At 34.7% G+C, this 72,089-nt stretch overlaps 5 protein-coding genes, 1 long non-coding RNA gene and 1 pseudogene across 9 annotated transcripts in view; 4 read left to right on the plus strand and 3 right to left on the minus strand.

The window, feature by feature from the left end:
• Window positions 1–615, plus strand: part of TSPO (TSPO(outer membrane tryptophan-rich sensory protein)-like protein) — an 810-nt gene extending 195 nt beyond the window's left edge. The window contains exon 1 of the mRNA XM_078958500.1: window positions 1–615. This exon is cut by the window's left edge and continues 195 nt beyond it. Within this exon, the coding sequence (XP_078814626.1) occupies window positions 1–471 (471 nt within the window). The 3' untranslated portion in view covers window positions 472–615.
• Window positions 616–1,766: 1,151 nt separating this feature from the next.
• On the minus strand, window positions 1,767–5,957 carry PMS1 (DNA mismatch repair protein). Of its 4 annotated transcripts, none has more exons than XM_078997330.1 (13): window positions 5,484–5,957; window positions 5,079–5,402; window positions 3,904–4,923; window positions 3,769–3,828; window positions 3,592–3,651; window positions 3,242–3,474; window positions 3,049–3,175; window positions 2,905–2,973; window positions 2,735–2,808; window positions 2,591–2,656; window positions 2,407–2,510; window positions 2,144–2,325; window positions 1,767–2,051 (listed from the first exon to the last, which is right to left on the minus strand). In XM_078997330.1, exons 1-13 carry the CDS (start codon window positions 5,748–5,750, stop codon window positions 1,938–1,940), a joined length of 2,700 nt encoding a protein of 899 aa, XP_078853456.1. In that variant the 5' UTR covers window positions 5,751–5,957; the 3' UTR covers window positions 1,767–1,937. The 4 variants fall into 4 exon arrangements, with proteins under 4 accessions (XP_078853456.1, XP_078853455.1, XP_078853454.1 ...); XM_078997329.1 differs by having other exon boundaries at window positions 3,592–3,687; XM_078997328.1 differs by having other exon boundaries at window positions 3,769–4,923.
• Window positions 5,958–6,389: 432 nt separating this feature from the next.
• Window positions 6,390–7,422, minus strand: LOC145047463 (uncharacterized; annotated as a pseudogene).
• A 19,310-nt stretch (window positions 7,423–26,732) lies between these two features.
• On the plus strand, window positions 26,733–27,183 carry LOC145047596 (uncharacterized). The gene is made up of 3 exons (XR_013682288.1): window positions 26,733–26,795; window positions 26,886–27,021; window positions 27,151–27,183. It is a non-coding gene; the product is annotated as an uncharacterized LOC145047596 (long non-coding RNA).
• Window positions 27,184–32,274: 5,091 nt separating this feature from the next.
• Window positions 32,275–38,830, plus strand: LOC145047113 (uncharacterized). The gene is made up of 10 exons (XM_078995355.1): window positions 32,275–32,345; window positions 33,003–33,145; window positions 33,254–33,331; window positions 33,455–33,604; window positions 33,969–34,157; window positions 34,262–34,697; window positions 34,784–35,709; window positions 35,814–37,031; window positions 37,167–37,580; window positions 37,626–38,830. Exons 1-10 carry the CDS (start codon window positions 32,275–32,277, stop codon window positions 38,828–38,830), a joined length of 4,830 nt encoding a protein of 1,609 aa, XP_078851481.1.
• Window positions 38,831–40,089: 1,259 nt separating this feature from the next.
• On the plus strand, window positions 40,090–42,083 carry EMB1644 (Small nuclear ribonucleoprotein family protein). Its single transcript, XM_078997332.1, has 8 exons — window positions 40,090–40,298; window positions 40,488–40,527; window positions 40,633–40,674; window positions 40,927–41,025; window positions 41,090–41,167; window positions 41,389–41,425; window positions 41,558–41,686; window positions 41,800–42,083. The coding sequence occupies exons 2-8, from the start codon at window positions 40,525–40,527 to the stop codon at window positions 41,817–41,819; spliced, it is 408 nt and encodes a 135-aa protein (XP_078853458.1). The 5' UTR covers window positions 40,090–40,298; window positions 40,488–40,524; the 3' UTR covers window positions 41,820–42,083.
• Window positions 42,084–58,710: 16,627 nt separating this feature from the next.
• On the minus strand, window positions 58,711–60,104 carry LOC145048745 (Serine/Threonine-kinase). Its single transcript, XM_078997333.1, has 2 exons — window positions 59,849–60,104; window positions 58,711–59,374 (listed from the first exon to the last, which is right to left on the minus strand). The coding sequence occupies exons 1-2, from the start codon at window positions 59,905–59,907 to the stop codon at window positions 58,801–58,803; spliced, it is 633 nt and encodes a 210-aa protein (XP_078853459.1). The 5' UTR covers window positions 59,908–60,104; the 3' UTR covers window positions 58,711–58,800.
• Between the last annotated feature and the right edge of the window lie 11,985 nt (window positions 60,105–72,089).

The following is a 72,089-nucleotide window of genomic DNA, read 5'->3' on the forward strand; positions in this document are numbered from 1 at the left end:
GCGTCGACGATGCCAAGACGTGGCATCCGATCATTGGCTGTAGGTATTGCGGTCCCTCTAGCGCTCACCTTAGCCAACATCTCTTGGTTCGGTTGGAATCGGAGTTACAGGACTACCCAAAAGGCCTTCTGGATCCCACCCTTGTGGGCTCTACATTTGACATGTCTGTCTTCAGCTTTCGTGATGGGTTTATCCGGCTGGTTGGTTTGGGCGGAAGGCGGGTTCCATAAAATGCCAAAAGCGATGTGGTTTTACTTGGCTCAGCTGGGCCTGAGCCTAGCTTGGGACCCGATATTCTTCAGGATGGGTGCCCCTAAGTTCGGGTTATTAGTGTGTTTGGCTCAAATGGCGACTCTCTTGTCTTGCTCTCGGATGTTCGGCCGGATAAACCAGACGGCAGGTGACTTGGTGAAGCTTTGTTTGGTCTGGTCCGGGTTTTTAACACTTGTCAACTTGTATTTCGTAGTTTAATCCATATATATATATATATATATATATATATATATATATATATATATATATATATATATATATATATATATGATCAAGCCATGAAGGGAGGAAGTGTACGTCCCTCACTTTTTTGTATATATATAAAAGTTTCTGCTTTGGGTATCATATATGTGTTAATGTGTGTGTATATAATTACGTAGTTCTTGCTATTTGGGCGTGACTTCAATAACTATACTTGGACTTCACCTTCAAAGTAATCGATGATATGTTTATCCCTTTAAAAAGGGGGCATCTTTGTAACCACTTTCTCTAGGGAAAGGCGGCTGAAAACAATTAACTTCGCCACCCCGATAGGCGGATTACATGGCGCTTTACATGATGATTAGTCTCCTATAAATCACAACCATTATACGATAAGTACATAAACAAGCTTAAAACTAGCAATTCCCATCACAAACTCAAAACCAGAGGGGCATTTCAAGGGCGATATGATTTTAAAATGAATAAAGTATTTCAAAGTAATTAAAATCTGACGAAACTAATTTTTTTTTTTATATTTGGTTGCAATGAAATAGGATGGAAATCAATTCCAGTCATTTTGTTGTGTTTTATTTTGTTTGATTTGTAAAGTTGTCAACCCTTCGTTGATTTTTGTGTTGTTACTTGTCATATAAAAGATTATCTGAAGTTTTACAAAATTACAATTGTTGTTATCTTGTCATATAAAAGAATATCTAAATTTAACAAATTACCATTGAATAAGTTCTCCTATTTATGGAACTTTTTTTTATCTCTTCTAGAATTAATTAACTTATAAATTACATAATTAAATCAAGAGATTTCCAAAGGCTACATTGGTTTTGTTTGTTTAATGAAATTTAATTCCTTCAAACTCCTGAAAGATTAGTGTGACACAATAAAACAAATACATGACATGATTGAAGTGGTTTTTTATGTAGGGCTTTATATAACTAGGATTGGAGTGTATAAATAATAAAATGCGTTAGGTAAACCCAAGATGGGACGACAAATCATAAAAATAAAACAAACCAGCCAACATAAATTCATAAACAATAAAAGATTTCAACACATTATTTATCTACTATGGTTTGATGATTTCCTAATTCAACTTTCATGTGGATTAAAGAAAAGAAACCATTAGAACACATGATTCCAACAATAAAGATATATCATATTTCAACAAAATTAATATTCCTCCAAAAAAAATATACTGCACATCCACTGAAGTGCTGCATCAACGACTGCAGAAAGAATGAGGATTGCAGAAACGAGATGTACACCAACAATTCCAATTTGGGCCAAAGAGATTGATTGTGTTACTACTCACTCCCAGCACTTAAAACCTTGTATTATTATTTACACTCCATAGTCCATAGTAGTAGTAAATACCAACACTCAACAATTACTATAATTTAAGTATCCAAATGAAAATTTGATTTAAATTTTTATAAAAGGAGAATGAGTTACATGGCTGAATCGCATTTACGCAGAGTTGTTAGGTCTAGCAAGTGACGCATAGTGGGTCTACCATGTGGACAATTCCATGGAGATTTTAGATCCATCAAACGCTCAACTATCTACATACATACACAGTAGTAGAAACAAAATTTAGAGATTTAAAAAGGCAGGCAGCGAAAGCCAAAACAAAAAAGGAAAGTAGCAGTAGTACCTTTTTCATCTCGTTTCTTCCAAGTGGATCTCCAATCATAACAGAAGATCTACAGGCACGTGATGCTAGCATTGCACGCACTCTTGGGGGGCAAACGGAGTCACACGTGTCCATCTTATATGCACCCATCATTGAGCATTCTCCTTGACTATCCGCCAGGATAGATATCAGTTCCTTAACGTCTGGAAAATAATCAATTATATCATTATATTATCATATGAGGGGATAAAAATAAGATATAATTAGTTGAATCAGAAAGTAACCTGCAACACCAAAAGTTATGTTCTTACTGAAGGGGACGGCTTTCATTTTATAACGCTGCCCAGGAGGAGCATCCAAATCCTCCTCCAACGAAAACCCATTTTTCCTGTACAACAACACACAAAAACTCAGGCTCTACTTTTATCAATGAACCAAAAACCATACAAGTTTTTTGACAGACTTTACCTGATGGTATCCATGTGCATTGAAACGATCACTTCTTCTTCAGGACTCAACTCCACTGCCACCGGCCTTTTAACATCATCCAATTCCAACCATGTCATGTCGAATTATATCTACAAACAAATCATAAAGACATAAACTCCTCACCTCAGCAACGGTTGTTGGTTCAAGATGGTCAGCCGTGACAAACGCTCATAATTGTATTTCTCATCTGCAGCATGCTGATTCATAACAAACAAAAAACACCAGCACATCAGATTCTCATCTACAACACATAGCATAATATTTTTAGTATCTTATTATGAGGTAGTAAACACCTGATCCACGATAAACAGCTCTTCATCCAACTTGCCAATGATAAATCCAAGATTGAACTGCCCAATCACCTACACAAACACACACAGATACCATGATGCATGGATACAAATCAATTAACACAATCAAAATAGCAATTGAACAACCTTCATACGCCCAAAATCTTGTTTTTTGAACAGCTTTTCAAACTCATTTGTTGCTGCAGACAAAGCCTGTGCCTTGGCCTCCTCTTTTACCACTTGAGAAAGCTTTAATGTTGCAGCAGCATAGCATCTACAAGCAAACAATGAGACTCATAAACTACAACTTTCTGCCTCTGCAAAATAATTAATTTTTTACCCTTTAGCCTTATTCCGTTTTCCAGGTGTATTTTTGCTAGCCTGCAATGCCCAAAGTTTTTGATGCCTCCTCTTCTTTAACTCCTCAAAACTAAACTGCATGGTGTAACACATCTTTGAAGGAGAAGAAGCCACTGCCTCATCTGAACAAATATCTATTACTTCCAGTCCATGTCCATCATCTGAACCTGAAGCTGGCTGAGAACATCGTAACGGACTAGAAATATCTATTACCTGGATAGTGTTGGATTGGAAGCAAGATATTATTATAACTTACTTATAAAAAAATGGAAGTCAACCCACAGTAACAAACATGAAAATTCAATCGTACAGATTTCAAACTGACACTACCTCTTCGCCTTGTCCCGAGTTTTTCATGACTTCAATAGGAGAGACATCTAATTCATCATCCTGCTCATCCATCATCAGAGTATGATTATCAGAAGACTTTGTAAATGTAGAACACAAACAGAGAGTATTAAAAGTCAATCCAAAGTAACAAAGATATGAATTTGAAATTGACAATACCTCTTCAACTTGTCCAGAGTTTTTCATGACTTTAATAGGAGAGACATCTAATTCATCATCCTGCTCATCCATCATCAGAGTATGATTATCAGAAGGCTTTGTAAATGTAGAACACAAATGAAGGTTTTCATTAACTGATTGATGAAGGTTAGGCCCATTTCTAAGAACAGGGACCTCAGATAAAGTATTGCTGCTGATGCTTTCATGCTTCCTTTTGTTTACAGATACAAATGTTGTAAGCAGCGACTGGACAGCACCTGCAGAATGAGGTGAATCTGTTCCTTTCTGCATTGTTGAGTTGTATGATGTTGCCTGCGAATTATTTCTAGTGCTGTTACTTATAGCTGTATGCTTCCTACTATAGTTATAGCCTCCAGAAAAGGTGTCAGCTTTCTTCATACCATGAAACTTAAGTGTGAAGTCTGTCTTTGATAAACTATAATCATCCACATTCATCGGTTTAACAGCAGGTGAGGATCTCAATGTCTCTTCACATTCATTCATATCAGTGTCAACTTCTACATGTTGCTTCTCACTGTATGCTTCTTGTTTGCTATCAGGCGATGCTTGCTTTAATGAAAACTGTGAAAAAGACTTATCATGAGGAGAACACAACTTTGAGTTGTTTCGTCCCTGAGTGAGCTCCTCAGGTCCCTGTACTGAAAAGCTAGCAAGATGTGGGGAATAGATCTCCAACAAAGCTTCTTTTAAGGACTTCAAAAGAGAGCCTTCATCAGAGAAAAAGACTTTTCTTTTGTCTGGTGTCACATTGACATCGTACACCTTGGTTGGAACAATAAAATTCATGATTGCGATTGGATATTGCTTTGAGTTTGCAGATCTATACAATTCGTTCAGAAGCTTGGTGACTTTTGGCATGTCAACAGGTCGGCCATTTATAAAAAAATACTGTCTGTCACCTATATTTCTTCCACTGCCATTGCCCGACTTAGAAAGAAACCCATCCACCTTGCAGGAATCTGATATAACTAGACTCATAGGTTCTAAGCAGTTAAAAGTGCTCATGCCAAACACTGTAATGATGTTATCTTTGAGTGAACCGCTTCCCTGTGTTTTAAGTACTACAGAGGTTTTGTTTGCTCCAGTCGTATTTGTACAAACCATCCGAACCCCTTTTGCAGTAAGAGCATATGCCTGGATTGATAACAACAACTATTATGAAATGTAACATGTATACAATCTATGAGCAAGTTAAAAAAAAATGTTCCAAATGGAGCTACATGGTGTTTAAAGCAAAAACATACATACATAAAACTCATAAGAATACAGATATCATAAATAAAGCTCACATTCAATAGTGAAATCAACTTTCCATACTCCTTCCGAATGTTGCGGTGAAACTCTTTGCTTCGCACTGGCAGGTTGGAGAACAGCTTCTTCACAGTAACAGTGGTACCAACTTGGCGCGCCGTCTTTTTCTCATCAGTAAGCAAACCAGAACGGCCAAATGTCAAGTGCGTCGCAACTTGCTCGCTTTTCGTTCTTGTTTCGACTGTTAAATCTCCCAGGTAACACAGAGCACTGAGAGCTTCCCCTCTAAAGCCGAAAGTCGTCACCGATTGAAGATCAGAAAAATCCGCTAATTTCGACGTATGATGCTTAAGCGCTAGAACCTACCACAAATATTAAAAGCTCAAACCACATCGAGAAACTTCACGCTCGAAATAATCAATAAGGCTAATCAGACAACGTACCTTAAAATTGTCTGGCGAAATGCCGCAGCCATTATCAATGACCTGAAACGATTCTTCGCCGTATTCCTTTAGGGCAATCTCAATGCTAGTGGAGCCGGCGTCCAAGCTGTTCTCGACCAGTTCCTTAACGGCGGAGGGGAGGTCCAAAATCACTTGGCCTGCGCAGATTTTGTGGATGGCACTCTTGTTTATAGGTTTAATCGATGGAGATACCATGGCCGATGAAGCTGCTCCATTGCCTTCCGTTGAAACAACTGTACGGTCCATTGTAGATAATCACATCTTAAACCGACCATGCCCTAATCAAACGATCATTTTACACGGACTACAGTCGAACTCGAAAGAGTTCAGTAAAGAAATTTTGCTGGATGTGAGTGATCGATTTGAGGAACCCTATTTATTGTACTCTTTTGCCGCCAAACGGAAAGACGGATGTATTACACCCTTCCCCAGTTCATTTAGGAAAGAAAAGAAAGAAAGGAAAAACAAGGAGAGAAAAGAAAAGAAAGGGAACGGAAATAATAAAGTATTCAGTGCTCCCGAGTTCGAAAGAAAGGAAAAGAAAGTATTCATTTTAGGTGCTCCCGAGTTCATTAAAGGAAAGAAAAGAAAGTAAAAAAAGACAATTATACCCTTTTATGTTTTTGAGTAAATAATAAGTCTTTACATTCCCACATTCATTCTACCATACCCCCTACGCCCCCCCCAAACAAACCAACTCTCCTTTCCTCCCCTCTACTTAAAACATTAACAAAACAATTTTATTTTAATATAAAGTAAATTGTAAAAAGGAAAACCGCATGTTATTCAATTGTTTTCAAGATGCAAAACAAAAACCACAAACAACTCAAAAAGAAGAAATCATAAACGCATTAGATCAATCCAGTAACAATCACCCAAGGTTATTCAATCACGTGCACCCATCATATCTTTGAGGACACTCATCCGTATCTGAAGGGGACAACTGAACAATGTCCTAGCTTTTGCTTGATTTGTTGCCAAAAAATTTAGAGCCCTCAGTAATTCATGGGGTTCCAAACCCACCAACTCCAATTCTCTATAAATTTCTTCCCCTGTATATTCCCGAGGATAAGCTCTATCAAAAATTATATTACCCTCCCTGATAGCACCAGCCACATTATCAACCGATTTCATTATCTTTGAGTTAATATCTTCTTCTTCTTCTTCGTCTTCAAATTTCCTCTTTTTACTCTTACACTTCTTTGCACCCGAAGACTGTTCTTGTGAAAAATGAGGTGGAATAACATCCTGAATGTCATCATCAAGATCAACATATTCGTTCTCCAAATGAATTTCATTGTTAGCTAATATGTCATCAACTTCTTTAATTGTTTCAACTTGAATATTTTCATTTTCATTTAATCGGGCATTTCTTTCTTTCGCTGTTTCAGCATGTGCACCGGATGCCCTATCCCTTGCAAATAATACCAACATCTCATCGAAGTATGCAATCTTTTTTGTCCTTAACGACGCAGCCTCAGGTTTTGACTGTTTAACAACACAAAAATAATTAATATTGCAAACGATAACATAAAATATTTTAAAAAAATAACATAGACAAAAAAGGAACACTTACTTTTATTAAATTATCCCATACTTCTTCCTCCGCTTCTATTAGTTGAGTAGACGAATTCTAAGAGAACCCGCTCAATGAAATTCCCCTAAACAGATTGTACCATTGCGAAAAATGTTTTTTTAAGGTTTTGTAGCGATTCTTCAAATGATTTTTTGTAATATCCATTTGATGCTTTGTGTTCAACTCCTCAACCATTTGAGCATATGCAGTTGGTGTGAAAGTACCATTCACCCTATTGCCCGTCTCTTGTTGTTTAATCATCGCGTGGATGTACGCATAATCCATTTTATCTGACCATTTAACTTGTTCCTTTTCACTACCACTAGCTTCCTGTTTGATCATGATGACTTTGCACATAGGAATAAAAATTAAAGAATGGTAGATTGTTAGAACACAATAAAAGTTAAATGTAATCCAGGGGCAAAACAGTCATGCTGATTAATTGAATGTAATTCAAGGGCAAAATAGTCATTCTGATAAAAATAACATGTAATTAGCTTCAATTAGAGAATATTTATTAAGAACCCATTGTGATTTCACCTTATTTGTTATAAAAGTTAAATGTAATCCAGGGGTAAAACAGTCATGCTGATTAATTGAATGTAATTCAAGGGCAAAAGAGTCATTCTGATAAAAATAACATGTAATTAGCTTCAATTAGAGAATATTTATTAAGAACCCATTGTGATTTCACCTTATTTGGTTATTAGGACAATATATTTTAAACAAAAATACATCAAATACCCAAATTACCCTTCAATAGAAATTTTATGACAAAAAGGCAAGTTCACATTGTTGTTTTAGTTTGTACTTTGTAGTTTACATCAGCAAAGTAAAAGCATAACTGGCATAACTTTACTCAGTTACTTGGAGAGACTGAAACGGAATAACTGCATGAGCAATGTGTCAGATACCAAAGCAGAATTCTTTCTTGTTATAGATTTTTAAAATGCGACTTAAGTTTCACCTATGTCCTTTCGGATAGTCTTTGGGAATCTTGATGGTAGTCTTTTGATCTATTGGAGAGCTATTTACTTAAGGTAGAAAACCATGCAGTTAGAAATAAGAATCTTCATGTTTTTCCTTTTCCTCATTTGTAAACAGGATGCATTGGTATGCTACTGCTTTTATTCCAATATAAATGATTCGTAGTATACTACTTGATAATATGATGCAACTTAGCTTCACTTTTATCCAAAGTTATGATATTCGACAACCATCTCTAAATGGTAATGACTACAATCAAGCATATGCACATAAGCAAGAAAAGGTTTTGCTTAGCGTAATTATTACTTTTTATCACATATTATAGTATTACAATTGTTTTAATAGAAGACAGAAGACAAAAGAATAAAACATACAAATATAGTATTGGCATGTGATAGTATTGCAATTGTTTTAATAGAAGACAGAAGACAAAAGAATAATAATAAAAAAAAGAAGAAGAAGAAGAAGAACAGCCTGTGCTTGTAACAGAGAAGAACACGAGGCCAAAAACTGATCAATCAGGTAGAATGAGGGATAATATCCTTTTATTATTAGGCTAAAGGGTATTTTGGTCATAATGTAACCTTTAATCTTCCAGGCATTTTCTTTCTCTTCAATTCCGCCCATTTTGGGAGGAACGTTTGGAACGGTACAAATCCTCCCAAATCTGTTCTCTTCAAAAAAAACAACTCGGGAGCACCCAAACTTCTCTTCTTTCCTTCCAAATCCTCTCACTTCCGTTCTCTTCTTTCGTTAAGTGATACTCAGGAGGAGCAGGGTGTTAGGGAAGAGATTTAAAATTGGAGGGTTTTGGTTTTAATAATATCCTCATCTTGTGTAATTATGAATCGATGAAACACTTGTTAGCCAGGGCGTTCGGGTTTTTTTTTTTTAATAATTATTATTATTTTATTAATAGCGGTATCAGGTGGTATTTTCCCTCTTTTAGGTTGAGGGTTCAAGTGTCGTCGTGAACGTATGTGGATTTAGGTATTAGTTTAGGAGTAGATTATATATTATATTTGTCGGTTTAAAATAAAAATGCTTTTATATGTTTATTGTATGAGTCGATAGACTTGTAAGTTAGAGCTGATTAGACGGTGGTAGATTGGTTTGATATGTGCGATGTTTAGTAGTCTTGGAGTATCGGATGCTATGTTGTGATGATGCTTGAGGGATTGGCCGCGGTTTTGCCACTTTAGCCGCGCACACCGCCCCTGACCGCGGTCTTCTAGGGTTTATGCCGTGGTGCAGTCCTTTACAGCCATGCAATCTGATTGGTTGGAGGAAACGGTCACATATTCGACCGTTGAATATATTTTTTTTTCTTTCCTTTTTCCTTTCTTTCCTATAAATACACATACATTTTATTTTATTTTTCAAACAAAACAAACCCTTCTCTCTCTAATTTATTAAAAAAAATCATCAATCTCTCTCAAAAATGTCATCTTCTACAGAATTTCAAATCATTTTTTATGTCGTTGTTGCGTGGGCGGAACAAACATACGATGTTTTATGCAATAACACAGCTGAAAGTTCTCAACGGAGAACATGAAGATATATTTTCAGAAATCGTGAAGAAGCCAACCAACGTTTGGTACAAGACTATTTTCAAGAGAATGTCACTTATCAAGCGTACTATTTTCGTAGGCGCTTCAGAATGTTCAAAGGTTTATACGAACGTGTAGTTGAAGATGTAACGAGGGACTGCAATTTTTTTCAACAACGATACGATGCTATAGGTACACCTGATTTCACTTCCTTACAAAAAAATGCACAACCGCACTTCGTCAGTTAGCATATGGCATTCTGCATGATACGTTAGACGAAAGTTTTAGGATGTTTGCTAAGACCGCACGAGACAGACTCCACTATTTCTGCAAAACTGTTATTCAATTTTATGGTCCAAAATATTTATGTAAGTCTACTCATAATGACATCTTGCAATTGCAAGCTCATCATGCTAGTGTGCATGAGTTTCTTGGAATGCTAGGAAGCTTATATTGTCTCCATTGGGCATGAGAAAATTGTCCAACGTCATATCATGGACAATTTACCTGAGGTGATCATGATCACCCAACGGTCATACTTGAAGCAGTTGCATCACAAGATCTGTGGATTTGGCATGTTTTTTTTTGTTCTCCTGGTTCGATTAACGATATCAGCGTTCTTAATTATTCACATATATTTAACAATATATACGATGGATCTGCACTTGATTCTTCTTTTGAAGTGCGTGGAACGCCATATAAGAATGGTTATTATCTGGCCGATGGAATCTATCCTGAGTATGTTGTGTTTGTTAAATCGTTTATGTGTCCACATGGTTCTAGACGAAAAAAATTCAAGAGGTCTCAAGAAAAAGATAGGAAGGATGTTAAGCATGCTTTTGGAGCTCTGAAGAAACGGTAGCTCATATTGAAAAAACCAACAATTAATTTAGGTGAGGAAAAACTTCAAAAAATCATGTATACATGTCTCATATTGCATGACATGATTATTGAAGACGAATGAAGAGTGATATATGCGTTTGACAAGGAATAAACTGTACCAGAGATACAACCAATAAAAATTGGTGGCGAATAGTATATGAACAGGAGAGCAGATATACGTTGCACTGAAACATTTCACAGTATTCGTAATGACTTGGTGGAACACATTTATGGGATTCAAAACATTAACCTTAATATAACTAATCGCTATGGTAATGTTTTGAACCATTTACCTGGTCTGATATACGGAATTGAACCAGAACCAAACCGAAGTTATACCGGTCCGGTTTTCAGGTCTTTAAATCGTTCAGTTTCAGTTTTTGGGGTTTGCCGGTCTAGACAGTCCCGGTTCATACCCACTTACATCCCTAGTCAGTATATCAAAAAAAGTGTTTTAAATAAAATAAAAATACATATAAAATAATTTCTCATTTAACTTTGATTTCAATAAGTTAGGATTTCTAACTTTTCAAAACAAGTTATAACTTTTTAGGTTGTAAAAAACAATTAACCCTTAAAACATTTATAAGCTACAACTTATTAACTTTTTTCACCACCAAAAATAATCAAAACACTTTTTAAAAAAACTTATTTTTTTACCGTAAGTTAATAAATCATTTTGTCGATAAAACATTTTTTAAATTCAAAATAAACCCCAACCACCCTCTTAAAAGACTAATGGTACTCATTTAAATTATTCAAATAAAAAAACGATCATAATAACTAACTTTTTTTTTTAAGTTTTTTAAATTAATAGAAAATCAAAAAAATCTCGGAATAGCCATAATTTTCATATGCATCACTTATGTAAATTTCTTTATTTTTTTTTGTTTTTCCAAAAACGGCAACATTTTGGTATATGTTGATTGTGAAAATCCATTAGGAAACTTATATATTTCCCTATCTTTGAAACATTCATAACCTACCTTACATACAAGTTATGTTGGATTGTAAATTTTTTCATCTTGTTCTTTATGATAAGAGTTATTCATGGACATATCAACAAACCAAACCAAATTTGGAGGTGAGGAAATCATATTTTTTAGCTCTGATATAGGTTAATCGGTGAAAAATATAAAAATAACATAACTTTAAACTTTCATAGTTTTCACATACGAAACTCCGTTTGAGTTGATTTTTATCATTTTGTTCTTTGTAGCAAAAGGTTATTCATGGACATACCACACTCAATATTTCGATATCATGAAGTCGTACTTTGTAATCTCTAAAGTGGAGGATAGATAGTGTTATTCAAAAAATTTCTAAAGATCACATTTTTCATATGGATATCACATTGTCGTTAAAATAAGCATATCACATGTAGCCTTAACATAAAAGTACACGTTCAACTTGATTCATTAAATTTATTCAGCTACCGAGGGTGGTAAAACGACTTTGGTAATTCACATTAGGGAGGAGGCAACAAGGAATTAATTGTATCAATTCGGTATGCAACTCGATACAATACATACGTCAAATTCAATTAACGAGTTGGTTGCTCTCTGGAATGTTAAACAATCTCGACATCTATGTCGCATGGTCACAAGGAACACAACTTTTTTGCCATTTCTCTGTAATGTCCCACTTTTACAACCAAAATTTTTCATTTTTATTAAGGTAAAACTTTCCAATTTATAAATCCATTAGTAAGAAAACCGTTTATTCCAAATTACATTTATTAAAAATCAAAGTGTCATAGAAAGTGTGAAATCCTCAATGTTGTTGATGAGTGTGTACAGTCTCATCTTCGCCTTCTCATGGACACCAATGATACCTGAAACAATAAACAACATGATAAGCATAAAGCTTAGTGAGTTTTCTTCAAAATACAACTACACAAATGGATAACATATACAATCAACATATCGGGTCCAATCAACCATCGAGTTGAAATACCCCAGACCCAATAAGCCATCGGACTATAATGCCCAACTATATAAGGTTTATTAGCCTTACCACATCAACCCAATCACTCATCCCGAGCCTCCGTGCCTACGACTAACAGTCGGGTTGCACCAAGTATCTTGGCCTACAACACAAAGTATCTTAGGGTAGATCCTTAAGAAATAAAGAAGATAATGGGGATGCGTAATTGGGTTGATTGTTTAATGATTAAACATAATTATATTATCGTGGGTTGAAAATCCTATGTACTCACCGGGTTTCCCAACCCGACACACTCATTTTATTTGTATCACAGGTGTCGATATGAAGCTACATTACACCGAGAGATTAATGAGATGTAGATCACTAGTGTAACTGAATGTAATGTAACTGAATGTAAGTTCTGTTTATGCTTATGTTTTTGTATTGACGATGACATCCCAATGTTTTAATATAAATAGATACATTTCTTCGGAAATGCTTTGATAAAACCTTTATCATGTTTTCTGGGAACAAAATTCCGCAACATTGTTCTTTAAAAAGGATACTCTGATTTTAAAATTAGCATAAATAAAATTTTTAAAACGACAGTAAAATTGGGGATGTCACACCATTCCCGTCACGCAAGTTCGCTCTCTAGCGAATACTCTCCTCTATCAGCGTTCTCATCTGACTAAGTTCACTCCCTAGGCTTTTCCTAGGTCCTCACACTTCTCTGTCATTAGCTATTGAGGAACTACTTATGATGCCAACCATCTGCCTCCTGAATATCGTCATATTCACTTAGTAGTTGACTCCCATCATGAAGAATTCCACAAAGCGCAAAGCTAGAAACATTCAGGCATTGAATAATCTCCAACAACACGTAAAACCACTCTAGGTTACAACTCCACTTGCTCTATTCACACTCAAAAGGTATCACCAAACTCAATCAACCCCACCTCTCGTGCGTATCTATCTACTCTCTCAGTAGGTTCCTCCAGTGCTCATCTAGGTATATCCCCTAGATTACTCCTCTGCTCAAAGGTCTCTCTAAAAGATTCACGTTGGATACTCTTACTCCACACATACTCAAGGCAAATCACAGATAGAAACAACTCCTAGGCTCAAGCATCACAAATCAGGGAACTCTAGCCCTAAATTATGAAATACCTAGCCTATCCTTTAGCATGCATTACTGATATCTCAATAATAACTCATAACACAAATAAGTAAGGGTATTTTGGGAAATCACCGTTCGGGCTCTGACTGATTGTACACACTGCTCCAACTCGTTTTCTCTTAAAGCCCTTTCTCATTTTAGAAAAATCATTTCTTTTGAAATTTTTTCTCAAACCCTCAGTTTGAGTCCAGACACACCCACCCGAAGCTACATCCGAATCCCTCAAACCAAGACTCTGATACTAACTTGTAACACCGTAATTTTTTCAAACAAAATTTTCATTTTAAAATCACATAATTCTCATAACACGTTTCACAAAATCCCATTTATTTAATTAACAAAATGCAACTCCATAATTGTTTGATTATTAATCTAGGATCCTCAAAACATAACTCTTTCTCCGGTGTATTCAATCAATCAAGCGCCTTCCCACAATCTTGAGAAGAACCTGAAACACATATCACATAACACAGTAAGCACGAAGCTTAGTGAGTTCTCCAAAATACCACACATATCTCATTAGCCTCTCATATCTATACTCAGATAAGACCCTCCGGTCAATATGTCTCAGTGGGACCCTCCGGTTCCACAATTCGGGTGGACCCTTCGGTCCTAACTCAGTAAGCTCAGAATAACACACAACATAAATCACAAAGACATGATGCATGATATCAAAATACTCAATATAAGAACATAAGACCCTCCGGTCACAAAAAGGTTACCACTCTAGGTAAATTATAGTGAGAAGACTTACCTCAAAGGCAAACAAGCAATGAACCTCATTCACAAATCTCCAAACTAGCCTCCGCCTAACAAATAGGATAATTATCTCTAATTAACACTTAAATCACGACTCTAAATAAACCAATATATTTTCTCTCTCAACTATTGGGATGGGTAAAAGACCATTTTACCCTTCCATGGTCCCCATAATCCATGTATTGACCAAACCTTAAAGTCAACAGAAGTCAACGCTCGAGTCAAGAGTCCATCTTGACCCGACTTGTCGAGTGCATCTATGTGACTCACCGAGTCCCCATTGTTCCTTCAGAATTGTCACGAAAACCCAACTTAACTCGTCGAGTTGTCTCATCAACTCGTCGAGCTACCCATGTTCAGACTCATCGGGGAAACCCTAGCCGAGTTGTCGAGTCGGCTCATCGACTCGTCGAGTCCTCTAAGTATGTTTTCTAATTCAAATGTTTTAAGGCATAAACACCACTCCAAACTCTAGATCTAGCCTCCCTAGGATGAGATACCACGTAAAGCTGCAAGCTTTACCTCCATGCAGGTCTAGAAGGCCTAAACCCATAAAAAAAAAGGCTTTACAAGGACATTGGCTCATGTAGGTTGTCCTAAGCTTGATAAAGCTTGCGTCTCTCGGTCCAAGGGACCTCCTGTTGTCTAGATCCGAAGTCTCATCTCCATATCAACTTCAAAATCATAAATGACTCAAAAAGAAGCTAGAAAAGCCATAAACTCATAAATAAGGCGATCTAATGTTTGAGTGATCAAGGTAACGACTTGTTACCTGAAATAAGATGCCAAAATAAAGTAGATAACAATTCCTCAGCCTCCCCCCTCGATCCAAGCTCTTGAATCCTCAAGCCTCTTCAAGAATCCCACCAAAATAAGCATCTTAAGCCTCACACACTCAAGATATGGTTTAGCTCACTAGGGTTTGTTCTCTGGACGTGCAGAGTGATGAGGGGGCGGGGTGGAGGCTTAAAGTCCTTTAAATATGGTGCAAAACCTGAATAATTAGGGTTTCCTCAAATAACTCCAACTCGCCGAGTTGGCCTCCCAACTCGTCGAGTTGGTCGTAAAACTCATGCAACCAACTCAGCCTCTACTCGACGAGTCTGGACCTCCAACTCGTCAAGTCATCCAAATAAAATTGAATATATAATCAATAAAATTCGTATATGTTGTTCGGAATGTTACACCAAACAAGGAACAAGCAAGAGAGCCTAGACCAAGAGTTTTAAGGCTATACTATATGACCACAGACAGTCCGAAAGGGTACTCCATAGATAACAACCAACAATCATTTATAACATATAGTTTTACATATTATTAAATCCAAGCAACATACTCAATACCAGGAGACATATCTAACATATCAAAACAACATAGCATCATACTCGATACCATAACACAAATCTAAAAAATCACTACAACGTACTAAATATCAACAATCCAAGGAATGCATGGTCGTATTGTTGGGTTTTGAGCATTCTAACACTCCTAAGTGTACATGCAACCCTAAATACCTTGGATCTATGTTTTCTCTATTATACATGCAAATATGAACATCCAAGGTATTATCCTAATCTAGCATACAAAACAATTGAATATAACAAGATAGAATACATACCTCTTTGATGTATAATGTCTTCATGAAGCTTGAGTGCCTAGTACCCCAAGTGTGACACCTCAAATGGTTCACACAACATCATATGCACTTGGAAGACTTAGAGAGAAAAACCATACTTCTAAAATTGGCTAGCCCTTTCTTCCTCACTTAGTGGCTGATTTTGTCAAAGAATATGATCGTATATAGTTGTTACAATTAGGGTAAACCCTAATTGTCATGGCTTTCCATTGCCTTAGATCCATGGGTTCAAATACACCATGGAGCATCTTATGGGTTTTAGCCCAACTTGATTATCCATGGAGCATTAGCCCAATATACAAGTATGGATGATTTACACAATCAACCTATATATCTAATTAGTCTTCTTTTGATCACTTAATTAATTCTAGATTAATTATTGATCAATACTAATTAAATAATCTTATTAATATATTATAACTTATAATATATTAACAAACCTTAAGTGTTATTTCTCTCATTATAGTCTATCCAATTGCATGATGCCATGCAACCCAAATGGACCATGTCGGGTCGGGTCAAGTCTTACCAATTATAGTTATGGACTTAGACATTAATCCAACAGTCTCCCACTTTGATAAGCCTAAAACTATTATTGCGTATGACTTCAAGAACCGACTGGCAATCGTAGCTCTCAAAAGCTTTCGTTGAACTCTGACCTTTGTCAATGACTTGTCTATTAGATAATGGATCATATATTCCTCCATTCTAGATATCATATGGACTAAGACATGGATAAATCATTCTCTCTGTCTATTTGTTGTTTCCCGATTTCCAATTTATGACAACTGACTGATTGAACAAATCAAATCAGTCCTGGCTTGGCCAAGCACTCACATGTATCATCATTAAATCATCAAGGGGCCCACAGATATGGATTTTATCCCAAAGGTAAAAGTAATGGATAGGAATGGATAAACTTCGACTCATATGGCTTATTCTGCTACTTGTTGAATCATACACAAAGACATGTTTTATAACATCGAGTTACCAATGCGGTTTCGCGCAATCAATGTATAACCAACTCATAGTAACAACTCATATCACTAGGTTTGAAGAATATAAGATATTATCGTCTCATGATCACTCGTGATAAAATCCATGAAGTGATTCAAATGAGCGCGGGTTGAATCCAATACTCATAACTTATGAGCACTCATGAGTGTTGTAGCACAACTTTGTCCACCAATTTGGACCTCTACAAGCCAACCCATGACAGTCTTGATTCATATCTACTTCCAACATATGACCGACTATGGATGGTTTAAATAACTTTGTCATTCCAGAAGAATAAGCTAGTTATTATGGAAGTCAAAACATGCAAAGTGAAACACAAGAATAAATTAATCAAATATGGTATCAAACCCTATGAATATAAATAGACCACTTCTATTTATCACCATACTGATTACTCATTATTCATTGTTTCAATTTTATCAACTTTATACTTTAATTAAAATACTAGGTATCCCATGCTCCAAGCATGTACACTATGTTTTCCTAAATAATAGCTTTGCCATACACCAAGTATGCACTCTATGTTTATCTATGATCCTTACTTTGTGAAATAAACCAATTGACCAAACTTTCAATGATTCTAATTTCACACTCCCAAATCGAAATCTTGTTAGGATTTAAACTTAAATGCCCTACCCTCTTGAAATGAATGTGTACAAAGTCACAAAGACTTGTCAACAACCATTACAGAGTATTCCAATGAAGACCTACTCCATGGACACAAAGCCTCATGTTTAAAGTATGCATTGCTTTGAACATGCTTCTTGCACTAAGTTCTTTCTAATCTTACACAGATTGCTTTTATCTATAGAGACAACTCTATTTCCCATTTTGACTACTACTTCTGAACAAAAGTTGCCTCTTTTTAGACTTTGTCAATATGGCCCTTCCAAAATTCACACTATACTTCCAACTATCCTTGATCAACCAATATTTGGTAAACCTTAGATTGTCCTCGACAATTGCTTAATCATTTTAGTCATATCCAATTCTAGACATTTTTCCTCCTTAATGCCCCAAGGCATTTGGAAAATTCAGAAAGAGTAAATATTATAGCACAAGTAATCGATCTTGTACCCAAAGTAAATGGGAAGACATGGTTCTAGACCATTCTTTTGCCATAATATTTTTTGTTTGCCATATTCTTAAAATTTTACTATGAAAAGGGATGCCGTAATCATAATCAAATTTTGAGAACGCAATATATAGAATTTTCTTAAGTTGAACCAATCCAACATGAAATTCATATATATATATATATATATATATATATATATATATATATATATATATATATATATATATATATATATATATATATATATATATATATGTAACGCCCGGGTTTTCAGGGCTAAGCATTTTTGTCAATGTAATAGTCTAGGTCAACTATTGTAACTCTTTTTGAAGTAATAAATATGAAATATTTGAGTATTATGTGAATTATGTGTGTTTATGTGTTTATTATTTAATTATAAATGTATAATTAATAAAGAATAAAAATGAGCGTCAAAATTAAAGTGTGAGATAATCCCGATATCTCTACATAAAGTTGTAGAATATGTCTCAAGGTTTCCGTACATATAAAGAATGCCGAAATCCGAGCTATAACGAAGAAGTTATGGCCCGCCGAAGTTTTACGGCAAAACCGGCACGACACTGGGAGACGTAAATAGTGAATTTACGATAGAAGACTTTTTAGCCTTAGCAATCTAAACAAAAGTCGTAGAATATGTTAAACTAAGAACATCGATAAAAAGAACGCCCAAATCTGACTTCGTATGAAGAAGTTATGATTTTTCTAAGATTCGGCTTAGCAGTGCACGACCTGAAACTCGAATTTTAGTTCGAGCGGTTTTTGGCTTACGCAATGTAAATGAGAGCTGAAGATCTCATTAATAGGAAACCAACGGTAAAAAGACAGACAAAAACAGAGTCCGTATGTAGAAGTTATTAATTTTACGCAGACGTTTAACAATATAATCTCCTTGTACTGTTAAATTTAAGATCGGTCGAGAATTAGCTGACGGTGTCAAAATGAAAGTTGTAGATCTTATTATTAACTACGCGTGGATATAAAGAACGTCAAAAACGGAGGTCGTATGTGAAAGTTACGGATTTTAGAAGTCGGAAGTGTGCTGTGCGAAAATAGGTGATGTGGCACAATCTTGGCCATTGCTTTCTCCCCAAGGCTTGCCACCAGATGGTGACATGTGGCACCAAGTTCAGCAACATTTCACCCTATAAATACCACCTCTCCCACCCTCATTTTCTTCACACCTTTCCCATTCTTTCTTCTCTTTACTCTTTCTCTCTCTCTAGAACCTCTCTCTAGCCCCGAAATCCCCCGAAAAGCCTAGGGAACCTCCCTAGCACGAGGCGGAAGCCCCGAAGTGCTCGAAGGCTCCGAGAAGAAGAGCTTTTCGGCTCGGGAACACTGCTCCAAGCAAAGCCCGGTTTTCTATAAAACCCACTGTAAGTGAGCTACGCCTACGCTATTTTTAATATAGCTTTTATTTAATTATAGTAACGTTATTAGGAACTTATAATAAATACTTGGGCTATTATTATGGGTTATATACGTATTTTTTTGACGCTTATATAATAATAATAATAATAGCTAGACTATTGATTAGTCTCGACGAATAATAAATTAAACTCTAGTGGTAATAATACTAGGTTTCGTCGAAGAAAATTCTTTTTAAGAAGCGAAGCGCTGTCTGAGTTCGGAATCACCACCTTTTCAGGTGAGTGCATATTTACTTTCAACTTACACATAGATATGAAGTATTTAATATAAATTACGTGCTATTTGTGCATATTATCTGAATACTTGCTATCTATGCTGGATGAACGTTTTATACATGTTTTCAAAGATTTAAACTGTATATGTATTTTATATCTACAAAATGTGTTGGGTAAAACATGGGTAGATGTAATAGTTGCTGCGTGAAAAAATAAAATAATGAGAGGCCTCGTTATAGATGTTATTGATGATCCAGTCATCTAGCGGAGTATAGATGACGACCACGGACTATTCTAGACAGTCTAGTGGAACACTAGCAGGCTCGCAACCTGTAGGTGTTTATTTGAATTGTGTGTTTATTTGAACTGTGTGCTCACCAGATGTACTCCATCCCCCACATGGTTGCCTATTAGGACATTTATTGCTGAGGAATCCCCTTAGTAGCAGTGTCCGTCCCGATGATGATCCTTAGGCTAGGTCCCTTATGATAGGTGTTTAGGGACGTAAAGTGAGGATAACGGGAACGGGTAATCGGGTTATTGTTGATTGATGAAATTAATAAACTATTTATTGTGGGTTGAAAACCCTATGTGCTCACCAGGCTCCCAAGCCTGACCCACTCAGTTTTATGTATTACAGGTAGTGGCGCTTGAGCATATATATGATGTTTGGACGAGGGATTACGGATATAGGCCTGTAGATATGAAATAATGTAGTAAGGCTTGTATTGTACTGTTTATGCTTTTGATCTGTACGAACATGACATCCCGAGTCTTTTAATGAAATACATTTCTATGGAAATGCTTTTGATAAATCTTTATCATATTATTGTTTTGGGACAAATTCCGCAACACTTTTATTTAAAATGTTACTCTGATTTTTAAACAAAGCATAAACAAACCGGTCTTTTCTGGCCGTGATTTTGGGGACGTCACAATATATATATATATATATATATATATATATATATATATATATATATATTCTTGACTAAAGGTGATTAAAATCTCAATGTAAGCTCTTTAGAATGATTATAAACTCAATCTAAGCTTTTCATAATTGAAATGAAGTATAATTTCCTCTCCCTTAATTATAGCATAACAACTTTTTCAACCCCTGCAACCTCACGAATTGAAACTTTTTGTTTTCTATAATTAACATTGCTAACTTGCAATACTTATCATAATTATCATGCTCCTACTAACATGATGATTATTAGCATAACACTTATGCTCCCACTAGCTTTGACATGTGCTCATTAGTCAGCTATTGACTTTTTTTTTACTAAAGTTCATATTTCTGATACTAGATTGCTTTGATAAGACTTTATCAAAATCATACTCCTTATCTTAGATAGCTCACATGTGTGTCTAAACAATTTCAGAACTATGAAAAGGGATTCTGTAATCATAGTCTTAATTGTTTAGACCTTTTCTATTTCTCATAAGTCCATGTTAGTGTGCCTACTAACAACTTTGAGAGTGCAAAGATTACTATCTACTTACAAATCTACTTAGTGGAAGTGTTTCCTCACCATCATTTTCATGAATCGGAGAGAAACCTTATGACACTTAGATTTTTATGGTGTATGAGTTCTTACCCATATGAATTTGTCAAAACCATAATCACAAGACAAGGTTAGTGGCAAATCTAAACTCATATGGATTGAACTTGTGTAATCTTAAGTTCTTGCCATTTGGCAACACAAGAGCCTGCCATAGCTTCCAAGTAGCTGTGCAACCAATTGAGGACTCTAAGAACTCATATGCAAAGCCAACTTTAACTGGAATGGGCACAGAAACGTCAACACGACAGGGTATAAACCTCAAGTCATGTGCTAGTGAAGAACCTCAGGTTTTATTCTTGATTAGTTCTTGAGACTTTCAAGACCTTTAAGACTCCCACTTTCCCCTTGACATATAAGACTCTCTTGTCACATATTCAAGGGATAGTGTAGATCAAGACAAACACTTCACACATTTGGTCTAAGTTGATCTCTGTTTTATCCAGACCATCACAACTTACCAATTTCAAATGTACAAGAGTATATAACCTTTTACTATTACATTTGACTAGTGTTAATAAATCTTCTTTAAGATATGTCACTCACGTTTCAATCTTGGAGTATGACTCTAAGAATTGCTTTGGAACGAAGTATGACTCATCTTCTTGATGTGACCACTTCAACAATTCCTAGCTCCTATTCTTAACTATCAGAATGCACTTAGAGGATGACTTGTGATAAGGTCTCTTAATCATTAAGTTAACCAAATCAAGCATTTGTATAGTCTAAACTTAACTAAAAATCATAATCTACATGTAGGAAAAAGATTTAGGTCAAAAAAAGTTAAATTGAGTGAGTTATACAAATTTCAAAATTTGAGTGAGTTATCCAGTCTGGTTCCCGGTTTTGGGCCGGTTCCAACGACCGGTTCTTACCGGGTCCCGGTTCCAAAAATTGATGAATTTATAGTATCGGTCCCGGCCCAACCGGTTCCATCGGGTTCTGTTTCCGGCCGATTCCCTGGTTCATATTCTCATCCCTAGCTCGGGATGATTGCAGAGCACACACCACATGTTTTTGCATTCTATGATTTACTCTGATTCGATATTGTTTTGCTAAATATTGATTACCTTGGTTTTATAGAAATGATATGTATTAACGATTTATTATTCTAAAAATGAAAATTTTATGTCATTATTTTTGGGATGTTACACAATTACTTGTTTTATCTTTATATGTTTGATGTCTTTGTGGCTCTTATTGTTATGATTATATGTGTTTGTTGTAGGGGTGAAATAGACTTGATACATATTGAAAGATACCGAAGGGGGTGAAATATACCCAGTACCGGTTGAAAGATACCGAAGGGGGTGAAATATACCAAGTAGTGGTTGAAAGATACCGAAGGGGGTGAAGTAGACCTAATATGTTTTTGACTGTTATGTGTGTATAGTATGAGGTATTTTGGGGGAGCTCACCAACCTTGTGCTTACAACTTTCAGTTTATGTTTCAGGTACTTCCAGCTTGAAAGAGATGGCCTGACCTGATTGCACCGCATCCACCTATGTTTTCTGCATCACGTGATTTTGGGATTTTGTACTATGATATTATTTTACTATGATATACTTTCGACTATTTGATGTGATTATCGTATGATTGAAATGAATTTAAAATGAAAATTTTATCTGAATTTTTAGGATGTTACATGGTAATATCATATATTCTTCAAACAGAAATGCATAAGGTGTGTCCTACAATCTGTTATGTTTTGGTTTCTTCCCAATGTTGTTCGCAACTGGCAACTGTATTAGGTTTGATATGTGTGGTAGAAGTTTATTTGGACCTTTTTCCTTAACATGAGAAGTCGATATATTTGGGCTCCTTGATGGTGTGGTGTTGACATCAAAATACGTCGCGTCAGACTAAATTAATAATGAATCAATTATGTAGTCTATTGTGGCCGACACAAGTCTCAATTAGGAAACATAATATTGAACGTTCGAGATTGACATATATCTCCATGTCTCACGTTCATATAAATATCTTGAAGATCAAATGAATATTTGATCACTTATCTAAGGGTTGTACAAAAGCTTGGAGTTATGGTATGGTATCTGTATTGGATGACACACTCTCTACTTATTATTAGTGAATATTGGACCATATAGTGTTGGTGTCTTGTGCAAGTTTGAGCTATTGGAAGATAGTGCCACATTCACAATAGTTGGTAATATTCCTATTAATCGTATGATACTTTTGGGTTACACGCAAAGACATATTAGCAATAAATGACTCGAGAGTTTTATTTGGGTCTAATTTGTTAATTAATTAAGAGTTTAATTAATCTACTCTACTAATAAAACAGTACCAATACAGACACGTGTAACCTCCTTGCGTCCAACTCCATTCATTTTCCCGCTCAATAGTGTTAACTGAAATTACCACTTTGCCCTTCCGTTGAAACAATACTGCAAATCCGCCAAAAACAGCAAATTTGATTTTCAAAATTCTAATTATCAATTATACCGTATTAATCTGCAACAAATTAGGAATAAAATATGAGCTAAACTTTATCTCTATCCCAAATAATCAGTCAATCGAATAACAATCCCAAAAAATCAGGCAAAGTCTTCCTAATTTGAATTTAAATATATGTATATACACAAACACCTACGTTCCTCTTTACGTTCCTCTTTCAGTACGAATAAGTCGATTATTCATCGTCTGGTAAGGGATACTACATTGTTTTGATTTTGTTCTTCATATATCGATCTTATACTCATTTGTTTTGTTTTTGTTCTTCATATATCGATCGTATACCAATCGCCTTCTTTTTCTGGACTGCATAATCAACCAGGTTTACCTTTCTTACGTATATTCATTCTGTCTTTCTATGTTATATAATTTCTGCTTCTATATATATTTACTATTTTACTCTTTCCCCTGCATTCCTGTTTCTCTATAATTATAGTATCAAATACAACAAATAGAATTAGTAAAATACTATTTGGTTTTTTCTGTTTATGTATTCTGAATAATAAAACTTCTGTTATAGTCTATGATATAGGTTTCGATTTTTTTTCTCATTATATTATTTTACTTTCAATGCTTTATACATATGTTATATATAACTATACTTTCTAAACCTCACAACTGTTATACAGATTTTTAAACGATAATTAAACCATAATGTGACCTCATTATCAACTTCATTTACTATAGAAAATACCATAATGCCCTTAATTAAAAACAAAAAACTAAATGTATATTGCTATTTATGTATTCTGAATAATAAAATCTGCTACTTATGTATTGTGAATAATAAAATGTGCTATATCAATCAATCTATGCCCTTAATTTGAAAACAAATAACTGAATTTATATTGCTATTTCTACTTTTTTTTTTTGTTTTTTATGTATTCTGAATAAAAAAAAATTCTACTATAGTCTATGATATAGTTTTTTATTGCTTATAACTGTCATCTTACCCTTTTCTACTTCTTTTACTTCAAAATGACCATATTGCCCCTAGCTTGATAAGTATTTCATATATCGCAATTAACAATTAAGACAAATAAATGAATCAATCAATTTGTATAATAAAAATACTGCTATATATGTAAAGACCATATTGCACCTAACTTGATAAGTATTTGATATATTGCAGTTAACAATTAACACAGATAAATCAATCAATCCATTTGTATAATAAAACTTCTACTATATATGTATTCTGAATAATAAAATTTGCTATTTATGTATTCTAAATAATAAATCTGCTATATCAATCAATCTATGCCCTTAATTTGAAAACAAATAACTGAATGTATATTGCTATTTCTACTTTTTTTTTTTTTTATGTATTCTGAATAAAAAAATTTCTACTATAATGTATGATATACTTTTTTATTTTTTATAACTGTCATCTTACCCTTTTCCATTTCTTTTACTTCAAAAAGACCATATTGCCCTTAACTTGATAAGTATTTGATATATCGCAGTTAACAATTAAGACAAATAAATCAATCAATCAATTTTTATAATAAAATTCTGCTATTTATGTATTATGAATAATAAAATCTGACCTATAACAATCAATCAATCTATTTGGTTTTTTATGTATTCTGCTATTTATGTATTTTGAATAACAAAAAATTCAATGTGTATTGCTATTTCTACTTTTTTTTTTTTTTTTTTTTTTTGTTTTTTTATGTATTTTGAATAATAAAACTTCTACTATAGTCTATGATATAGTTTTTTATTTTTTATAACTGTCATGTTACCCTTTTCCACTTCGTTTACTCCAAAACGACCATATTGCCCCTAACTTGAAAATGTTTTGATAAATGCCAGTTAACAATTAAGACAAATATATAAATAAATCAATCAATGGCTTTCGATTTTTTTTTTTTATATTTTAACATTTTTGTTAACTTTTTAATTGCAAGGTACAATGGAACATATTACTCCTATAAAGAAAATTGACTCAATCAATGATGATTTCACAATTAAAGTTCGAATCATACATCTTTGGACTCAAAAGTCAAAATTTAATGCAAAAGAAACATACTCGATAGAAATGATTTTGATGGATGAGGAGGTATATGATGTATATATTCAATTATTATTTTTGTAAAAATTTGTATATATTTATAAACAATTATATATAATTATTTGTTATTTGTTTATTTTTTAGGGAAGGAAAATTCATGCATCTTGTGTGAAAAAATGGTTTCCAAAATTCAAACGCTATCTTAAAGAAGATAGTTCGATATATGTGAAGAAACCTAATGTCGCACCAAATACTTTAAATTTTAAGTTTGCTGATCCAGAAAGAAAACTTAACTTTTACCACGATACAACTGTGAAAGAGTGTGAAAACTTTTCTGGATCTGCACACGGCTTTGATTTTGTTGACTTCAATACAATCGTTTCGAATAACATCCTGGAGTCAAAATCTTTTGGTTAGTTCATTTAATATTAACTTTTGTTATATAACATCCTACTTTCTTTTTTATCTGCTACAAATTGATAATTTTTTTAACTTAAGCAATCTATTTTGTTGCTTTTCTAGATATTATTGGACACATATTCGAATATGGGCGTATGGATACATCTGAAGAAGATAAATCAAAACACAAAATGCTCTTGCATCTTCAAGATATAGAGTATTTACCATTATGACAAACAAATAATATACTTTCTTTTATATTAGCTACAATATTTTTTTTATTCTTGTCAGGGATACTAAGCTTAAGGTAACTTTGTGGGGTCATAATGCATACTACATGACAGAATTTCTGGCTAATAATAACAGCCTTGCACCGGTTGTTGTTATTGTTCAGTTTGCCAGAGTGAAGTTTATTAATGGTTTGTAATTATTTTTAAAACGTATTTTTTAAAATTTTATATATAATTAATTAATCAGAAGTGTTTTTGCAGGTCGTCCTTTTTCCTCCACTTACTTTGATGTTAGTAGGTTGTTCATAAACAATGATATCGATGAGATTACAAGCTACAAAAATAAGTACTTATATTTATAATGACCATTGTAGTTTGAGATTTATTTTTTTCATAATGTATTTAATTTAATTATTTTTTTGTTATGAATTAACAGATTGGTTTCTGAAAATGGACAACAACTTTCGTCAAGTGGAATCAAGATGATTGCATCAAAACAAAACACGGAACACGATGACTTTCTCAAAAATCATATGTTTTCTAACATTGATGATTTGTTTGAACCTTTAGAGGTACTTTACATTATTTTTAAACAAACTATATTGTTAGTAAGAAACAACCAAAGTATATTGTTATAACGAAACTATAATGCATTTTGCATACTAACATTTATTCACATTGCACATTTTTTTAATTTCAAGGAGAAAACGGTCATTATTGTTGGTACTGTTAAGAGAATACGTCAAAACATACGATGGTATTACCTTGCTTGTAGCAACTGCTACAAGTCAGCAAAAGAAAAAGAGTCTTCTACTGATAAGGTTGATGGTTCTCATGAAGTGGCCGAAATTGTTACTTATGAATGTTCTGATCCTAATTGCAAAAATATCAAAATTTCGGTTATTCCAAGGTATTACATATTTATTTTATATAAAAACAATATATGTTTATCATAATTTTTTAATATAATATCATTTTATACTTTATTTAGATTTAAAATCCCACTTCGGATTCAAGACAACACAGGAACTTTGACTTTAACCTTATTTGATCAAGAAGCAAAGAAGCTGTTTAAATACACAGCTAAAGAGTTGTATGATAAAAACAAGAAGGTAATTATTTTATGGTTTTTAATATATTCTATATGTTATACATTATATGTTTTACATACAAAATATTTAACAATATTTATTTTTATTTTAGCTTGGCATCAGTTTGGATTTGTATCCAATGGAGTTGAAAGTTGTTGTTGACAAAAAGTTGGCAATTAAAATTGATATCACGAGTTACAATGTGGATAATAAAAGTAATATTTATGGGATAGCAAGATTGACTGAGAATGCAAACATAATTGATGAACTAGAGAAAAAGAATCTGAATTCACAGGTTTTTTTCAACAATTATATATATATATATATATATATATATATATATATATATATATATATATATATATATATATATATATATATATATATATATATATATATACACGACATTGGCCCAATTATACATGAGTAAAATAACATTTTCTTTTGATCTTATAATGCAGCCTGATAATTCTGATTCATTCATTATTGGTTCTTCAGATATTGCCTCCCAAGAGACCAAAGTTGTGAAGGTTCTACTTTTTTAAATATAATTTTTAAATATTTCAATTTAATGTATAAGAACTAACTAAAATTTATTGTAGGATTCTTTTTCACACACAGGTGAAAATTTAACACCGTGTGCTAGGGACAACTCAACTGCAACAAGTCCTACAAAGTTGTTTTCTACACCAACCGAATTAAAAAGAAACCTTGCTACATGCATAGATCTTGATGAAATGGAGAATTTGTCTACTTCTAAAACTCCTCGGTTGTCACCACCAGATGAACAACCAATCCCTCTTTTGGTACCCAAGAAAGAAAAGTAAATGCATTTTACTTCTACAAACAATATTACTTCGTGCTTAATTTTGTTTCAGCATCATAGACTCCTAAGCCGTTTACATTTTTAACTTTCTTTATTTTAAGTTGGATTTATTGGAATTTTATGATTTTCATATTCGTTTCTTCATATTACATTGGCTCAACTTTTTCAGTACTCTAATGACATTTACTATGTTATTTTGTTTCACGTTTCTGAACATCATATAATCCCAAAATTATTATTCACTTAACAATCACGCTACCCTATTAAAATATTCGTCATTGATCTTAATTTTGGTCCCCATTTTCTTCTTACCTTTTATTCCTTTTGGTTTGTTCATTATGTAATTATCACATGTCACTTGACTTGAATATGCTTTGATTCATTTTTTAAAACATAAAGATCTAAAAATTGTCAATTCGTATTAATTATATACTGCATATTATTTGCACAAAGTGTGTTTCATTCTCTTTTATGTTCTTATTGCATATTAGAAGGATACCAACATACATTAGCTTTTATGCTAACTTATTCTATTTTTCTGTTTTCTAGCATGTCCTAGGTAGAAAGAAAACTCAAAATATGTTCATTGGCTTCATTTATATTGTTTTTTTTTTTCATACTGACAGTAAAAATGATCAAATAAATATTGTTTTATGCTACTAAGCTTAACATCACCAAATAATAAATATTGTTTTATGCTACTAACCTTAACATCACCAACTTCTGTTACTAGCCAAAAATATTGCTCTTTCAATAGTAAACAAAAAATAAAAAATAAATGAAAAATTATAAAACAACACAAAAAATCAAAAAGGAAATCAATACTAAACTCCTTAATTTTATTGCTATTTATACTTTTTTTTTGTATCCAATGTATTCTGAATAAACAAACTTCTATTTTAGTCTATGATATACTTTTTTTTTTTATAACTGTCATGTTACCATTTTCCACTTCTTTTAATTCAAAAATATCATATTGCACCTAAGTTGAAAAGTATTTCATATATGTCAGTTAACAATTAAGACAAATAAATCAATCAACCAATCTGTATAATAAAAATTCTGCTTCTATATGTATTTTACTATTTTAATATTTCCACTGCATTGCTGTTTCTCTATAATTATAGTATCAAAAACAACAAATTGAATTACTAAAATACTATTTGGTTTTTTCTGTTTATGTATTCTGAATAATAAAACTTCTGTTATCATCTATGATATAGGTTTCGATTTTTTTTTTCTCATTATATTATTTTACTTTCAATGCTTTATAAATATCTTATATATAACTATACTTTCTAAACCTCACAACTGTTACACATAATGTGATATAGATTTTTATTTTTTATAACTGTCATGTTACCCTTTTCCACTTCCTTTACTTCAAAAAAACCATATTGCCCCTAAGTTGAAAAGTATATCATATATGGCAGTTAACAATTAACACAAATAAATCAATCAATCAATTTGTATAATAAAAATTCTGCTATTTATGTATTCTGAATAATAAAATATGTTATATTTTCTAAAACTCACAAATGTTATTCAAATTTTTTAACGATAATGTGACCTTAATTTGAAAATGTCGGTTTTAAAACGGTCTTTTTTGTCAGCGAAATGGGACAAACTGCAGCACTTTGTTGTATACACCAATGTGTTTGGAAGAAGCATCCACTTAATAGAAAAAAATGTAAAATGATATACTTTTAGATTTATAAATATTTACTCAATATATTATTGTACCTTCAATGCTATATATATGTATGTTCTTTAACTGTATTGTGCTTATAATTCACAACTGTTGTTCAAGTTTTAAAATGACCATCTTACCCTTTTCCACTTCAATTAATCCAAAAGATACCATATTACCCCTAAGTTGAAAACTACTTAACACATATACTTATACAAGTTTAAAACCGACATAATGGCACTTTTGTAACCGATTTACTCAAAAAAAGAGCATATTGCCCTTAAGTTGAAAAGTATTTGATACATACATTATACAAATTTTAAAATGACCATTTATCCTTTTACACTTTATTTACTCCAAAAAAGACCATATTACCCCTAAGTTGAAAGGTATTTGATAAATATGTTATATAAGTTTTAAAACAACCATTTATCCCTTATCCACTGCATTTACTTCTACTTTTTTGAAAACAAAAAACTGAATGTATATTGTTATTTTTACTTTTTTTTTTAAGTATTCTGAATAAAAAAACTTCTACTATAATCTATGATATACTTTTTATTTTTTATAACTGTCATGTTACCCTTTTCCACTTCTTTTATTTTAAAAAGACCATATTGCCCCTAAGTAGAAAAGTATTGAATATATGGCAGTTAATAATTAAGACAAATAAATAAATCAACCAATATGTATAATAAAAATTCTGCTATTTATGTATTCTGAATAATAAAATCTTCTATATTTTCTAAAACTCACAAATGTTATTCACATTTTTTAACGATAATGAGAACTTAATTTCAAAATGTCGGTTTTAAATGGTCTTTTTTGTCAATGAAATGGGACAAACTGTAGCACTTTGTTGTATACACGAATGTGTTTTGAAGAAGCATCCACTTAATAGAAAAAAATGTAAAATTATATACTTTTAGATTTATATTTATTTACTCAGTATATTATTTTACTTTCAATGCTATATATATATATATATATATATATATATATATATATATATATATATATATATATATATGTTCTTTAACTGTATTGTGCTTATAATTCACAAGTGTTGTTCAAGTTTTAAAATGACCATCTTACCCTTTTACACTTAAATTAATCCAAAAGATACCATATTACCCCTAAGTTGAAAACTACTTAACACATATACTTATACAAGTTTAAAACCGACATTTTTACACTATTGTAACCGATTTACTCAAAAAAAGACCATATTGCCCTTAAGTTGAAAGACTAAACTAACAAAAGTTGAACTGTTGCAATGGTTTTATTTCTTTTCTTACTCACCAAAAACACTACAATATTCAACAATTAAACTAATTGGCTTAATATGTTACCTTGATGAAAGAACATAACAACAAACAACACACTTGGAAAACAGTGTAGCAACAACAATTTCTGCACAACTCTTCTTCTCAGATGTAAAAAATGTACCAACACCAATCTCTGGACCATCATTTTCCTGTTCAGGTTCCAAAAAACAAATTTATATGTTCATACATATGTTTTTTGTTGCTGGTCCATTATTGAAAACATAAATTTAGAAATCAACAAAAATCATCAAATTTGTCGATTTCCAAATCTTGTATATTTTACATAAATAAAAATCAATCTTTTCTTAATTTAATTAAGTACATAAATATTCTGTATGAATAATCACCTGAATAATCGCATTTTCAAATTTCAAATTTCAAATTTTGAAGTTTTGATTGCTGAAAAGTCTTCAAAACAGCCAATAATTTATTTCAATAATTTTACGTTTTTTTCCACTTCTCTGTATGTCTTCTTCTATGTACACTCCTACTCCATCGATTCTCCTGCAAAATTAACAGGTATGTTTTATTTTTATTTTAATCTATTTTCTGTGAGAAAAAATTAACGAATACGATGAAATTGCAAAATATTCTAAATAGATATTAGTGGATACCCGAACTAGATAAACGAAGGAAGAAAAAACAAATGAATATGTAGCATATACATGTAATCGACTTCGGTTGATGACATACATATAAGAAATCGATAGATGAAAACAAAATGTTAGAATTTAAACACATGAATGAACGATACTTACTGTAATCGGGATGATAATGATTTCAATATGGGTGGTGAATCATAACGATTTTGTTAGGGCAATAATATTGGATTTATAAATACCATTCATCCAATTTCTCTAACCTTCAAATCCAGAAAGGTAAAGTTACAAATGGGTGGGAGGAGGATTGCTTCTGTTTGTGCCGATTACATTTCCCATTTCCCAAAATGTATAATTTGTCTGTAACCACAGATATTATAGCTACAAATTTATTATTTAAGATTTATAAATAAAAATAAACCATATAATATAAATACATATATATTCTTAATTTACGGTTCATTTTTAATACAAAAGTGTAAATGCATTTCTATAATATTAAATAAAATTGAATTATTGTATTGGTTGATTAAAACTTTTTGAAAAAAAAAAGAATGATAAAAATTATGTTTTAAATTTATTTAGTAATAATATAAAAAAATTTAAATGCAACCAAATTATAAGGATGATTCCACTTACAAACTTATAAAAAAAAATATTGCAAATTTATATCAAAATCATCGTGTTGCTTTATATCTTATCTTTTCTATATTATATTTTGTTTAATATAAATATTATTTGTTTATATTTTATTTACCAATAATTGACCGACTTAAAAATTAATTAGGTTTTATTTATATAAAAAAATATTGCAAATATATGTCAAAATCATCATGTTGCTTTATATCTTATATTTTCTATATTATATTTTGTTTAAAATAAATATTATTTGTTTATATTTTATTTACCAAAAATTGACCGACTTACAAATTAATTAGGTTTTATTTAGATAAATTATTATATTTTTTAAGTTTCATCTTATTTTATAAATTAATTGTTATTATTTGTTTATTTTGCAGACATATCATGAAGTCGTTTAATTCTAAAAAGAGTAGAAAATTAAATAGTTTTTATTTAGATAATATAAGTAACATTAACTTGTCCACTATATCAATCGAACAAGCTTCAACCACTACAAATGTTATTACTTCAGCTAACAATGGTACGTTTTTTCTTTAACATTTATTTATAAATTTCTTATTACAAACATTTTAACGCCTAAATAGATCATTTAATAACATATAAATATGATTTATATTGACATAACAAGAAAAAGCAAATACATTGCCTTCTTCATCGACCACTGAATATTCATCATCTGCGGTATTTGTTAACAACGGTCACAAAGGTACATTTCTTTGTTCATTATTATTATTCATTATATATTATTACGAAAAAAATATAATGTTAACCAACTTTCAATTATTTTTTATTTTACATTTTATATCATATACTTTTATTTCTTATGCAGAAGCAAACCATAATATGTACTATTTGCAAGCAAGAGAGAAAAGAAGACAAAGAAAATTATATCTGGATAATAAGAAATCGAAGAAAATGAAAACAAAATCGAGTGTTCTCAATCCATCTGCTTCAACTGTTTTCAAAAACACGGATAATAGTAATTTACTTATTTTATTTTTCAATTTTTACACTACATTTACCTATATAAAAAAAATGCTTTATCATCATTTTATATTATTGCCTACATTCTAATTATATTTTATAACGTATGTCTTCCATTTTTATAACAAGTTTCTTTTACAGATCAATCAAAAGAGATTGTCCATCAAAATGAAAATGTCAATCCATATAAATCACATGGAAAACAAAATTCACCCCTACAATCATTTTCTTTGTATATAAATGTTAGAACTCCGTTATCTAACATTTCAAATGGTAATAACTTTTTTTTTTTTTTTTTCAAAACTTACTTTAGTCCACTTTCTAATAAATTTATATATGATCGCTATTTTTTTTTACAGTTAATGTTACATGCAGAAATGTATCTACAATAACTGCTTCTTCATCATCAATCAAGTTAAGTACAGGATGTCATAAATTAAAAAGAAAGTTGAAAGATTTATCTCCTATTCCATTGATTGACTTGACAACAGATGTAGAAAATATACATGAAGTCCTTACTGATAACCTAATAGTTGGTATTTCCAAAGGTAATCACTATGTATACCTGTTTTTTTCTGTTACAAATAAAATACCATATTTTATAAACTTAAAATTTTAAATACTTTACTTATACCGTTTTATTTTTTTACAGAATATTTGGATCATGGTGATCAAATTGTTGTATGTAAAACATGTCATGCAAAGTTATGGAAAAATGAATCTATTAGAGGAAAACAAAAAGGGAACACAAATTATTCATTATGTTGTGGTTATGGCAAGGTTCAACTACCAGATTTAAAGAAACCACCACCAAATTATGAAAAAATGTTTCGACTAACAGATTCTAAAAGCAAAAACTTTATGAAAAACATTCGACGTTACAATTCAATGTTTTCTTTTACGTCGATGGGTGGTAAAATAGATTTTTCAATCAATGAAGGAAATGCTCCATACATTTTCAGACTTGGTGGCCAAAATTATCATAGTATTGGAAGCCTTTTACCACCAAATGGATCGCAACCGAAATTCTCTCAGTTATACATTTATGATACCGAGAACGAAAATTCAAATAGACAAAAATGCTTTGGGTATATTTTCAAACTTCTTATTCATATTTAATTTTTATATTTTTATCTTTTTTTACTAATATTATGTATATATTCAATTTTTTTAGTGGGGAAAAGCATCAATCTACATCCATTGATAATGATATTATTGAATATTTGAAGGTGATGTTAGATTCAAATAATGTCTTGGTTAGGTCTTATAGAATGGTAAGAGATGTTTTTCAGAAAAATCCTCAAGTTGATGTGAAGTTAAGAATTATTGGAAAAAGGGATCGAGATGGAAGGACATATAACCTACCAACTGCTTCTGAGGTTGCTGCTTTAATTGTAGGTGACATTTCTGATTCAGTTCAAAATAGAGATATTGTTGTTCAAACGAAATCCGGATTTCTACAACGTATCAGTGAATTGCATCCTTCTTATCTTCCTCTCCAATATCCGCTACTATTTCCATATGGTGATGATGGTTACAGCGTTGATATTCTTCATAGAGGTGTTACATCTACAAAAAACAAGCGGGCGAAATGTACAATGAGAGAATTTTTCGCTTTTAGAATTCAAGACAGGGATCATTCATTCTCACTAATTTTAAATTCAAAAAGGTTATTTCAACAATTTTTGGTGGATGCGTATACTATGATTGAAAGTGAGAGATTGTATTATATACGCAGGCAACAACATGTTCTCAGATGTGATTCTTATGAGAATTTACGTAACCAAAAAGCTCAAGGAAATACAAATATCTCCAACATTGTCCAACGTGTCATATTACCTTCATCCTTTACTGGTGGTGCGCGCTATATGCTGCAAAACTATTTGGATGCCATGTCGCTTTGTAAATGGTTTGGATATCCTGATTTATTCATAACCTTTACGTGTAATCCCAAATGGCCTGAGGTTAAAAGGTTTCTTAAGGATACTTCACTTCAACCAGATGATAGACCTGATATACTATGTAGGTTGTTCAAGATCAAGCTTGATGCATTTATTAAAGACCTAAGGGAGAATCACATTTTCGACATTATTCAAGCAGGTAATTGAATTATCTTTTATTCATAATCCATAAAAGTTTAAGTTTTTTTTAATATTTTTTCTTACGGTCTATTACAATTTTATTTTGTTCAAAATGTTTTGCAGTTGTTTATACAATAGAATTTCAAAAAAGAGGTTTGCCGCATAGTCATATATGTCTATTTATGCATTCTGAATACAAGTTACCGACTGTTGAATTTATCGACCCGATGATTTCCGCCGTGATACCAAACAGAGATGAAGATCCAGAATTGTATTCACTTGTGAATGAGTTCATGATTCATGGTCCATGTGGAGCTAAGAATATCAATTGCCCATGCATGGTGGACGGAAAATGCTCTAAAAACTTTCCAAAGCAATTCTGTAACCATACGTCTGTTGATCAAAATGGTTTTCCCTTATATAGGAGAAGAAACGATGGTCATTTTGTTGAAAAATCGGGTGTGCATTTGGATAATAGAAATGTTGTTCCATACAACAAGTATCTATTGAGAAGATATCAAGCACATATTAATGTTGAATGGTGCAATCAGGGGTCTTCTATAAAATATTTATTTAAATACATAAACACGGGACCTGATAGAGCTACAGTTGTCCTTGAACAAAGCAATAATGAATGTGATAATAATGATACGGTCGATGAAATCAATGAGTATTACGACTGTAGATATCTATCTGCCTGTGAAGCATCATGGCGAATTTTTAAATATGATGTTCATTACAGGTATCCTTCTGTGGTTAGACTTCCTTTTCATCTGCCTGGTCAACAACAAATTGTTTATGGGGAAGACGATGATATTGACGATGTTCTCGACAAAACTTCTGTTGCTTCTTCAATGTTCACAGCTTGGATGGAGTGTAATGCAGTTAACATTGATGCACGAAAACTTACGTATGTTGAATTCCCTACAAAGTTTGTTTGGCAACGCGGTGATAGGATTTGGAAGCCACGGGAGGTAGGAAAGTGCATTGGTAGAATTCATTCGGTTTCACCTAATCTAGGGGAAGCCTATTTCTTAAGAATTTTGTTAAATAAGGTCAAAGGTCCGAAATCATTTGAAGAAATCCGCACAGTAAATGGTGAACTATATTCTTCTTTTAGGGATGCTTGTTATGCTCTTGGGCTCTTGGATGATGACAAGGAATACATCGATGCAATCAAAGAAGCAAGTCATTATGGATCTGGTTTTTACCTACGATTTTTATTTGCTACATTATTGATGTGTAACAGTATGTCTAAACCGGAGGTTGTTTGGGAAAACACATGGGAATATTTAGCAGATGGAATTCTTTATAACCAACGACAGAGATTCAAATCTCCAGGTATTAAAGTTTTATTATTATTACTATTTATTTAAAAACTCAATTATTTATTTTTAAACATACATTAACTATTATTTTAATTATAAATAAAAATTGTTAATAATAATTCTAATTAATTTGCTCTTTATCCTCCAGACTTATCACTCAATGAAGATCAACTTAAGAACTTAACTTTGTTCGAGATAGAACAAGTTTTACTAAGGAACAATTCCACTCTCAAAAATTATAAAAACATGCCTATCCCAGATGTAGATTCTGTTTCTTCTTCAAACAATCGACTTATCACTGAGGAGTTAGATTATGACATTCCTGTTATGAAGGTTGAGTTTGATCGTATGTTTCTTGCATTGACAAATGAGCAGCGTCACATTTTCCTTGATATCATGGGTGCAGTTAAAGAAAATAAAGGAGGTGTCTTCTTTGTTTATGGTTATGGTGGGATTGGTAAAACTTTTTTATGGAAGACAATATCTGCAGCTATTAGATGTGATGGTCATATTGTTTTAAATGTTGCTTCAAGTGGGATTGCTTCATTATTATTGCCTGGAGGTAGAACAACACACTCTTGATTTATAATTCCATTTGAACTAACAGAGGATTCTGTTTGTAAAATAAGTCGAGATGGTGACCTCGCTAGGTTATTGAGAAAAACCTCTTTGATAATTTGGGATGAAGCTCCTATGGTCCATAAGCATGCATTTGAAGCTTTAGATCGAAGTTTGAAATATGTATTTAGGTTTGAAAATTCTAGCAACTCAGATATTCCTTTTGGAGGGAAAGTTATTGTTTTTGGAGGAGATTTCAGACAGATTCTACATGTTATTCCTGGTGGAAGTAGACAAAACATTGTTAATGCTTCTTTAAGTTCTTCATATTTATGGGAACATTGCAAGATCCATAAATTAACAAAAAACATGAGGCTAACTGTTGGAAGGGATCAATCTGATATAGAAAAAATCAAAGATTTTGCAGAATGGTTGTTGGATATAGGAGAAGGCAAACTTGGTGGTATCAACGATGGTGAAACAGTTATTGATATTCCAGATGATATTCTCATTGATGATCCACATGTTCCTATAGGTTCATTAATCGACTTTGTATATCCTTCAATTTTGGAAAACTACAACAATACAAGTTATTTTCAAGAAAGAGCAATACTTGCTCCAAAGAATGAAGTCGTTCAGGAAATAAACGATCGTTTGTTATCGAAGTTTCCAGGAGATGAGGTTGAATACTTAAGTTCAGATAGTATATGCCAATCTGAATTTGTCCATGATCAGTTTGATGCAAATTTATATTCACCTGATGTTTTAAATGGTCTAAAGGTATCAGGTTTACCAAACCATAAGTTAGTTTTAAAAATCGGTGTTCCAGTTATGTTGCTGAGAAATATTGATCAGAAAAATGGCTTATGCAATGGGACAAGACTCCAGGTTATATCATTGGGCAAACGTGTTATTGAGGCGCGTATCATATCTGGAACTAATATTGGAAACCGTACTTTTATTCCAAGAATGTCTTTAACTCCATTAGAAAAGAAGATTCCCTTCAAATTCCGAAGAAGACAATTTCCATTGGCTGTATGTTTTGCAATGACCATTAATAAGAGTCAGGGACAATCATTATCGAAGGTTGGTTTGTTTCTCAAACATCCAGTGTTTTCACATGGACAATTATATGTTGCCTTATCTAGAGTTCAAAGCAGAGACAGATTAAAATTATTAATTTTAGATAAGGACGGTGCCCTCACAAATCAAACTTCCAATGTTGTTTATAAAGAAGTTTTCCAGAATTTATAAACAGTGTTTTTGTACCATATTTTATTTACTTGTAAAAAATAATATTTCATCCATCATATTAAATAAACAATTTAAAATACTTTATTGCATTTCATTTATTCATGTAAATTACAATATCACTATTCTTCATTTTTTGTGAACTTTGATATGTTTTTTTATTATACAAACAAAATGAAAATTATAATTCTATTTCAATTTATCAACCGTGGATTTCCACGGGTTTTAACCTAGTTAATTATAAACTTGTAGACTTAAGGAGTTAAGGGGTTTAAAAGTGTAAAAAATTTGAAAGTCAAATCTTTAAGATAATTATCAAACTTATGGATAATTACTTACTGACCAAGTAATTCTCCCATAAGGGTTTCTAAACATCCCTTATAACTAAAGGCGCCCTATGAACGAATTTAGATGATTAAAACCCTAGAAATTTCGTTATCCTCTCAACCACTCTTAAAACCCAGAAAACTCTTTCATTGCGATGTTACAATTCTTTGGTCGTGTCGTGATTTACGATTAGAATCCTAATTGTTTAGGTTTAGTGTTCCATGGTTTTAGGGCTTGCCACTTGTTGCTTATATGCTTCTTCTGTGGGATTACAAAAAAATGAGTTCTACTTTGGACTTTTAGCAATCCACCCCAAGAAGATTTCAAGTGACTGCAAAAGTTTGATTTGCGATTCCCATGGTTGCATTTTGTTGCATTATATCTCGTTGGACTTGATCCATTTTTTGGTTTATAAAGTTAATTTGTTTATTGCTTCTAGCCTTCTACGGTGCTTCTTAGTGGCTTTTGTAAGATCCCTCCTAACCCAACATTACCCCTTTGTAGCTTATATGTTTATGTGCTACTAATAATACACTCTATTGAATATTTTAATATTTATAAAAGGTCAACTTATAATTAACTATTTATAATCATTTTTTTCAAAAAACAATGCAATTTAAACAAATAAAAACAATTTAAAATTAAATTAGGATATCTAAATATCTTTTTAATCGACTTCATTTTAAATATATTAAATATATGCTTGATGTATATGAGATCCACTAAGATATTAATATTATATTTTATCTACTAATATAATATATATATATATATATATATATATATATATATATATATATATATATATATATATATATATATATATATATAATGCGACCTCCAAAACAAACAATCATTTAAAAAAACAAAAATCACAAATCATCCTTACATACTACTTCCCAATATTCAAATACCGACTTTTGTAAAAACTCTTTGGAAAATATTCAAATACCGACTTTTGTAAAAAGATGACTGGAAATATGCCCTAAACCCTGTCCCTTCAGAATTTGATTTGATCGGTGTAAGTGGGTTCCAGCACAGCTTTAAATACAAAATACGTTTCCCTCTTCACTATTCTACCGGGCACGTTGCAAGAGGGCGAAGGAGAAATCTTGAGATCATTGCTGTGCTTTCCTTTTCTAGTGTAAGTATCTGGTCTTATATTGTAACAATCGATTATCGGTTTCCTTAAACCCGCTAATCAGATCGAGAATTGATGAAATTATAATTTAGTAGATCTAGGGTTCAAGTGCTTCCGTACAGGGTGTAGTATGTTGTATGTATAATTTAAGCCGTTGACTAAACGAGCATCGCTATTTTCTTGTGATTGCAGGTTTCTTTACTTTCTGTTTCGTTCCGAACCCTAGAAAATGGTACTTACGGCAAATTTTGAATCAAATTTCGTTGCTTTTTCGTTTTATGGCATGGTTCTCTATATATGTGCGTTCATTGATTAGTGTTGTTAATTTTTGTATCAGCTTCCTCTATCTCTACTAAAGACGGCACAAGGCCACCCTATGGTACCATCTTTTCCCTCATCTAGCGATATCCTTATGTTTTAATTATCGGTGTTTTTTGGGTTTATTCTTTCCCTTTTAATATGCCTTGCAAATATATGATTATGGTTTTCCATCTATGAGAGAAGTAGAGCTCAAATCGTTTTGAATTATTTGTCCATCTTTAAAGAATTATCATCATACATGCTGGAGTTAGTAAGATGTTTGTTACCTTAATCTTGATAGTTATGTTTTGTTACTTGTGGATTATGATAGTTGGTAGAACTGAAAAACGGGGAGACATACAATGGACATTTGGTGAACTGCGACACTTGGATGAACATCCATCTGCGTGAAGTTATCTGTACCTCAAAGGTATGATGAGTTTGTTATGCTTTGAGTGTTGAGTTTTGGTAATGATTGTTTGTGTACTGTGTAGGACGGAGATAGGTTTTGGAGAATGCCTGAATGCTACATTCGTGGTAATACAATCAAGTATCTTAGAGTTCCAGATGAGGTAAGCTATCTTTCGTTTCTAACAAATACATTATAATTTATACATACTCACTCCTTTGGTACTTTAGAATGAGAAAAATTCCTTTTCCAAGTATTAGATGGGTTTTGAAGTATGTCTTATACTGTTTGTCCTGTCAAACAGACATTGTGTCTTTGTTTTTTATATGTACATGATGATGATATTGACCCAATTTGGTGTGTTGTTGATTAACATAATAACAGGTTATTGATAAGGTTCAAGAAGACAAGAACCGTTCAGGTATGGGTGATTTGTGGTTTAGTTTGTTTGAAGAAAATGTGTGTGTGTATATATATATATATATATATATATATATATATATATATATATATATATATATATAAAATGTGGAATATGGATTGGGATTTTCAGATAGGAGACCACCTGGAGTGGGGCGTGGGAGAGGAAGAGGAGGAGGTCATGGTCATGGCCCAGATGATGCAAGCGGTAGAGGAGGACGTGGCGGCAGGGGGGGTGGCAGGACTGGTGGGCCCGCCAGAGGTACGTACTTGTTTCTTTCATTGTAGTAATGACTATGATTGATTCTGATTCCATTCATGTATTGGGAGTGTTTTTTCTTCTTCTGATGGTGGCGACAATGATGATTTTGACAGGTGGAGGCCGTGGACGGTAGTAGCAAAGAGAGAGAGAGAGAGAGAGTATGTGTATTGGTGTTTTGCTGCGTTGGCCACTTTTAAAAGGCATACTATCTATTACATCATCTGCCCTTTATTTTTGTTTCTATCAACATCCTATAGATAGCACTTTGCAGCGGCATGGTCTCTTCTAATTGATTATGTTTAAATTCAGAAAACAAAATTGATTGCTACTTGTATCTCCTTGGATCAGAAGAGGTTAGCATAATGAATGTAGTAAGATAGAGAAAATTTATCACAAAGACTTTCACTACTTAATTTTAAGCTGAATCAGTTAAGCTCTAGGCTATCACCACCAACTTCATGGAATGCATATGGTGGGGTATTGGTTTGACTATTTATAGACCCACAACTTAGGTCTCACAAGAACATGCCAAACATGGCTGTAACGTTACAATTTTTTTAAAGCTATGCTTGGTGAACTATTAGAAAGGCTACTTGTCAGGCTATGGGGTATCGTGAATGGCTTACCGCCAGTATCCGACGTGGAGGGCTTCACCGCCGGTGAATACTTGCTCTCGACGCAGATATAATACCGGCGGTGACTTTGTATCGGCTGCAAAATTTTAAAATTTGGAACGTTGGGGAGAATTGAATCGTTGGCAAACCATTAGAAGCGGCTATAAGCCATATTTTATTTCTTTCTTTTATTATTATTATTATTTTTAAACAAATCTACCACATATATACAATTAATTCTTCCAAAATATAACCCCACTACAAATTCTTTACAAATCCACTTTTCTGGTCACAAATGAATGGTATTCCTAGTTATTATTCACAATTCCAAATGCCACAACAATTCCAATTCCAATCTCAGCTCTAAACCCAACCATCCCAAATCCAATTTCCATCCCAACTGCCTTTCACACCTTCAATCGAAATTGTTTCTGATTCCAAACACGAAGAACAACAATCACCTTAACAACAAAAGAAAGGGAAGGCCGAAAAGAAGTTGAATTAGCAAAAGCACGGGAAAGGGAAGGCCGAAAAGAAGTTGAGTTAGCAAAAGCATGGGTCGACATATTTGAAGATGGTGGCACAGGAAATGGTCAAAATCGTGATCAATTTTGGTTTGGGACAATGATTTAGGAGGGTAATAACGTTTCCTGTTTGTCCATTTTAGGTCCCTAACGTATTTTTTGTGCATATTACACCATTAAGGTTATTATAACCGTTTACAAATAGTCATTTTAACAGGAAGAAGCCGGTAAAATGATTATTTATAAACGGTTTTAACAACCTTAATGGTGTAATATACACAAAAAATACGTTGGGGACCTAATATGGACAAACGGGAAACGTTATTACCCTCCTAAGTCATTATCCCATGAAACTATAAACCCCTATAGTAAATTTTTACTTTTTAAATAAGAAACTTGTAGGTCTTGAGGTTGGTAGTTTGGATATTTTTAACCTCGGCCTTCTTTATAAATAGAAGTGGTGGTTTTTTTAATGACAAGGGAGCTCTTCGGGTTAAAATTGTCAAATTTTGTCATGGGGAAGGTGGTGGTTTTTCGGAAGATTCGAGAACCGAAATTGGAGGGGTGTTTGGCAAAAGATTGTAGGATCCATTAATCACCTCCATGAGAATGGTTGTATTCCTTCTAATTACATGTATAGAGTGGTGGGGGTGAGACTCAAACGAGGTTCTAGAAGGATGTTTGCTGCTTGGATATTTCTCTTAGGGAGCGGTTCGGGAGGCTCTTTGCTTTGGCCTTTAATCAAGATGCTCGAGTAAGTGAATAATGGGATCCGGAGGGATGTAATTTTCTTTGGCATTGGGGGATTAGAGGAGGGGCCAATGAAAATTACATCCCTCCGGATCCGATTATTCACTTACTCGAGCATCTTGATTAAAGGCTAAAGCAAAGAGCCTCCCGAACCGCTCCCTAAAGGAATATTCAAGCACCAAACATCCTTCTACAAGATAATCAAATTGGATCGATTCAACCCCTCCTCTAATCCCCCAACGCCAATGAAAATTACATCCCCCCCGGATCCCATTATTCACTTACTCGAGAATCTTGATTAAAGGCCAAAGCAAAGAGCCTCCCAAACCGCTCCCTAAGAGGAATATCTAAGCACCAAACATCCTTCTAGAACCTCGTTTGAGTCTCACCCCCCACCACTCTATACATGTAATTAGAAGGAATACAACCATTCTCATGGAGGTGATTAATGGATCCTACAATCTTTTGCCAAACACCCCTCCAATTTCGGTTCTCGAATCTTCCGAAAAACCACCACCTTCCCCATGACAAAATTTGACAATTTTAACCCGAAGAGCTCCCTTGTCATTAAAAAAACCACCACTTCCATTTATAAAGAAGGCCGAGGTTAAAAATATCCAAACTACCAACCTCAAGACCTACAAGTTTCTTATTTAAAAAGTAAAAATATACTATAGGGGTTTATAGTTTCATGGGATAATGACTTAGGAGGGTAATAACGTTTCCCGTTTGTCCATATTAGGTCCCCAACGTATTTTTTGTGTATATTACACCATTAAGGTTGTTATAACCGTTTATAAATAATCATTTTACCGGCTTCTTCCTGTTAAAAGGAATATTTGTAAACGGTTATAATGACCTTAATGGTGTAATACGCACAAAAAATACGTTAGGGACCTAAAATAGACAAACAGGAAACGTTATTACCCTCCTAAATCATTATCCCTTTTGGTTATTGTAACTCCCTGAAAATTATGACATATATATATTTTTTGATTAATAGATCGTTAATACATGCCTTCCCATAAAACCAGAGTAATTAAGTTTTATCAAAACATTGACCAATCATAGTAATTTACAGAAAACGGAAACATGTAGTGTGTGCTCTGCAATCATCTCGAGCTCTTCCATCTGAAAATCGGAGTACTTGAAACATAAACTGAAAACTGTAAGCACAAAGTTTAGTGAGTTCTCAAAAATACCATACAACATACAACTATAAAATATCATGCAACATACATATAGTTGCCTTGGGCTCCCCCATGGTCTTTATTTGGGATGCCATGAGCTCTCCTCTTGGTATTATACCTGGAATGTCATGTGCTTCCCCTCATGGTCTAATATCCAAATGCCAAGGTCTCCCCCCGGGGTCTTCCATGCAAGTATCACAGAGACAACTAGCATACCTCATAACACGTAATTGGTCGGCATTGGTGCCTTCGACCCATGTATATAGTGAGAAGACTCACATCGCATTGCTGAATCATACGGAAACACCTTTGGCTGCTGGTTGGTAGATCCCGAACTATCAATAACAAAACAACACCCACTTTATAGTTGACTTCCAATCCATAACCTTAACTCCATATCTGTTGGGTTTTGAGCAATCTAACACTTCCTAAGTGTGCATGCAACCCTAATAAACCTTGGATCTATGTTTGTCTAAATACATGCAAAATAATAATTTTCCAAGGTTTATAACCTATCTAACATGGCATGGGGAACATTTCAACATAAAAGAGTTAGAAGAGATTACATACCTTTTGGTGAGTTTGGTTCTAAGGAGTTTGAGGGCCAAGCACCAATAGTATGAATGCCTCAAATGGAATCACAAACACCACAAACTCTTGGAAAACTTTGAGAGAGTATACACCTTGTAGAAAATCGGCCACACACATGCACACATACACTAGTTCACTAGTTTTCTCTTAGGCTCCATTTCATGCTCCATAAGCATGCTTATATAGTGTGCATGGTTAGGGTGAAACCCTAATAACCCATGTCTTTTCCTTTCCAAGGATCCATGGGTTAAAAGCTCCATGGATCATCCATGGACTTCCACATAAGCCTAGCCCATTAACAAATGAGTATTAGCCCACACTATATAAAACAAATAGCCCATAATTTAATTATTATTCCTTTTAATCTCTAAATTAATTCATAATTAATTTAAGACTAAAACTAATTAAATAACGTAATTTCATATTAATATATTATAACCCATAATATATTAATAAACATATGTGTATAACTCTCATAAAATTATCCATAATAGTTTGGATGAGATGCAACCCAAATGGACCATGCCGGTCGGGTCAAGTATATACCAAATAAGTTATGGACTTAGACACCTTATCCAACAGACTCCCACTTGGATAAGTCTAATAACTGTATTTGCCTACAACTTCAGGAACCAACCAGCAATCGTAGCTCTCGAAAACTCCCTCGAACAATGAAGACTTTGTCGAACTATGAAGCGCCATTTTAGATAAGTGATCACATAATCCTCTGTTCTCATGATATCAGCCGGACAAACACATGGAACTATGTCTTGCTTATTGTCTAGCAGTTGTTTCTCGATTTTCCGATTTGTTTGATGAAGAACTTCACTGAACACATCGGTTTAGTTCTGACCAGGCCTGGTACATGGGTCAACACAAAATCATCGAGGGGCCCAGATATCGCTTCTATTTCTAGAAGGAACAGATAAACTTCGACTGATATGCTTGTTCTACTACTTATTGAATTGTACACAAAGGCACGTTTTATAACATCAAGTTACTGATGCGTTTACGTGCAATCAATGCACAACCAACTCATAGGTAACAACTCATATCTCTAGGTTTAAAGATTTATATGATGTTATCGTCTCACGATCACTCGAGATAAATTCCATGAAGTGATACAAGTGAGCGTGGGTTTATACCAATACTCATAACTTATGAGTACTCATGAATGTTGCAGCAACCATTGCCATGTCTAAACACCTTTAAGGCATCTACAAACCCAATTCATGACAATCTTGATTCATACCTACTTCCGACGTATGATCGATTGTGGAGGTTTGAATAAATTAATTATTCTGGAAGTCAAAACATGCAAAACTGAAACAGTAGTAAATAATTGACAATGATAGTAACACTTTACTCCTAAATAAATCACAAATTTTATTCATCATCAAACGTCGATTACATTTTACAAGTTTCAGGAAAACTATCTAATCTGAAAAACTAATATCGTCCCTCAGCCCGATGCGTCTTGCATGCTGAAAATGCTTAACCCTCGTCAGTCCCTTCGTAAGGGGATCTGCAGGATTCTCATCCGACGATATCCTCCTTGTCACAAGGAGTCCTTCTTCAAGCTTGTGTCTTATGAAGTGATATTTTCTGTCAATGTGTCTGGATCTGCCATGATCTCTTGGTTCCTTGGCTAAGGTAACCACACTATTGTTGTCACAGAAAATCTCTATAGGTTCCTTAATAGCTGGTACAACTCCAAGGTCTCCGATGAAGTTCTTTATCCATATTGCCTCCTTCGCTGGTTCACTCGCTGCTATATACTCTGATTCACAAGTCGAATCAGCCACCGTCTCCTGCTTGGAACTCTTCCAAGAAATTGCCCCTCCATTTAAGGTAAAGATCCAGCCCGACTGAGAGCGGAAATTATCCCTATCAGTCTTAAAACCAGCATCACTATACCCTAATACTTTCAAGTCATCACTGCCACCAAGGGTAAGGATCCAATCCTTAGTCCTCCGCAGGTACTTGAGAATGTTCTTTACCGCTGTCCAATGAGCCTTGCCAGGGTTCCCCTGATACCTGCTGACCATGCTCAAAGCAAATGCCACATCAGGACGGGTACAAGTCATAGCATACATGATTGAGCCAACTGCGGAAGCATACGGTAATTGGCTCATCTCAGCTATCTCTGCCTCTGTACTCGGACTCTGAGTCTTACTCAGTTTGGTATTGCTTTGGATCGGTAAATCTCCTTTCTTGGAATTCTCCATGTTGAACCTTTTCAACACCTTATCCAAGTAGATACTCTGACTAAGTCCAATTAGTCTTCTACTCCTTTCTCTTAATATCCTTATCCCTAGGATATAGGTAGCCTCCCCTAGGTCCTTCATAGCAAAGCACTTCCCAAGCCAGGACTTAACCTCCTGCAAGGTTGGGATGTCATTTCCTATGAGTAGTATGTCATCCACATACAGTACCAAGAAGCTAACTATACTCCCACTAGCTCTGACATACACGCAAGACTCATCTTCGCTTCTCAAGAAGCCAAACTCTTTTACCTTCTCATCAAAACAAAGATTCCAGCTACGAGATGCTTGTTTTAATCCATAAATGGATTTCTCAAGCTTGCATACTCTATTAGGGTACTCTGCACTGACAAAACCCTCTGGCTGATTCATGTACACATCCTCAGCCAACTTTCCATTAAGGAAAGCAGTTTTGACATCCATTTGCCATATTTCATAATCATGAAATGCTGCAATGGCTAACATAATCCTAATAGACTTAATCTTTGCTACCGGCGAGAAGGTTTCATCATAATCAACACCTTGAGTTTGAGTAAAACCCTTCGCAACCAGTCGAGCCTTATAAGTATGCACTTTTCCTTCCATGTCTGTCTTCTTCTTGAAGATCCATTTGCACCCGACTGTTTTACGGCTTGGTACATTGTCAACCAAGTTCCAAACTTGATTGTCATACATGGACTGTATCTCGTTGTCCATAGCCTCCTTCCATTTAGCAGACTCCGGGCCTGCCATGGCTTCCTTAACACTGCTAGGTTCATCCAAATTTACCAGTGTACTATCACTAATAAACGTATCACCTTCCGTAGTAATATGAAAGCCATAATAAAACGAAGGTGTGTTCCTAACCCGTGTGGAACGCCTCGGATATACAGACTCGCAGCTGGATCAACAGGAGTTTCCTCCTCAGGTTGATTGCTAGTGTCTGAGGTTCCTTCACCAATTGATTCTTGAATTTCTTCAAGATCAATCTGCCTCCCATTGTCTCCTTGGCTTATAAATTCTTTCTCGCGAAAGATCCCTCTTCGTGCTACAAAGACCACATTCTCACTGGGTCTGTAGAATAGGTAACCGAAGGATTTCTGTGGGTAGCCGATGAAAATACACCTTTCACTTCGGGGTTCAAGCTTATCATGAGTTTCACGCCTCACGAAAGCTTCGCAACCCCAAATTTTGATGTGGTCCAAATTGGGAACCTTCGCAGTCCACATCTCATGAGGTGTTTTGATAACCTTCTTTGTAGGGACTAGATTAAGGATATGGGCGACAGTCTCTAAGGCATACCCCCAAAAAGAGATTGGTAACGAAACTCGACTCATCATAGAGCGAACCATGTCCAACAAAGTTCGATTACGCCTCTCAGCTACACCATTCAGCTGTGGTGTCCTGGGAGGAGTCAATTGTGAGACAATCCCACACTCCTTAAGATAGTCAAGGAACTCGGTGCTAAGATACTCACCACCTCGATCGGATCGAAGCATCTTAATGTTCCTGCCCAATTGATTTTCTACTTCCTGTTTGAATTCCTTAAACCTTTCAAAGGTTTCTGACTTATGTTTGATTAAGTAGACATACCCATATCTACTATAATCATCAATAAAAGTCACATAATACCGATTAGCATACCTTGTGGTGGTTTTAAATGGCCCACATACATCAGTATGTATTAGGTCCAACAAACCTTCACCCCTCTCACAAGTTCCAGTGAAGGGTGATTTTGTCATTTTTCCAAGTAGACAAGATTCACAACTATCATCTGATTTAAGGTCAAATGATTCCAAGACTCCACTCTTTTGGAGTTGGCCTATGCGTTTCTTGTTTACATGTCCAAGACGACAATGCCACAATGATGCTTTATCTAGGCTAGTAGAAGAATCAATATACAACACATTATTTCCTAAGTTGTCTACAATCAACACAGTTTCATACACACCATCACAAGGTAATGCTTTAAAATAAAACACATTATTAAAGAAAGCATTAATACCACCACATTCATTATCAAACGAAAAGGTAAAACCTTGTTTGTACAAAGCATGAAAAGAAATAATATTCCTCGCCATTTCAGACGAGTACACACATTTATTCAAATCTAATTTTAACCCATTATTAAGCAACAAAGTATAAACTCCAATCTTGGAAACAGGTGAAGCCTTCCTATTTCCCACGATTAAGTTTATCTTCCTGTGCTCCACATCCTCACTTCTTCTTAGGCCCTGCAAATCAGAACATATGTGAATACCACATCCTGTATCAAGCACCCAAGAGTTAGAGTATGTTGAGTAATTAGACAATATAGTGTAAATACCTACATAGGTGGGTTTCACTTTCCCATCCTTTAGATCATGCAAGTACTTAGGGCAGTTTCGCTTCCAGTGTGCCTTTTCATGGCAATAAAAGCATTCAGCATCCTTGGGAATGGCAAAAGGAGTGGCAGAACCGCTCTTGGTCTTTGATGAGGAGCCTTCAAGAGACTTTCCCTTGGTACCCTTCGAAGGGTGCTTCTTCTTTTTCCCTTTGCCTTGCCCAATAGCTAAAACAGGGGTAGATGTTGGAGTAGGAGTAGTAGAGGTAACAACCGTTTTACCCTTAAGACCGGATTCTGCGGTCTTCAAGAGTCCTTGAAGCTTGCTGAGGGTAACTTCCTCCTTGTTCATATGGTATGTCATTCGAAAATGATCATAACAAGAAGGCAAGGAGTGAAAAATGATGTCAATTGCCAACTCCTCGGGGATGTTAACATTCAGCTTCAGCAAACGATCCACATACCTTTGCATCTTTTGCATGTGGCCCGTGACGGATTCACCGTCCTTCATGCGGGTAGTTATTATGGAGGAGATTATTTCATACCGCTCCAGACGAGCACTCTGATGGTACCTTTCCATCAGGTCTTGGTGCATCTCAAAAGGGTAGAAATCTTCATACGACTTTTGGAGCTCGGCTGTCATCGTGGCCATCATGATACATGCCACCTTAGTAGCATCTCTCTCATGAGTCCTGAATTCAGCGATCTCCTCAGGAGTAGCAGTAGACTCATCAAGTTCTTTTAACTCCTTATCGAGGACATATTCCTTGTCCTCGTAATGAGTAACCATCCTGATGTTCCTAATCCAATCCATGAAGTTGGAACCATCAAAGATGACCCTCCCACAAAGATTCATGAGAGAGAAAGAACCAGTTGGGTTAGAGCCTGAAGCATTAGTGTTGGAAGACATCTGAAAGAAGAAAGTAAGTTTAGATTAGATATTTAGGATCCTTAATAAGACACCCAAATGTAATATTAAGGCTAGGATCCAATCACAATATATTACACTTAGAAGAGGGATGCCGTAATCTAAGTAATAATATATTTGAAAGGTAGGTGAATGACGATTCACCAATTTCCACCATGAAAACGAAATGATTTATTAGGTTTAATTGGATTTGAAATTCCTAGATTCTTTTGAGATTCATTGAACTTTTCAATGGCATGTTTCAATCTCGATTGTGCCCTTCAAATTTTGTGACTGGGATGCCGAGGATCACAAAACAAGGTGTGAATAACCATGCCAATTCACTTGGTACTCTTAATATTATCACCTAATCAATGTGCCGGTTAACCACACACGCTCCATTGATCTATGACAAACATTAAGTCACCCTTCGTGATCCTTACTAGTCCTAGTTAGTGTGCCGGTTAACCACACACGCTCCACCAACGACTTGGTAAGGTACAAAGTGTGAATTCCATGGACTAGCACCATGTTCACATTTTCCTAAAATAACTAAGATTGGGAATTAAAAGAGTTTAGTTATTTTATAATATTCATTATACTTTTAATGAGGATTTAAAGTCATTGTTCTACCCGTTCGGCTAACGACCCTCCACCGATCAAGCAAGCGGTGGGTGAGAGTATACACCCATTAAGTTGCCATTTTATAGGCAACAACCTTATACCCACCTTATAGACCGGCTTCGTGAATGAGGCCTACTAACGGTAAAACGACTTATTCTTATACATATATATAATAATAATTAACCATTAATGTTATAAATAGTATAAGGGTTGAATTTTAACTATTAAAACTCTAAGGTTTGGAATTAAAGTTTATTAAAGTGTGTGAAACTTTACAAATTCCAAAACTTGAGGGCAAGTTTTGTAACTTTGAAAAACTCTTCATTTCATAACTTATGAATTAAAGGTTCATAAAAATGAAGACTCTTCATTTTCATGTAACTTATGTGTTTTAAGTGTGTGTTAAATAAAAGTGACCTTTGGTAATCCATAACTTGAGGACAAATTATGAATCCCATTAAAACACATAAATGATCAAGAATTAATTCTAAACAATTCAGCAAATAATTCCTATCATTTTCTAAATTCATAAGAACATGAACATGATCATCAAAAATTCAAGAATTATATGAACACATAAAATCATGGAATTTTGATATATGCTATTGTAAATGGATTAGAACAACCATTACACCAACTAAAATAAGTTTTATAACACCAAAACAATTTAGGGTAATGTTTCTAGTCCATTTCCAGCTGCAAAAGTCGAGAATCTGCACTCTTTCGATCCTACTCGTCGAGTGCATGAACTGACTCGTCGAGTAGGTTGAAGTTTGCCTTGGACTCGTCGAGTCCCCCCAATGGACTCGGCGAGTCCACCATGCAGACAGCAACGATTTCGACTTTTTTCACTATTTTGCATCAAGTATCAAACAAGCAAGCCTAGGCTCTGATACCACTGTTGGGTTTTGAGCAATCTAACACTTCCTAAGTGTGCATGCAACCCTAATAAACCTTGGATCTATGTTTGTCTAAATACATGCAAAATAATAATTTTCCAAGGTTTATAACCTATCTAACATGGCATGGGGAACATTTCAACATAAAAGAGTTAGAAGAGATTACATACCTTTTGGTGAGTTTGGTTCTAAGGAGTTTGAGGGCCAAGCACCAATAGTGTGAATGCCTCAAATGGAATCACAAACACCACAAACTCTTGGAAAACTTTGAGAGAGTATACACCTTGTATAAAATCGGCCACACACATGCACACACACACACTAGTTCACTAGTTTTCTCTTAGGCTCCATTTCATGCTCCATAAGCATGCTTATATAGTGTGCATGGTTAGGGTGAAACCCTAATAACCCATGTCTTTTCCTTTCCAAGGATCCATGGGTTAAAAGCTCCATGGATCATCCATGGACTTCCACATAAGCCTAGCCCATTAACAAATGAGTATTAGCCCACACTATATAAAACAAATAGCCTATAATTTAATTAGTATTCCTTTTAATCTCTAAATTAATTCATAATTAATTTAAGACTAAAACTAATTAAATAATGTAATTTCATATTAATATATTATAACCCATAATATATTAATAAACATATGTGTATAACTCTCATAAAATTATCCATAATAGTTTGGATGAGATGCAACCCAAATGGACCATGCCGGTCGGGTCAAGTATATACCAAATAAGTTATGGACTTAGACACCTTATCCAACAATATCTGGGGTAAAAAGTCCATTTTACCTCTAACCTAGCCTTGTCCAAAACTAAGACCCAAACTTACAATCTGAAAGGCCCAAAGGCCAATTAATCAACCAATGGCGTAATTTTCCAAATTGGGCCCAAACTTCTTACATGGGCCTTATCTTAAGGCCCAACCATTCACTCTAGTCCACAACACTTTGTATTCCGATGGCCCATTAATAACTTGAACACTCAAGCCCAAAAACCCAAGAACCACTTGTGGCCCAAACCATGGCCTAATTTTCCAAATTGGGCCCAAACCCCTTCGTGGACCTTCTCAAAATCATTATTAGAGCCAAACCTGATGGTCGGGCCAAGACAATTAAGCCCAACCAATGGCCCACATCGAAGCCAAATAAGCAAAACTTCCCCTGAGGCCCAACCATTCACTCTAGTCCGCAACACTTTGTATTCTGATGGCCCATTAATAACTTAAACACTCAAGCCCAAAAACCCAAAAACCACTCGTTACCCAAACCATGACCTAATTTTCCAAATTAGGGCGAAACCCCTTCGTGGAACTTCTCAAAATCACTATGAGACCCAAACCTGATGGCTCAACAGGGCCAAGACAATTAAGCCCAACCAATGGCCCACACCAAAGCCAAATAAGCAAAACTTCCCCTGACTGAGTACACGGGGAGTACTCAGCTGTACGCTAAGCGTACAAACTGTTTGGCTTGTACGTTGTGCATACAGCCCAACGTACTCCACCATTGAGCCAAAACCTTCATTAAGCTCTTAATGCTTGATCCAATAAGTCCAAGCCATATATCCACTTCTAAATGAACATCTAAAACCATAAAGTCACTGACTTGGTGACTTTGCATGCCCCAAGAAGACCCAAACTCAAAGTGTAGCATTCTACTTTCATGAAAAGGAACCAAACTCAAACATGGATGGTTTTAAACTCTAAAGGTGCCAACTTCATGGACCTTGAACCTCATAAACACTAAGAGGGGCAACTCAAAGCTCGTGGAGTGGAATCAAGACCACTAGATCTCATTTTTGGGACCAAAATGAACCAAAAATCATAAATGATAGATCTAAGACATCAATGATCAAGTTCAAAGCTTTATACTTCCAACAAGCTAGAAATAAGACACATAAGCAAGATCCATCAGCTCTTCCTTGATTCCCATTCTTGCACCAAACTCCATCTTCTTGAAAATGGACCAAACACACCAAAAATGGACACCATAAGCTCAAAATACCACTATGAAGGCTTAAGGACAATTTCTAGGGTTTTAGAGGGTGGGGGCTGACTTAGAAATGAAGAAAGAGGCTAACATTAAGCTTAAATAGGGTACAACCCTAAAATTAGGGTTTTCAAGCTGACCCTAATGCGCAGAGGCGTACGAGGTCTCGCACTCGACCTAACCTCGCACCTACGCTGTGCGTACTCTACACTACGCCTTGCGTAACCGGCTTCGCATCGGTACGCCCCGCGTACTAAGGTTTTTCCCAAACCCTAATTCTTCCGAAGGCCATAACTCTCTTGATACAACTCCTATATATCCATAAAAGGTATCGAGACACTCTACACTATTATCAACTCATACTAGACATAAGATATTCCGGATGGACATCCACTTTCCATAAAAGCCCTAATTGACAAATTACCAAAATGCCCTTTGATTCCAAACACAAACCGAATACCCAAAACATCCGAATTAAATTATCCAACTCCAAATGGGTCCAAAAATCAATTCCTAAAGGATCTCAAGCCAGCTAATACCTAATCCCTGATCACCATCCCTAATCCCTTGATGAAAACAATTCGAAACAAGGCGTTACAGTTACGTATCACAGAGCGGTTTTGTAAGGGCATTAAGATCCAGATTATCGGACCTCCGACCAATGTAACTTGAAATAGAATCTTATGAACAAACTCGTGACACATTGGAATGAAATTTACACAAACTTCGAAAAACAATGAGCTAGCGGAGAAAGTAAAACGAGTTTGTTGAAAAAAATGCATGCTACATTCCAAGATGATATGTTAAAGCCTTTTAAGTTCATTCATGTGTGAGAAGTTGTCAAAAGAAGCATTAGGTGGAGGGAACTTGCAATACATGAAGAAATTGCTAATATGCCAAAAATAAGCCTCTCATATTCATATTCGAGCTCACAACAAGTCTAATCGGATGGTCATGTATGCGTTAATCTTAATGATGATAACAATGACATAAAAAAATACGCCTGACTCCTCCAATGGGAAGGGACAAAACAAAAGCCCGAGCAAATAGGAAAAGGAAAGCGACATTTTCAAAATTCGTCGGTCGGAATCGAGCGGCAAACTAGATCGAACGAAATGAGGGCACGAATGACACAATTGAATTCAACCTTGGAGATGTATATGACTAAAATCATCCGATTCACAGAATATTCGGTGTTAATGCAAGATGTGAGACACATCGACCCTGAAGATCAAGAAGTGGCTAAAGCACTGAATGAGTCTATTAAAAAAAAATATAAGCTAAATCGCAAATGAAATTTCGATGTTATGTTTTTTTCTAGGTTTTTTTTTTTTTTTTTTTTTTTTTTTTTGTAATTTTTTTTCACTTCATTTTTTTTTTCTTTTTAGAGTTTTAATGTAATTTTTAATTTCATGTTTTTTTTAGGATTTATAAAATGTAATTTTTAATTTTAGTATGGTTTTTACAAAAGTTCTTATTTAAAAAAAACTCATTGGTAGACCATTTACCACACCCTAGTTGGCAGGTGAAAATTATAAAAACTGTAAAAGTTGATGTGATGCCTATATGACATATTTTTACCATTGGTAAAAAAGGCACCACGCCCTTAGCCTTAGTGTTAACCGTGCTATTGAAAATAAGCTAGTTGCTAGATGAATAATTTGTTTGGTAAAACTAGTTGAAATAAATAAAATGATACAAATATAAAAAGATTCAAGTTATATATTTTTTAATAATTAACAGAAGGTATATTTTAGAGAATTTTATAATAGCTTAGTAATGTTGAAACGTTAGTCTAGATCACAAGTTAGGTTATAAACTACTTTTTGATTTGTCACATGTTATAACCTGAAAATTGATTTTTGGACCCATTTGGAGTTGGATAATTTAGACTAACGTTCTAATATTTTTATCGATTTGACAAAAAAGTCCTAAAATTTATTTTTTTTGACAGTAAAATCTAAATTGCCGGCAGTTTTTGATACTTTTACAATTTTTTCCCGGTTAGCCGGTTATTAGGACTTTTTTGTCAAAAAAAAAATATAGTTTAGGACTTTCTTGTCAAATCATCAATTAGGACTTTATTGTTCAAAAAATAAAGTTTAGGACTTTTTTGTCAAATTGTTGAAAATATTGGAACTTTAGTGTATATATAATTTTTTTGGTTAGAAATTTAAACCTTCATTAATCTGCTAGAACCTATTGAAATCCTTAATGTTTGCTTCTTGTTAAATCGTTTTTTTAATCTCAACAAATCGACATTGAAAAAAATTGAAATAATTAAGAAAGAAAGAAAGAACCAGGGTTGTGTTGGCTTTTTGCAGCCCCAAAAATGGAAAAATAAGAAACCGAAAAAAACAAAATTGCCCTTCTTTCCCTTCTCCACATTCACACCCTTTTGACTAGGCATGTGTTGTTTGTGTTTGTATAAAGTTAGAGCAATTTCGTTTTTTTAGGTTTCTAATTTCTCCATTTTTGAGACTGAAAAAAACCAACACAACCTTGATTCTTTCTTTCTTTCTTGATTATCTCAATTTTTTTCAATGTCGGTTTATTGAGATTAAAAAAATGATTTAACAAAAAGCAAACGTAAAAGATTTCAATATGATCTAGCTGATTAAAGAAAGTTTCAATAACTAGAGTATTATACCATTAAATTTCTAACAATATACACACACACACACACACACACACTAAAGTCCCGATATTATCAACGATTTGACAAAAAATTCCTAAACTTTATTTTTTTATAGCAAAATCCTAATTGATGATTTGACAAAAAAATCATAAACTTTATTTTGTTGATAAAAAAGTCTTAATTACCGGCTAACCGGGAAAAAAAGGTAAAAATATCAAAAATTGCCGGTAATTTGGATTTTACTGTCAAAAAAATAAAGTTTAGTACTTTCTTATCAAATCGATGAAATATTAAGACTTTACTGTATATATATATATCCCAATTTTATAATAGCTTAGTAATGTTGAAACGTTAGTCTAGATCACAAGTTAGGTTATAAACTACTTTTTGATTTGTCAAATGTTATAACCTTAAAATTTTGAAAAATAACTTAGTTGTGATATGATAAAGTTGATAGGTTAACTGAAAAATTAGTTGCTGACTAATAAAAAAGATGGTATAACTAGTTGAAGTGATTAATTGAAAAGTTAGTTGTTAATTAATAAAAAAATAATTAAACTGATATTGAACTTGTTAAAATGTTAAACTACGTAAAATGACGTAAAAAACTTGTAGAAGATTGAATGTTTTATATTAATAATGAGTATATTTGGTAGAATTTTTAAAAATTTCAATAAGTTAGTCAGAGTTGTTTTTAGAAAAATAAGTTTTTTTTTTTTTTCCCGAAAAGAATTAGTTTTTAAGTTATATTTTGGTTTGTCAAATATAATATCCAAAAAAAATAGAAATAAGCTATATGTAACAGCATTTCAAACATAACCTAAATTCAAAAGAAATACTTTATCATATCTTCTACATAACTATCGAAAAAAACTCAAAAAACAAAAAAAAATTGGAGGCCTATTGACAGCATGGTGAGAACTAGGGAGTGGCCATATTATCAAAACATCGTGTTTTTCCCCCCCCAAAGCTAAGACGTAAAATAACAACTCACAAATACAAAATGCAATTTCAGTATCTTAAAATAAAATATGAGGTGTTACACCGTGATTTAAAGTGGTTCGGGCCCCTTGTTCTTTAATGGTACAAACAAAAACTTGATACACGTGATATTGTTCTTTCACATTCACTCAAGTTGACAACCAAATATAAAAAAGCAAATGGTTGTTGAAAAGCAATCATTTATAAATATGCAACACTTAAGGTCGCTCAAATGATTCATAAACGAATGAGCGCAAAATATCCAAATATAGTCTTTGAATCATATTACAAAGCCCATCAAAATATACAATGTGAATTTGCTTATCTATTTATAATAATTTGAATGTCATAATCACTTAATATACGCTTGTATGTACAAAATTGATTGATTTGTCAATTATCAAACCAACACCAAGTGGCTTGGTACTCTAAGAGAAGTTACCGAATCCTAGATGTTTAAATATTGGTGTAAATTGTTGATAAAAAAAACGGACAAACATAAGTTTTGAAAACTATTGTTTCATGATACGAGTTAATCTTAGTTTATAGTTTGAAATGTTGTGCAGTTGTATGACGTAATTGGATACACAACTTCCATTTTTGGTGCATTTGAGTTGCATAGATATTTGCTTGTTTTATTCGAGTTTAGATATGTTATAAATATATGTTTGTTAGATGTTACAGTTTGTGATCTCTGTTTGAATCAACTTCTTTTTTGGTGGGTCTGAAAGCAATTCAAGTTGCAAGCAAATGAACATTGCAATTTTGTCACAAACCAAAAGGCAAAAGAAAGAAGGAAGCATAAACAACATAATTTGCAGACTTTAAAGTTAAAATCCATCGTTTTCCTGTTCCTGTTCCTCTTCCTCTTCTGCCAAAACCATTCTACTTAAAGGGCTGGGACCAAGCATTCTCCTTCTTTTAACATTTCTCCTTCTTATGACTTCCATTTCATTTCGCCTCCTGATTTGCATCATCGCCTCTTCTTCCACCACAAATCTCCTCATCAACACATCGTCTGTCAAAGATTTTCCTCTAAATATCCTCCGTCCTTCTGTGCTCATTCTTGGCCGATCTTGTACTACACAATTTGGAAACGGTTTGGATCTTGGGTACGTGTTGCTTCTTCTAGGTGCCACTGCCACCTCAGCTTGGAAGACCTCCGTGTAGGAAGATATAGGCACACATAGGCAGACTCTCGTGAACGAAGTGGCAACTTTCAAAGAAGTCGACTTTCTAAGCTTTTGTCTGTTTGGGGTATTTTGATTATTATTGTTTCTTGTAGCCGTTGAAAGATTTTTCCTTAAAGTCGGGTTTGGGTTGGGCGGTTGAATCTTGGTTGATTTTGGATACGTGACTTTCCAGAGACTCGCAATCTCCATTGCTCTTTGATACCAAGGCTTCCTGTTTGTTTGTTGCACCATTTGTGAATGAAATCAAAAGGAGATTCATTTCTATAGTATATATATATATCCACGACAGTGGGACTGTTTTTGAGTTTAATGGCTGATTGCTTACGCTTTAGAGTTGGAATAACAAAAATGGCTGTGTCAAAAGTTAAAATTCTCGAGAAAAGAAGAGCAATACAATACAGCCCCAAATGGGACCGGGTGCTGGAGAAAAGTATTCTGTTGACCACGCCACATGTATGCAGAATTCAAATAATATGTGGAATGATTTTGAAATTCTTTTGCTAGTCGCAGGTGATGCTTGATTTGAAACATTGTGATATCAAATTTGCATATGCGATAAGTGATGATCTTTCCATCATGGAAGACCACAAACCATAATTCAACATACCATTCTTGCTGGAATGAAAGTTTTTTTTTTTTTGTGTTTCCAGAAAAGAAATTGGAGTTTGGTGAGGATGAAAGTTACCTGGTAGTTGCAGATTTGTTCTTGGGATCCTGCATGAACAGATGAGCAATGATGTGCATGTAGATGGTGGTGGAGAGGAGTGGAGAGGAGATATGAAGGAAGGGAGTTCATGTAGATGACAAATGATGAAGCTTTTTGGTTTTCTGATATGATGATGGAGATTGGTTGTCAAATGGACCTCTTTTCTTTATTGATATCTCATACCCCATATCCCCACCCCTTTTGCTTTCCCAGTGGCAGGCATGATTCCGACTGTGAGAGAGAGTTCAAAATTCGAAGGCAAAGTTGGATTTCTTGCTTTTCAGTGAAATTACATAAAACCCCCAACTAGCTTCTACCTTTTCCAATTTCTTGTATATTCATCGCATTCTTATATTACATTTTAGATCTGAATTAAATGACTTTTAGATCACACAAACTAGACCTGACAACTTGGTATACCATCGACATTGTTGGAATAGTATCTAAGGCTGCAACTATATTAGGCAAGTATTTGATCCGGTTGTGCATGGTCCTTTTGGGTTGCCTTCACCATAGCAACTTGATGGATGATTTGTTAAAAGAGAGTAAATATTATAAGGAATAATATATGGCTATTTGATTAATATAAGTCATAGATTAATTGGAATTAATTTGGTAACTTAAAGAGATTAATTAAATAAGAGGGTATAAACTATCAATTGTTTGATAGTTACACTTTAGACTATAAATCCTTATCCATGATAGGATGGACGATTTCTAGGGCTTGGATAAGCCAAAATCGTCCATAGGGTTATCAAGGAAAGGATATGGATCAACTTAAAGTCTAAGTTATCAAATTAGGGTTAAAGCTGTAATCCTTAAGGAGTCTACAAGTATAAATAGACCCTAGGGGTGAGGGAATTCGACACACCATCTAAAGTAGAGATACTCTGGCCGAATTCCTCCCCTCTCCTCTCTCCTAAATCATCTTGCTTGCTATTGGTGTTTGTAAGCCATTAGAGGAGTGACATTTGCTAGAAGCTCTAAGACAACAAGATCAACAAGGAATCCAAAGGTATGATTCTAGATCTGTTTCAATGTTGTTATTTAACCTAATTAGCCATTAGAAGTCTTGGACTCAAAGCATGTTTAATTAGAAAGCCTAGATCCGAGCATTAGGGTTTTGCATGCGCACATAGGAAAAATCTTATGGCTAAAACCCATCAGTGGTATCAGAGCCTAGCTTGGTTTTCTTTAAATTGTTGCTTGATTAACTGAAACAAACCTGCAAAATTCGATTTTGGGTTTATGAGTCATGGACTCGGCGAGTTCCAAAGTGGACTCGGCGAGTAGGCCTGACTCGGCGAGTCCCTTTGTGTATTCGGCGAGTCCGGGCGTCAGGATTAGGCAAAACCGAGATTTTTTCATGTTTATCTTATGGAAACTTACCTTAATCATATTAGATCAACCCTAATCCGTTTTTTTGATATATATGACTATAATCTTGATCTAATTAAAGATATTTATCATCTAATAAAATATTTAATTTCCTTATGTGATAAATGATTAATTATTTTGATAATTATCTTAAAAAAAATCTTGGATAAATCAAATAAAGATAATTAGGATATTAATTGTTAATTGGAATTATTTGTTATTTGATCCTTCATGTTTTAAATGTTTAAAACCTACCCTAAAGTTTTGAAATTTATATTTGTGATTAAAAGTTTTAATTTAGACAACTTAAATTTCAAACTCTAGATTTTGAAAGGTTTTAAAATACAACCCTATACTAATATAATATTACTAGAATAATATATATATGTATAACTAAATGCTAGTCTTACCGTTAGTAGGCCTCATTCACGAAGCCGATCTATAAGGTGGGTATAAGGTTGCGGCCTATAAAATGGCGCTTAATGGGTGTACACTCACACCCACCGCTTGCTTGATTGGTGGAGGGTCGTTAGCCGAACGGGTAGGATAGGGCAACCTCATCTTCTCATTAAAATTATAATAAGAAATACAAAGTAACTACACGTTTTAAAAAATTTCCCAATCTTAGTTACTTTAGGAAAAGTGAATTGATGCAATCCCATGAAATTACACTTTGCACCTTGCTAAGAAGTTAGTGGAGCGTGTGTGGTTTACCGGCACACTAATTGGTTCTAAGCGAAGGTGGCAAAGGGTGATTCATTGTTTATCATAGTTCGATGGAGCGTGTGTGGTTTACCGGCACATCGAATAGGTGATCGTTACAATGAAGGCACCATGTGAATTTGCATGGTAATTCACACCCGCTTTGTGATCATCGGCATCCCAGTCACAAACGAGAGGGGCATATCGAGATTTAAACATGCCATTGAATAGTTTCAATGAATCTCATCCGAACCTAGGAATTCTCAAAAACACTTAGGACTAATAGTTTAAGTTTTGTAATGGAGAATTAGTGAATCGTCATTCACTTACCTTCAATTTATTTGCATGTTAGATTACGGCATCCCTTTTCTAGTATGTAAATGTTATTGTTGGATCCTAGCCCTAATTTTCTTATTGGGTGATAATTAGGGATTATTATTCTAATCTATCTTTGTCCTTTTCTAATTGAAGATGTCGAACGCAAACAACGCTGCTGCTAGTTCTTTCACGTTGATGAGCCTTTGCCAAAAGGTCACCTTCGATGGAACGAACTTTAGCGAATGGATAAGATACATTCGCACCATTGCTCGCTATGAGGATAAAGAGTATGTCCTCGATGAGAAGCTCGAGAAAATCAACCCCGAAGTTGCTACTCCCGAAGAAATCACCGCCTTTGAAACTCATGAGCGAGATGCAACGAAGGTACATTGCATCATGATCGCCACCATGAACTCCGAATTCCAAAAGTCCTACGAGGACATGTATCCATACGAGATGCATCAAGACTTGTTGGAGAGATACCACCAAAACGCGAGACAAGAGCGTTATGAGATTTTCACTAACATGATCTCCGCTAAGATGGGTCATGGAGAATCTCTTACCGTGCACCTGCAAAAGATGCAAAGGTATGTCGACCGCCTTCGCAAGTTAAATGTTGACTTCGGTGAAGACTTGGCGATCGATATGGTGCTTCACTTTTTGCCTCCGATGTACAACCAATTTAGGATGACCTACCACATGAACAAAGAAGAGGTCACCCTAAGCAAACTCCAAGGTCTCTTGAGGGTCGCTGAGAGCAACTTCAAGGACAAGTCTGTTGCACCTACTCCCAATCCGTCCGCTGCTCCTGTCTTGGCTATTGGTCAAGGGAAGGGAAAGAAGAGGAAAGCTTCATCGAATAACTATCGCAAGGTGAAAGCCCGAGATGGTGCCTCTTCTAGTGGGACCAAAGTTGATCCCGCTAAGCCCTGCTCCAACCCAAAGGAGGCAGAGTGCCACCACTGCCACAAGATAGGACATTGGAAGAGAAGCTGCCCGGATTACCTGCAAGCGATCAAAGAAGGAAAGATCAAGCCATCTTTCGCAGGTATATACACAATCAAATCTAACGATTCTAATCATGCTATTTCTTGGGTTCGTGATACCGGTTGTGGTTATCACATTTGTTCTAATGTGCAGGGACTAAGAAGAAGTAGGGATGTAGAGCAAGGAAGGATCAATCTAATCATGGGGAACAGAAGATCGTCGCCTGTGACCAAGATTGGAGTGTATTCTTTAGTGCTTAGGAATAGTTTGGTTTTAGATTTGAACAATTGTTGCTATTCGCCAGAAATGGCTAGAAACATCATTTCATTTCATGGTTTATATAGACAAGGATTTAGATTTTCTTTTAATAATGAGAATGGTTCTATTTTGGCTTATCTAAATGGTGTCTTTTACTTTGAAGCTATACCATGTAATGGAATATATGAAACTGTTATGATTGTTGATAACTTAGGAAATGATGTTTTGAATATTGATTCTTCCACTAGTATGGATAAAGCATCCTTGTGGCATTGTCGTCTTGGACATGTCAACAAGAAACGCATAGCACAACTCCAAAAGGATGGAGTGTTGGAGTCATTCGACCTTAGGGAAGATGACACATGCGAGTCTTGTTTACTTGGAAAGATGACTAAGTCACCCTTCACGAGTACTTGTGAAAGGGGTGAGGGACTATTGGACCTAATACATACCGATGTATGTGGACCCTTTAGATCAACCACGAAGGATGGGAACCGCTTCTATGTGACTTTTACCGATGACTATAGTAGATATGGGTATATCTACTTAATCAAGCAAAAGTCAGACACCTTTGAAAAGTTCAAAGAGTTCAAGAATGAAGTGGAGAATCAATTGGGCAGGAAAATCAAGATGCTTCGATCCGATCGAGGAGGAGAGTACCTAAGTCTTGAATTCCACGATTATCTCAAGGAGTGTGGAATAGTTTCGCAATTGACGCCTCCTAGGACACCGCAGTTGAATGGTGTGGCAGAAAGGCGTAATCGAACCTTATTGGATATGGTTCGCTCTATGATGAGTCATGCTTCACTACCTATCTTCTTTTGGGGGTATGCCTTAGAGACTGCCGCCCATATCCTTAACCGAGTCCCTACTAAGAAGGTTGCCAAAACACCTTACGAGATGTGGATGGGGAAAGCTCCCTCGTTGGCACATATCAAGGTTTGGGGTTGCGAGGCTTTCGTAAGACGAGATACTCAAGACAAGCTTGAACCTCGAAGTGAGCGATGTATTTTCGTCGGCTACCCGTAAACATCCTTTGGATATCTCTTCTATAGACCGAAAGACAATGTTGTCTTTGTTGCGAGGAGAGGAGTTTTCCGAGAGCGAGAACTCATAAGCCAAGGAGATAGTGGGAGGCAAATCGAACTTGAAGAGATTCAAGAGTCGATAGATGAAGGAACCTCTACCGCTGGCATTCAACCCGAGGAGGAAACTCCGGTTGAACCGATTGACGAATCCTTACCTCTCAGACGTTCCGATAGAGTTAGAGTTCATCCCCAGTTTTATGGTTTTCATATTACTACCGAAGGGGACACGTATATTAGTGATGGTACACTAGTAAATCTTGATGAACCTAATAGCTATAAGGAAGCCATGGCAGGCCCGGAGTCTGCGAAATGGAAAGAGGCAATGGATAGCGAGATCCAATCCATGTACGATAACCAAGTTTGGAATTTGGTTGATTATGTGCCCGAACGTAATACCGTTGGGTGCAAATGGATCTTCAAAAAGAAGACCGACGTGGATGGGAACGTACACACATATAAGGCGCGATTGGTCGCGAAGGGCTTTACTCAAACTCCCAGAGTTGACTATGATGAGACCTTCTCACTAGTTGCGAAGATTAAATCTATTGGAGTGATGCTAGCAATTGCCGCATTTCATGATTATGAGATTTGGCAAATGGATGTCAAGACCGCTTTCCTTAACGGAAAGTTGGCTGAGGATGTTTACATGGCTCAGCCAGAGGGGTTTGTGGATCCGAAGCATCCGAATAGAGTGTGTAAGCTTGAGAAGTCCATTTATGGACTTAAGCAAGCGTCTCGCAGATGGAATCTTTGCTTCGATGAGAAAGTCAAAGAGTTTGGATTTGTACGAAGCAAAGACGAATCTTGTGTATATGTCAAAGCCAGTGGGAGTATAGTAAGCTTTCTCGTTCTATATGTCGATGACATATTACTCATAGGAAACAACATCCCGACTTTGCAGGAAGTCAAGTCCTGGCTCGGGAAGTGTTTCGCTATGAAGGACCTCGGAGAGGCTTCTTACATTTTGGGAATAAGGATAGTAAGAGAAAGAAGTAAGAGACTAATTGGACTTAGTCATAATACTTACTTAGAGAAGGTACTAAAACGTTTTAGTATGGAAAACTCAAAGAAGGGAGAATTACCGATACAAGGAAATGCCAAGTTGAGTAAGACTCAAAGTCCGAGTACCGAAGCTGAGATAGCAGAAATGAGCCGAGTACCATATGCTTCCGCAGTTGGCTCAATCATGTACGCTATGACTTGTACTCGCCCTGATGTAGCCTTCGCTTTGAGCATGGTTAGCAGATATCAAGGGAACCCTGGCAAAGCACATTAGATTGCGGTGAAAAACATCCTTAAGTACCTTCGGAGGACGAAGGAATGGTTCTTAGTCCTCGGAGGGAGTGATGACTTGAAGGTGCAAGGGTATAGTGACGCCAGATTTCAGACCGACAGGGACAACTATCGTTCGCAGTCGGGCTGGGTCTTTACCCTAAATGGAGGAGCAGTGACATGGAAGAGTTCCAAGCAGGAAACCGTAGCTGATTCAACGTGCGAATCAGAGTACATCGCCGCAAGCGAAGCGTCGAAGGAGGCAATATAGCTAAAGAACTTCATTGGTGATCTTGGAATTGTGTCGGCCATAAAGGAGCCCATGGATATTTTCTATGATAACGAAGGAGCGGTTGCCTTGACCAAGGAACCGAGGGATCATGGTAGATCTCGACATATCGACAGAAAATATCACTCTTTAGACATCGTGTAGAAGAAGGACAACTCGTAGTGAAGAGGATATCATCAGAAGATAACCCAGCAGATCCGCTTACGAAGGGACTGAGTAGGGTTAAGCACTTGCAGCATGCTAGGAGTATTGGGCTGAAGGATGATATTAGTATAGATTAGATAGTATTAGAAACATATAATAGATAAATGTAATTAACATTTGATGATTAAATAAAGGAGTTTTATTTATGAGTAATGTTACTGTCACATGTTAATTGTTTAACTATTGTTTCACTTTGCATGTTTTGACTTCCAGAATAATTGAGTTTATTAGGAATAATCGAATTATTCAAATGGTCCACAATCGTTCATATGTTGGGAGTATATATGAATGAAGATTGTCATGAATTGGTGTGTAGAATGTCTAAATGGTGTTAGACATAGCAAGGGTTGTTGCAACGTTAATGAGTGCTTATGAACTGGTTTTGAGCATTGGAATAAACCCGCGCTTGCTGGAATCACTTTATGGAATACGATATAAAAGGTGATCGCAAGACGATAATATCATATAGTCTTAAAACCTAGATATATGATTTATTATTTGTTAATTGATTGTGCATTGATAATGCGAAAACGCATCAGTAACTTGGTGTTATAAAACGCATTGTTGTGTGTAGTTGGTTAATGAATAAGTAAATACATATAAGTCGAAGTTTATCTGTAAATTTTATCCTAAGAGGGTAGAAGAGATATCTTGGCCACTCGATGATTTGATTTGACTTATGTGCCGGGCCCGGTCAGAACTGAATTGATGTGTTTGATTAAGTTCTATGTCAAATAAATCAGAGATCGAGAAATCTAAATGCTTGACTAACCATTCCATAGGATTGTGAGCATGATATCTAATAGAGGACTGTACCATCCCTTATCTAAAGGACAAGATTGATTAGATCAGAGTTTGATAGCGTCTTTGAGTGCTACGATTGCAAACCGAATTGTACTTGTATAGTTACTAGACTTATCCAAGTGGGAGACTGTTGGAATAGTGTCTAAGGCTGCAACTATATTAGGCAAGTATTTGATCCGGTTGTGCATGGTCCTTTTGGGTTGCCTTCACCATAGCAACTTGATGGATGATTTGTTAAAAGAGAGTAAATATTATAAGGAATAATATATGGCTATTTGATTAATATAAGTCATAGATTAATTGGAATTAATTTGGTGACTTAAAGAGATTAATTAAATAAGAGGGTATAAATTGTCAATTGTTTGATAGTTACACTTTAGACTATAAATCCTTATCCATGATAGGATGGTCGATTTCTAGGGCTTGGATAAGCCAAAATCGTCCATAGGGTTATCAAGGAAAGGATATGGATCAACTTAAAGTCTAAGTTATCCAATTAGGTTTAAAGCTGTAATCCTTAAGGAGTCTACAAGTATAAATAGACCCTAGGGGTGAGGGAATTCGACACACCATCTAAAGTAGAGATACTCTGGCCGAATTCCTCCCCTCTCCTCTCTCCTAAATCATCTTGCTTGCTATTGGTGTTTGTAAGCCATTAGAGGAGTGACATTTGTGACTCTAGAAGCTCCAAGACAACAAGATCAACAAGGAATCCAAAGGTATGATTCTAGATCTGTTTCAATGTTGTTATTTAACCTAATTAGCCATTAGAAGTCTTGGACTCAAAGCATGTTTAATTAGAAAGCCTAGATCCGAGCATTAGGGTTTTGCATGCGCACATAGGAAAGTTCTTATGGCTAAAACCCATCAGACATGACACGAACACCATATGCATTTTTTGTGTATGGGTTTTGCAAATCCGTGTTTCATGTCGACACAAATTTCAAATCTATGTTTCGTGTCTTGCATAGGTAAGACACGAATTTAACCGTATCAAACACCTATAAGACACAAATAGTTTAGTGAAATATGGCATACTTTCCGAAAACACAAATGGTATATATATATATATATATATATATATATATATATATATATATATATATATATATATATATATATATATATATATATATATAACTCCATACTTTCTGAAATATATCATTTGTGTTTTCGTGTAAGCCGATAAAAATGTGTCGTATTTGTGTCATGTCGTTTGTCACAAATGATTTACATGTTATGTGTTTGTTTTATATCTAGACACATTTTATAATTTATGTCGTGCAAATTCGTGTCTCACACGAGTATATGACACAAATACACGGATTTGCCAGGTCTAACGTGTAATTCCTGAACAAATTCTTAGCCTGCATTCTAGCATGCATATCTATCAAGTACATGACTAGAGAACTTTGGGGCAATTCTTGGATCAAATGTGGATAGGTGTGAAAGGTAGTATGAGCCTGTAATACCGAAAGCACAATATACGCTCTTGGATAAGGGATTAGCACAAAGGTACAAAAAAGCTCGTACATAATTTATTGTTTGTAACCTTTTTTCAGGCTATATCTATAGTATGGTGATGACTAGGCAGGGAGTGAACGGTTTAGGTTCGAGCCTGACTAGGCAATGTGGGTCAGGTGCAGGTGATACGAGCCTGCATGATTTAGTTGTATCTAAGGTCTTGGGGGCTATGCTTGAGTTTATTCCAAAGGTAATCGGTAGGATCCAGGAGGAGATGATACCCTTGATTGATGAAAGAATTATAGCCACAAGGGCTAGTCAATCGATAGTTGGGAATTGGGATCGTTACATATCTAGACTTTTCTGCTTGTCATCTTCCCGTGTTTGAGGGAGGGAAGGACCCGATCGTGAGTATGAGGTGGATTGCCAATGTGAAGAATGCCTTTACACTTGCTTTTTCTTGGAGGAGGTAAGAGTACGGTTCGTTGTGAACCTTCTGCGTGATGCTATGAAGGATTGGTAGGACGAAAATGTCTAGTTCATTGAAGAGGTCATGATCTTGGGAGTGTTTACGACTCGATTTAGAGAGCATTTGTGTAACACCCCGACTCCCAGGTATTAATTTGAGTCTTAATCTTTCATATTGAAAAGTCTACTCAACGAGTTGGATGCCCTAACTCGTCGAGTAGGAATGTGGTTGGACCGCAAACTTAAGTGACCAACTCGGCGAGTCGGAGGACAGACTCGATGAGTTGGAGCTGGAATGAGAAAACCTTAATTTCGGGGTTTGCACCCTATTTAAAGGACCTTAAGTCCCTTCATTTAGCCCCCTTATCACTTGTTGACGACTAAAAGGAAACCCTAATCGATTTAGACCCCATTCTTGAGTGTGTGTGAGGAACTAACATGTGTTTTGGTGCTTTCATTAAGAGAACTCAAAGATTTAGAGGCTTGGATTGAAGAAGAGGAAGTGGATATGCCATCTACATCATTTTCGGAATTAGCCTGAGGTAAAAATCTTGTAACTTGACCCTTTCATACTTAGATCTCCTTATGTTAATATTAGGGCCCTTTTAGCTTGTTTGGTGTTTCATTTCGGGCAATGGTCATGATCTGAAGTAACAACTTTAGATCTGTCATCTTGGTTCTTATGGTTATAAAGTTCCAGCCTTTAGCAAGATAATGCCTTATCCTCACTTAGAATCTCTTCTCTAGCTAGATTTTGGCCATTTACACCTTGCATGTACGTAAAGTTTGCAACTTTACATAAGAAGTATGCCTTATGGACTTAGATCTGCAATATGGAGCTTTGGAGTGGCTTAAAAAGCATCTGGATGGAGTAAGGACTAAAGGGACTCGACGAGTCGCTTGGCCAACACGACGAGTCCGATGAAGATTGTCGTGTAAGGGTTTCTGCATGGACTTGGCGAGTCAGTATGAGGACGCGACGAGTTAGGTAGGGTTTTCCCGACTTTTGGATCATGCTTGAACTCAGCGAGTGGCTAGGAAACTCGACGAGTAGATCGGGGATTTCATGAATTCTCGAGTTCAAGGAGGACTCAACGAGTAGGTGAACTACACTCGACGAGTCAGGTCAACATGGACTGTTGACCTTGACCATTGACTTGGACTTTGACCAAGGGTTGATTAGTTGACTTATGTGGTATTTTGGTAAATTGGAATTTATGGAAAATGTATTATGGTAATTATAGGTGTTGTAGTTCGTGACCATTGTTCGAGAGTTTGATTCATCACTTCGATTCGATAGTTGAGTGGTAAGTTGTCCTCACTATACTAACAGGGTCGAAGGCACTGATGTGTAATTTTAATGCACTAGTTTTTTATTTATAAGTCATAATTTATCGCATCTAAACCACACCTTACATGCAGTGAACCCGATCGAGTATAGTATAGCTTTGATAAGCAAGGGTGTCGAACACAAGGGGAACGGTAGTGAATTAATTTAAAATATTTGATTATAGGTTACAAAACACATGAAAGGAATAAATAAATGTTTATTAAATCTCAAACGAACAGTTAATTAACAAATCTCCATAAACTAACAGGAAAACAAATATCTTCAGGTACTTTGGTTTAGATAAATTACACCTTAAGAGCATAGACAATTGCATACACAAATTCATTTATTCATGTTCTCCGATTCCTAAAATGATTAGATTCGCGTTCACTATTACTAATCCTTTAGCAAACAAGTTAATTCAAACAATGATCAGTTGATTAAACTAACATGCTTCCTAGTGTTCAGTTCGTATTAAGCAAGACTTGTAATAATAGTTAATCAAATTACTAATTCAATTAACCTCTTGTTGATGGTCATCAAAATCATAAGAGACAAGCAATCAAGCAGATATTCATACAACTCAATTTACTTGACAATTAACAGCAAATAATTATCATTAACACGTAAGGATCTTTTAACAAACTTGGCAAGATAAATTAAACATAAACAAACAATCCAAAATAGCAATTAATCCAATAATCAACGTTTCATTTAATCATAAACACAAAGTAAAAGGTTTTTACACCTAAATCAGAAAGTAAACACATAATAGTATCACAGTGGAATGCTAAGCATGGTCACGTTAACAAACAACATGATTACCGACACGTATCCGCTCTCTAATACTTCCAATCTCTGCTCCCTTTAGATTAACGGCCTTCCGGCCACCTCCTAGACCCTCAAAACGACAACTATGAAGTTTTCTTGTTGCACAAGTCGAAGTGGAATATCATATATATTCTTCAAGTTGGTGGAATGATATGGGGTATTTATAGTTAAATGGAGATGGAATTAATATGGAATATTAGACTTGGATTGGAATAAGGAAAATAATGTGGCTTAGGGATTAAGCAAATACAAATAAGATAAGTGGTGCTTGGGGAACAAGTAACTTGGAGGGAATTTCCGTCCAGCTTTTATTCTTCATCTTCAAGGCCGATTTTGGATGAGATAAGTTCCGAATTAGAAAAAAATACCTCTAACATAAGTCGTAGGAAATTTCGTCTAGTTTCTATAACATTTTGAATCTCGTCAATTGGACTTATGAGTAATCAGATATACCCAAAACACTGAAGAGGGGTCAATCTGCCAGCAATATCCTTTTTGCATCTTTTCAGCTTCATTCTCTTTCTTTTGCATTCCATCTCCCATTTTAACTCTAATTAAATATTTCAAAGCATATTAAGTCTATTTTAGTTCTAAATAATAATAATAATAAATGCTAAAATATTAAGATATGTTATACATAAATGTATATAAAAATACACATATCAGCACCAATGTCGATCCTTATCGGATTTGCATCCAAGTTTATTGCTTAATATGGTTATTGATTTACATCCTAGTAGTTAGGATGGTTGCTATGTTAGAGATCGTTTATATCGGTATCCTGGTTGTAGGATGGTTTCCATGATTAGTGATCGGTTAGATCTGTAT

The sequence above is a fragment of the Lactuca saligna genome, chromosome 5 (assembly GCF_052625555.1).
Source record: "Lactuca saligna cultivar CGN05327 chromosome 5, ASM5262555v1, whole genome shotgun sequence".
NCBI lineage: Eukaryota > Viridiplantae > Streptophyta > Magnoliopsida > Asterales > Asteraceae > Lactuca > Lactuca saligna.

What these genes read in the sequence shown, in the direction of transcription:
- PMS1 (XM_078997327.1), bottom strand. Translation starts at nt 5,750, where the DNA reads ATGGACCGTACAGTTGTTTCAACGGAAGGCAATGGAGCAGCTTCATCG. An exon ending in AGTTGATTTCACTATTGAAT is followed by an intron (nt 4,924 to 5,078) that starts GTGAGCTTTATT and finishes TTATCAATCCAG; the next exon opens with GCATATGCTCTTACTGCAAA. An exon ending in AGCTGTTTATCGTGGATCAG is followed by an intron (nt 2,809 to 2,904) that starts GTGTTTACTACC and finishes GTTATGAATCAG; the next exon opens with CATGCTGCAGATGAGAAATA.
- LOC145047113 (XM_078995355.1), top strand. Translation starts at nt 32,275, where the DNA reads ATGGGTGGGAGGAGGATTGCTTCTGTTTGTGCCGATTACATTTCCCAT. An exon ending in TTTCGACATTATTCAAGCAG is followed by an intron (nt 35,710 to 35,813) that starts GTAATTGAATTA and finishes AATGTTTTGCAG; the next exon opens with TTGTTTATACAATAGAATTT. An exon ending in TTCATTATTATTGCCTGGAG is followed by an intron (nt 37,581 to 37,625) that starts GTAGAACAACAC and finishes TTGAACTAACAG; the next exon opens with AGGATTCTGTTTGTAAAATA.
- EMB1644 (XM_078997332.1), top strand. An exon ending in CGGCACAAGGCCACCCTATG is followed by an intron (nt 40,675 to 40,926) that starts GTACCATCTTTT and finishes GGATTATGATAG; the next exon opens with TTGGTAGAACTGAAAAACGG. An exon ending in ATCTTAGAGTTCCAGATGAG is followed by an intron (nt 41,168 to 41,388) that starts GTAAGCTATCTT and finishes ACATAATAACAG; the next exon opens with GTTATTGATAAGGTTCAAGA.
- LOC145048745 (XM_078997333.1), bottom strand. Translation starts at nt 59,907, where the DNA reads ATGCACATCATTGCTCATCTGTTCATGCAGGATCCCAAGAACAAATCT. An exon ending in AACAAATCTGCAACTACCAG is followed by an intron (nt 59,375 to 59,848) that starts GTAACTTTCATC and finishes ACAAACAAACAG; the next exon opens with GAAGCCTTGGTATCAAAGAG.